At 38.1% G+C, this 72,089-nt stretch overlaps 1 protein-coding gene across 1 annotated transcript; it reads right to left on the reverse strand.

Moving 5' to 3' along the window:
- Positions 1-7,157: 7,157 nt before the first annotated feature.
- Positions 7,158-43,712, reverse strand: NMD3 (NMD3 ribosome export adaptor). Its single transcript, XM_061416983.1, has 16 exons — positions 43,550-43,712; positions 42,932-42,987; positions 41,695-41,829; positions 39,604-39,700; positions 34,104-34,184; positions 32,741-32,869; positions 32,237-32,327; positions 24,795-24,873; positions 24,012-24,108; positions 19,655-19,772; positions 18,603-18,748; positions 12,668-12,780; positions 11,820-11,892; positions 10,356-10,462; positions 8,998-9,068; positions 7,158-8,558 (listed from the first exon to the last, which is right to left on the reverse strand). The coding sequence occupies exons 2-16, from the start codon at positions 42,973-42,975 to the stop codon at positions 8,428-8,430; spliced, it is 1,512 nt and encodes a 503-aa protein (XP_061272967.1). The 5' UTR covers positions 42,976-42,987; positions 43,550-43,712; the 3' UTR covers positions 7,158-8,427.
- Positions 43,713-72,089: the final 28,377 nt, after the last annotated feature.

Here is a 72,089-nt window from a genome sequence, read left to right on the forward strand (position 1 = left end):
AAATATGTTTAAAAAATTTTAATGGTTTAGAAAAGGTTTATAAAAGAATGTTAATGTTAAAGAGAAAGGAAGGCACAAAAATATACAGACAGTATGATCTCACCTCTACATAATTATATATAAGTAAATACAAGTATCACAACTAATTCATGAATATAATCTTCATATAAATATTTAAAGGCAAGCCATAGACAAAAATATTTTCAAAATACGTATCTGATAAAGGACCTTTATACAAAATACACAAAGAATTTTTAAAACTCAAGAATATAATTAACACTGTTGTATGTTATATATAAAAGAGTGTAAATCCTAAGAATTCTCATCACAAGGAAAATTTTTTTTTCCATGCATTTAATTCTGAATCTGTATGAAATAATGATATTCACTAAACTTATTGTGATAATCATTTCATGATGTATATCATTATACTGCATACCTTAAACATATATAATGCTGCATGTCAATTATATCTCAATAAAACTGGAAAAAAAAACTCAATTTAAAAATGGGCCGCCAAAGACAAATATCATATGATATCCTTTATATGTGGAATCTAAAACAAAAATGATACAAGTGAACTTATATACAAAACAGAAATAGACCCACAGACATAGAAAACAAACTAATGGTTATCAAAGAGGATGGGGGATAAATTAAGTGTTTGGGATTAACATATACACACACTACAGTATCTAAAATAGATAACCAAAAAGGACCTACTGTATAGTACAAGGAAGTATACTCAATATTCTGTAATAACCTACAAGGGAAAAAAATCTGAAAAAAAAAATACATATGTATATATAACTGAATCACTTCGTTGTACACCTGAAACGAACACAACATTGTAAATAAACTATACTTTCATTAAAAGATGGGCCAAAGATCTGAACAGACACCTCATTATATACAGAAGATATACTAGATGGCAAATAAGCAATATGAAAAGACACTAATCATCCTTTTATCAACAGGGAATTGCAAATTACAACCATGAAATGCCACCATACACCTATTTAGTTCAGTTCAGTCGCTCAGTTGTGTCCGACTCTGCGACCCCATGAATCACAGCACGCCAGGCCTCCCTGTCCATCACCAACTCCGGAATAACTAAAATCCAAAAAGCAAACAAAACCAAGTGCTGGCAAGGATGCAAAGCAGCAAGAACTCTCATACATTGCTAGTGGGAATGTAGAATGCCACTTTGGAAGACAGTTTGGTAATCTCTTCCAGAGCTAAACACAGTGTTACCATAACAGCCAGCAATCTTGCTCCTAGGTGTTCATCCAATTGACTTGAAAACCTTTATCAACACAAAAACCTGCATACAAAAGTTTATAGCAGATGTATTCATAATAACCAAAAGCTGGTAAACAAGATATTTTGACAGGTGAATGAATAAAGTACGGTACCTCTATACTAAGGAATATTATTCAACAATAAAATACATGCACTAACAAGGCACAAAAGACAAAATAACGTTAAAGACATATTGCTAAGTCAAAGAAGCCAGTACATAAAAGGCTATATACGATTGCAATTACATGACACTCTGGAAAGGCTAAACTATACAGAGAGTAAAATGATTAGTGGCTGCCAAAGGTATCGGGTTCAGGATGAATAGGTGAAGTACAGGGGACTTTTAGAGCAGTAAAACTATTCTGCATCATACTATAATGGTGACTAGAAGACATTATGCATTTACCAAAACCCATAGAACTTTATAGCAGAAAATGAACCTTAATCTAAGAAAATTTTTAAAAATCATTTAGGAAGTCAGGGGATTAAATGCAGACTGTGAGAAGAGATTCTAACTGTATTACCAATATACAGAAACTTCACTGAAGATGCGTGTGTGCTCAGTCAGCCATGTCCATCTCTTTGCAACCCCATGGACTATGGTCCACCAGGCTCCTCTGTCCACGGGATTCTCCAGGCAAGAACACTGGAGTGGGTTGCCATTTCCTACTCCAGGGGATTGTCCCAACCCAGGGTCTGACCTTGAGTCTCTTGCATCTCCTGTGTTGGCAGGCAGATTCTTTACCACTGGGTGAGCCACCTGGGAAGCCTATACACGTATACCAGAATTATTGAATAATTAGATAAGTGAATGGCAGATGAGAGGACCAGAGTTTTAGGTTTTTGTTTTTGTTTTTTTTTTTTTTTTACTATTGGAGTGGGAGTTTACAGATAAACCATGGAAGTCAGACGGATCCATGATGTAAAGAATTAAAAGCTGCAGATAATATGAACTCATATTTAGCTTAATACAGATATAAATAAGTATAAACATTAATATATAGATTACTATAAAAGCTTTTTTTCAGTCACTCAAGGCCTGAAAGAAATGACACCCAGTACTTTTGCCTAGAAAATCCCATGGACGGAGGAGCCTGGTAGGCTGCAGTCCATGGGGTCGCTAGAGTCAGACACGACTGGGCAACTTCACTTTCACTTTTCACTTTCATGCATTGGAGAAGGAAATGGCAACCCACTCCAGTGTTCTTGCCTGGAGAATCCCAGGGACGGGAAGCCTGGTGGGCTACCGTCTATGGGTCGCACAGAGTCGGACATGACTGAAGCGACTTAGCAGCAGCAGCAGCAGCAACAAGCATAACTTGTGCCTAGATACTGGCTTTTAAAACCATTCTCCAATAAATGAAACCAGAATTTCTTGGCAAAATGGCTGATTCTAAAGCAGTAAATATACAAAATGAGTCTGTAGTACCATAATTATGGTGGCAGAGAAGGGGAATGTGAAGGGCAAGGGAGACAAGGAATGGGGAAAGGGGAAGTAGAGAGAGGGGAGGAGGAGAAAGGAGAGGAAAAGGGAAAAAAACACATATACAAGCCCAATGGGGTTGTGTCAAAGGAAGACCAACCAAAAGAGCTACAAATAGCTGAAGCTAGAACAACTCAAACAGCAAATTACAGTAGTATTAGCTAATAACCTCAATATAAAGTAAGTACTCATGAGTCCATGTTGCTCTAAATAAATGACTGACCTAGTACAGATGTCCCTGAGAATCTGCAAAGGATTAGTTCCAGGACACCCCAGAGGCTCCAAACTACAAGGATAAAGGGCATAATATTTACACACTGCACACACCATGGTGTACACTTCAAATCATTTCTAGATTTATTTAAAATACTTAATACAATGTAAAGTGAAAGTGTTGGTCGCTCAGTCGTGTCCAACTCTTTGCCACCCCATGAACTATGGCCCACCGGGCTTCTCCTTCCACAGATTTTCCAGGCAAGAACACTGGAGTGGGTTGCCATTTCCTTCTCCAGATCTTCCTGATCCAGGGATCAAACCCAGTCTCAGGCATTACAGGCAGACTCTTTACCATCTGAGCCACCAGTGAAGCACAATACAATGTAAATGCTATATAAATCACTGTAACTTTTCCCCAAATATTTTTTTACAAAATTTTTTAAAAGTGAAGTATAGTTAGTTGATTTACAATGGAACACTATACTGAAGGGAAAAATAAAATGGTTGTATGGATACAGAATGACCGTAAGTTTATTGTTTACCCTCATTGCTGACTTGGAGCTACGCTCGATGCCACTGATCAACAGCACAAGAGTATTGTATTGCATATTTCTAGCCCCAGAAATGGAGAAGGCAATGGCACCCCACTCCAGTATTCTTACCTGGAAAATCCCATGGACGGAGGAGCCTGGTAGGCTGCAGTCCATGGGGTCGCTAGGAGTCGGACACGACTGAGCGACTTCACTTTGACTTTTCACTTTCGTGCACTTAAGGAGGAAATGGCAACCCACTCCAGTGTTCTTGCCTGGAGAATCCCATGGACAGAGGAGCCTGGTGGGCTGCCGTCTATGGGGTCGCAGAGTCAGACATGACTGAAGCGACTTAGCAGCAGCAGCCAGCAGCAGGCCCAGAAAAGACCAAAATTCGAAGTACAGTTTCTACTGAATACACATCATTTTCGCACCATCATAAAGTTGAACAAACCTAAACTGAACCACCATAAATCAGTGACCATCTGTACAAGCAGAATTGATACAGAAACACAGTGACTATCAAAACTACTTCTATTAAGTTTGAAATATTATAGATCTTGTTTTACCAGAAGGAATCCTCCAACATGCCTCTTTCCAAGGCAATAAGGCAGCTCTTTCAAAATGTATCAAAATGATTATTCTCCTTAAACTACTTTTAGGTAGAGAGATAGTGAGACTGATTTCTTGCTTTCATCAAGGCTCACCACCTTACTGCTCAAGTTAGTTTAACATGTGACAGAATTGATAAACTGAGAATGAACAGCCTACATCTGTGCTTTTTATGACACCATTTCCTGATTCCTTAATTCCTAGGATGACTCAACTGAGGCTGGCCTATTTTTAAGTAAATTGGTCTATTTTTAGGAAAATTTGCCCCTATCATGAAAACAAGCCAAAAGCAGACTGCACAAAGGCCCTGAATAAGGGAAACCCAAAACTTGCTCAAAGAGTTCCATTATCAGCCTCCATGAATAAAATTAAATATATAGAGGAGAACATGTGAAAAGGACAAAGGAGCCAGACTGATGGCACACCCACTAGCCAACTACAGAACGTGAGCATCAATAGAAAAAATTAACAAAAAGAAAATAAATAATCTGATCTTTAAAAGTAGGCAAAGGTTTTGAACAGCAATTTTATCAGTTGAAGATATACATATATCAAGTAAGCATATGAAAAGATGCTCAACATAATAAGCCATCTTGTGTGTCTATGTGTGCCTGCTCAGTCATATGCAACTCTGCGACTCCATTAGGAAAATGTAAATTTAAAAAAGCCACAAAGCACACCATCTACTATCTATAAAAATGGTTAAAAAAAAAAAAAATGACATCAAGTGGTAATGAGGATACACAGTAACTGAGATGCTGACACACTGCTGGTGGGAAAGCATGCGTGAGTGCTCAAGTCCCTTCAGTCGTGTGACCCCAGGACTATAGCCCACCAGGTTCCTCTGTCCACGGGGACTCTCCAGGCAAGAATACTGGAGTGGGCTGCTATTCCCTTTGCCAGAGGATCTTCCCAACCCAGGGATCGAACCCACAGCTCCTGCACCTTCTGCAGTGCAGATGGAACTCTTTACTTCTGAACCACCAGGGAAGCCTGGTTGGAAACTTTCAAAAAGGCACAAATCAACTGGAAATACACAATACTATAAAGATCCAATAATCAGATCCCTAGTTATTTATCCCAGTAAAATGAAAACCTATGCAAAAATGTTCACAAGAGCTTTACTCCTAATCATCAAAACCTGGAAATTCAAATGTGTCTCAACAGGGGAATGGATAAACTGTGGTACAACCAATGTTAACAGTATTCAAAATAAAAATAACAAACTCTTGATATATACCACACCTTAGACAAATCTCAACTGCACATGCTATTTGAAAAGAAGCAGACTTAAGTGGCTACATACTGTATGATTTCATATTACATATTTTGGAAAAAGCAAACCCTAAGGTTAAAAAACAGACTGGAAGTTGGCAGGGGTGAAGGATAGGTGAATGGTTTGAAAACAAAGGGGTAGGGTAGCAAAGGGAATTCAGGGGAGCTGGGGAGGATGACAGGATTTTTTTAAATTGTAGTGGCAATTATAAGGATCTCTACATGTTAAAATTCAAATAATGTAAATCAAAGCATATGCTTCACCATTTAAAAATTAATGAATTTAAAAAGAAAAATCAAGTTAAAATAACAACTGCAAAGGATCAAGTTTTTTAATCCCTTCAAACAGAAAACCAACTTAAAATAACCCAAGGTCTGAAAACACCTGGACTAATCAACACCATACATTTCCTGAGGCAATGCACTGAGAATTTACCACTACTTCTGGGGTAATCCTGCTAAAAGGGCTTAACATCATTGTGAGGAAATATCAGACCAGGCTAAACTGAGGCCATTCTACAAAAACAACTGGTTTGGACTCCTCAAAAATGCCAATTACACCTTTAAAAAAACTCAGGAACGGGCTCAGATCAAAGAAGTCCAGTAAGAGAACTCCACACAACACAATCTTAGATAAGGAGTTTATTATAGATGGGATAAATGACAAAATTTCAGTGTGGTCCACTGATTACATAACAATATTGTGTCAATGTTAATTCTCTGATTTTGATTATTGCACTGTGATTATGTAAGAAAATTCCTTGCTTTGGAGAGAAAAAAAAAAACAAGTATTTAGGGCAGTACTAATAAATGGCTCAGGAAAAAAAAAATATTTTAAAAGACAAAGAAAAAAAATAAGGTTGTGTTTACATTTGGCAAATATGAGTGAAGGGTTTCCAGGAATTCTTTTTACTATTCTGCAACTTTTGTCTGAAATTATGTCAAAATTCAATTATTTTTTAAAATAAACATCCTTCATGGGGCTTCCCTGGTGGTCCAGTGGTTAAGACTCTAGTCTTCCAATGCAGGGGACACATTCAATGATATAAGATTTTTAAAATAAACATCCTTCATGCTAAAAATAACAGATCAAGTTATCTAAAGGTAAGAATCACCATGAACACATTTAACAAAATTAAATGTGAGTCATGGAAATGCTCTTAGTACTTACTCCAAAACTGACCAGAGAACAGTGTCCCAGCACAAAGCCTGGAATTCTGGGTTCTACTGTGGCAAGGAACTAGCTTGATGCTGTTAAGCATCTTAACTACTGAAGCAACCCTCTCCCCTGGACTGCTTCCCTGTTCATCAAGGACCTTTTGCCTATAAAATAGTGGCTTGACGTGGAGATCTGGCTATAAGAAAATAATCATATTGACTTAGAAATTATTCATATTTATAAACTGGGTTATAAGTCAGGTTTCTGTGGTTCTGATTAATACCAGCACTTCTCAAATCGTATCAACTCTGGGACATCAACAATAGTATTTTGGGATCCATAAGCCTGGGAACTATCCTCTAAAATGGCAGATTTAGCAAGGCAGTACAACTGTGCACACTCTTGGCTAACAGCTTTGCTTTTAGCTATATTCCCTCATCTTGTCACAGCTTTCTTTTAACCAACAGATTTCATTACTCATAAAGACAACATCAAAACAAGTAACAAAACACTAATTCTATCTAAGAAAACTGCAAGAAACTTAAATATGACACAAACATAATCACTTCAAGGACACAAAAAAGGGTGAGATTGTTTTTATTTTCATGCTTTTTAAAGTCTTGACACAGGAAGAGATAAAGACAGACCACAGGTAAAAATTTTAAATATACAGACAGAAAAGAAGTCACTTTAGAAAGAACATAGCTTTATTCATAACTTCAGGATTAAGGAGTCAAATCTTAAATAGGAAAGTGTTTCATTCAGCACTTACTCAATTTCCTTATTTAGTGATATATATATAGAATTTATGAGTTGGCTCTTAGTTCTGGCATGCTCAGTTGTCTTGCTTATAGAAATAGGATCTTAAAACTTCATTTTCAGAACACTTTAAAAACCAAACCAATGCTTTCCCTTCAAGGATATGAAAGGTATTTCCTATTTAAATCTGATTCATGGTTTTATAAAGCAAGAAGAGCACATATTATTTCATCATCCATATGCTGGATTCTAACATTCTTTTTGATGGTGATGTGTTCAATGAAACAAACTTATAAAGACAGAATTCCTTCTCAATTTGTAAACCAAAATTTTAAAAGCAAAACCCTTGTAGAGACAGGAAGACATTTTTATAACATAAGCAGCTACAACACTAAGCTGCTGGCACAGACCAAAACAATTCAGGAATAAATTATTATTTAACCTTTCAATACTCTGTTTGCTATATAATTTGTAAATATTTTAAATATATCTTCTTCTGCAACAAAAAATAAGATTATCCCCACCTTAACAGCTTTTGAAGATGTAGATACTATAAATAAAAAAAAGGTAACTTTTCTACTGAATGTCCAGTTATAAACTGAACCCCTAATTTTCCTATCCCAAGGATATAAAAATGATCTAAAGTAGATTAAAGTGCCCTACAAGTTGATCCTAAAAATGACTTTTCATATGCTCTTCCACTAAAGCAATCAATATAAAAAGAATGTAAAAGCATGTTTAGTGCTTGAAGGTTTAGATAACCTCCAAGGAATCACAACTTGCAAGCTCTTAAACCCAGGGCTATACAATATATGAAAATACTAATGTCTCATAAAAAAAGCAAGCCAATAAACCTATTTGTAAATGGCCTAAATTTCAGTAATAATTCCATTCTCTGTAATTTTTTATCTAAACCTTCAAAGCCATCAACTTTTCAGTTCTTCAAGTGAGCAACTGAAATAGTTGCATTTATTCAGGTTTAAAACTAAATTTCTCTTCTCTCAACGTGAAGGCATAGACAGAACAGACAGTAAAAGTATTTTGCCCAACATCCTGACCCTACAGATGTGGAAACCATATACAACATGATCTCATGTCATCATCGATTCACCTTCACCACCAGTAGCATCTTGAGAAATGTGAAGGTCTTCAAGCATCTCAGCCAGACTAATTCGAGGTGCTCCTTCATCATCTGTGTCACTTTCCACAGGAATGGTTGAATCTAAGACAAAATATAAAGAGAACTTCAAATAAATACAAACATAGAAATATGTAAATACCTGCCCTCCCCATCATTACTACTATTTAACCATATTATATCTGTAGCACTTACATCACATCCAGAGCAGGCATTTAAATATGCATTGAATGACTGAACTTGCATAAATGTATGAATAACTACCCATTTGTATAGGGGACAGCAAATTGAGGGATCATGCTAGGATGCAAATTATATAAATGTAGCAAAGTAAGCAGTATTTTACTGTTGTGAAAGTTTGGGATTTTTTTTTAGGGGGAAGATGGGTAAATGTTTATAGAGTAGTTTTAGAACATCCAATAAAAGTGGTTTATGGAATCGAAGTTTAAGATATCAAGATACTCATAGTGCAGTATTTATTTATTTACAGAAGATACAACTTAAATAATCCTTATTCACCAACCTCTATAAATGTTCACATTTTTTCTAATTGCTTCATCTTCTTCAAGATCTTCAAGGAAATCTTGGTATTGCCTACAGAAGGATAAAGAAACATTTAAGTATCTCTCCTTTACCAAAAAGTATGAAGTTAATGTCTTCTTCATTTTCATTATTACAAGGTGTGTTCCAAGTATTAAAATCTTTAAAAATAATAACTGAAGGTCAAATATGGATCTTAAATAAACACTGACAAGTTTTTGAAAAATATTTTCCTTCAAAATTACCTGATAAATAAGAAACAATACACGCTTGAATATAAGTGAAAGTAGCTCAGTCATGTCTGACTCTTTATGACCCAAATCACTATACAGGCCATGAAATTCTCCAGGCCAGAATCCTGGAGTGGGTAGCCATTCTCTTCTGCAGGTGATCTTCCCAACCTAGGGTTCGAACCCAGGTCTCCCACATTGCAGGCAGATTCTTTACCAGCTAACTCAGAAGGGAAGCCCAAGAATACTGGAGTGGGTAGCCTGTCCCTTCTCCAGCAGATCTTCCTGACCTAGGAATCGACCAGGGTCTTCTGCATTGCATGCAGAATCTTTACCAACTGAACTATCAGGGAAGCCCCACTTGAATATAAGAGGACATTAAATATAAGACAATGAGAAGACCCCTTCATACTTTACCCTCTCCCTCAAAAAATGTATAGCCAAGTTGAAATACAAACATTTTTAAGACTATAGATGAAACAGTCAAATATGTACTTACAATATCTATTTAATATTATATATTTATACATACGTACTTATTTTAAATTACACTATGAGACTATATTTTATAAATACTGCTGTCTCCCACTCACATTTCAAGACACTTTATTTAAACTTTTCATTTTCGTAGATACCAATATTATTAATGTCATCATTAAGGCCACTCTTCCAATCACACAATAAATTTTTCTAGAACACAGCATCTTCATTTCTCCTTAAATTGAAAATCAGCATATTTGGTATCAAAGAGCTGTTTTCTTTTACACTAAGTCATAAGTACTCATTTGCTCTCTGTGATAGCCACAAGGTTATTATTATACCTTGTGGATTATACTCTGGACCCAAAAGAACTCATTATATTTTCAAATGAATCATCTATAACAACATTGTAATCGTCAGGTCACAAATCAGGAAAAAATAACTAGATCTGTGGTAAAGGTTATTATATCTGCTCATCGTGATCCAAACAACATATTGATAAGTAAACAAAATTAATATTGAGTGCAAGAAGCAACCGTGTGGTAACTATTTCTTGATGATATAAAAACCATAAAGATTTATCAAAAGGATTTCCTTTGAGACAATGTAAAAAGTATAAACAAAGTGCGACCTTTCATCATCTGTATCTGTGTTTTCTCTATCTCTTGCAAGCTCTTTCAGTTTCCAGTTCCTACGACGCTGACGTCTGGTACGGTCATAGCTCTTCTTGATTAATACCTAAAGAAATATTTGCAAAATTACAAAAAATGGGAACTAAGTAACAGGACCTCAAAAGCCAATAAAATTTTTTAAATGAAAGGTTATGGGAATGTCAGAAAGACCGCCAACTGATGATAGTGGTTATACCTCAAAGGAAAGGAGTACAGATCAAGAAGCAGTGTCAGAACTTTCAACATTTTTATTAATGTACTTAATATTTTATGAGAATGCATTTAGCCTTATGTGTATAACTGCTAAATTTACTAACTGAAATTTTCCAGTGACTGAGACTTTTTTAATATTAAAAATTTCATGTTTCTGGTGGTTTTTTCCTTCTGTTACATCAAAGTTCAGTTTTCTGCTACCATTCATGTAAGTCATTCTGAAACATTATCAAAGGAAGACAATTTTTCTCCCTCATATTCCTACTAATAAATACTTATAGACTACATATATATATTCACAACTATATGTCCTAGAACAATTTAATAAAGTGGGGATAAAATAATTTCACAAAATCTTGTAAGACCATTTTAATCTCTTTATGACCTCTTTGAAAAATACCGATTTAGACTTACACCTAAACTACATTTCTATTTCCTAATTTATTAATTAATAAAAGCACAATTGGGTGATGAGGAGGGGAGTCCTTCTTATGCCACAACTTGATTTCTGCCCACAGTTTCTAAAGAGATCAATATTTATTTTAAAACATTAAGTTAAGCAAGCAGGAAATAGCCTTTCACATTTCACATTCACTGTTGCTCCTGATTCTTATAAACTCATGTTAAAAATTAACATTTTTTTTTTTCTGGAAGTAACATCCTTTCTCCTAAGACTTAATACTGTGAAGATTATTTTCAACTAATAATTATATTCAAACCTGAATGATGGTGTTAATTTTAAATGCCTTCTTAACAATATATGAGGGACTTTCCTGGCAGTGGTTAAGACTCCACGCTTCCACTGTAGGAAGCACGGGCTCGATCGCCGGTCAGGGAACTAATAAGATCTATATGAGCTGCCACCAAAAAATGAAGAAAAAAGGCATGAAATAAACTGAGCCTAAAAGAATGAACAGAATAAAGGTCATCGTTTTTAGCTGTAAATTTATTTTTGCTCTATGGATACTATCAAGCAATTTGACAGAATGAAAATTTGGTAAGAGAAAACAAAAAACTCAATAAATCTTGGATTTTGAGATTAAGAATAATTATCTTACATAAAGATTTTGTTATTATAACTTAACTGCAATTTCAAAAGAAATATCTAAGTTTATTATTTTCAAAAAATGTGAACTCGTGCATCTTCCCCATAACAATTACATTAATCCCCATCAACACAAGAAAAAGGGGGGAAAAATCTAAAGCCTTACCACATCTGGGACTCTATCTGATTTCATTTTGTTGACATGCTCATCATTTAAGTTACAGTTGACCAAATCAAACCTGAAATGAAAACAATGAAACAATTAATGAAACACTTACTCTTTTCATGTTGTTTTATAAATAATCACCTAACAGTTCCTCCTAAGATCAAGCATTTAATACGCTTTCCCAATTCAGAAGTTGTGCAGTAAATAGGCTTCTACAGATCATAGTAAAGATAATAATGCATTCTATCTCTAAGTTACACAAGTCATCCACTATTGCCCACCTTACCATACTCTTGTAAAAGAACAAAACAGATATATCTCAGTCTAATGTAAAGATTCAGTTAGATGGCTCCATTTCTTATAAACAACAAAAACAAAACACCCTTCATTCTCCAGTAAAAAGAACTGAAACCCCAAGAGCAAAAGTAATGTTTAAGGCAAGCTTATTAACTTCTGCATCAGAATGGGCTATCCTATGCCCATAAAGACCCCTTACATATATAGCTGCCATATTTTAACAGTGAAATTTATTTTAACAGCATATGCCTAACAAAAAACCACTTGCTCCCCAAAAAACTATACACATAATCTTATCATACAATTTCAGGGATCAATTACTCAAATCTTATAACAAATGACTCTAAGATAATGGCCAAAATGGAATAATTATAAGCTTCTGTCCAATCAGTAATTTAATTTATTATCAATAACAAAGTGAGCTATATAGCTCCTAAGAATTCTTAAATTCTTTTTAGGATAAACAACTTTATTTTAGATAGCTCTGCTGGCTCCCAGAGAAAATTTGCAATGCTACTGGGCAGTTTAAAATAATATAAAATTATACAAACCCCAACACCAGGTCTCCAGGATTTAGAAGATGTCCCAAATGAGTGCGACAAAAATACTGTTTATCTGTATTCATTTCAGATGTTTTCTGTACCCAGACTTCCCCGAGGGTATGCTTAACAGGGAAGAAAATGAACTCTTCAATAATCTAGGCATAATTTAAAAAGTATCTCATAGAAAAGTTAAATACAATGTTGATTTTGGTTTCTGATTTTCATTTTAAATTAAAAGTGTTTGACTTTCCAGACCTCTGAAACACTGTCAAAATTAACCAATTACTGAACTATGAGTAGAGAAAAACTCATAAGTAATTCATAAAATAAATATTTTTGTTAAGATTTTATTCAAGGCTTCTAAAAACATTAACATTGTCACCAAAGCAGACACATATGTAGAACTTTCGAAAGAAATGTATTCACAGGGAGATCATCCAACAAAGACTGAGCAAAAAGAATAAAGTACATTCATCCATGCGTGTGCTCAGTCACGTACAATTCTTTGCGATCCCATAGACTGTAGCCCGCCAGGCCCCACTGTCCATGGGATCTCCAGGCAAGAATATTGGAGTAGGGTGCCATTTCCTTCTCCAGGGAATTTTCCCAACCCCGCATCTCCTGCATTGGCAGGTAGATTCTTTACCACTGCACATCTGGGAAGCCACCTACTAAAAAAGCAGGGGAATCTTCATTTAAATACAGCAAATATCTTAAGTAACACCTTATGTTTTACACATAAGGTTAAAAACACCAGAGTTCATAGAAAATAATTTAACAATCCCAGCAACACCACTGCCACAACAGCATTCAAATCATCAAATTAATTTTCTGAATGTCTACTATTTTGAGGCATAACTTTTTAAAAAAACTATCATGGAAACATCATGTCAAGTTTGAACTTTTTAAGCAAAAAACCACTAGGGCCCTTTCCAACATGGAATTTTACAAGCAATTGTAAATGACATTTCAAATTTCCTGGCTGAATTAAGTATAGCCATGCCAATACCTTAACAAAAACAAACCCAAGTAAAATGGGATTCAGAGCAAAACACTAAGAATTATAGATAGAATTAAAGAATCTCAAAGAGTTAAAAAGAAGAGATAAAGATAGAGGAAAAAAACTGAAGTTAACAGGTCCTGGATTTAGGGGAAAACTGGGGTGGGGGGACGGAGGGGAGCAAATTACCAGGAAAAGACTAAGTTCTAACAATGTATTTTCTGAAAACAAAAAAAACATATATCTAGCTTTATATATGTTGGAGAAGAAGTGGTGGTGTTTAAATGAGAAGTGTCTGCTCTTAAATACTGCTTTCATAGTAGAAGAAATAGGACTGACATGCTTGAAGAAATATATGATTTCAGATACTGGGGTAAGAACTATACAATGTGATTTTAGAACACCTAAATGTTGTGGTGTTATCCCAAAACATAACAATGCTTTCAAAGACTAGTAAAGAAAGTCATGTCAAAGGATATAAGAATACACCTACAGCTATTAAGAAACTGAGTCAATAATTAATAATCTTTCAAAACAGAAAGCATCAGGCCCTGATGGATTCACTGGTGAATTCTAGCAAACATTTAAGGGAGATATACCATTCCTCTAGAATCTTCTCCAGAAGGCAGAAGCACAGGGAACACTTCCTAACTCATTGACAAGCCCAACATTACCCTAAAATCAATATCAGACAAAGACATTACAAGGAAAGTAAACTACAGACCAATCTCTCATGAACATAGATTTAAAACTCAACAAAATATAAAAGAACTGTACACCATTATCAAGTGGAATTTAACACATGTATGCAAGGCTAGTTCAATATTTGAAAATCAAGTTAATGGAGCCCATCAGTCATTAACAACAAGCTAAAAACAAAAAAAATCACACAATGATATCAATACATAAAAAGCATTTGACAAAATCTAACACTCATTCATGATAAAAACTCTCAGTAAACTAGAAATAGAAGGAAAACTTCCTTCACTTGATAAGGAGTATCTATTTAAAAATTACAACTAACATTATACTTAATGGTCAGAAACTTGGAGCTTTCCCTCTAAGATCAGGTACAAGGCAAGAATGTCCCCTCTCACTACTCATTTGCAATATCCTACTGGAAACCCTAGCTAATACAAAAGATAAGGAAATGAAAGGTATATAGACCAGGAAGGTGAAAATAAAATTATCTTTACAGATGACACGGTCATCTACAAAGAAAACTTAAATGGACCAAAAAGCTCCTGAATATATTTAGCAAGGTAACAGGATACAAGGTTATAAATGAAAGTCATCTTCCTGTTTACCAATACAAAAAATGATACTTGAAATGTTAAAACACCATTTACATTAGCACCCAAAACTTAAGTCTAACAAACTATAAGATCTGTATGGGGAAAACTATAAAACTCTCATGAACAAAATCAAAGAAATAAAACACAAAGATGTTACATGTTCATAGACAGGAAAACTCAATATTGCCAATATTTAAGTTCTGCCCAATTTGACCTATAGATTTATGCAATTCTGATCAAAATCCCACATTAAGCCACATAGGTATAATATACAACATGAAGAAAACAGTCAGTCATACTGTAATACCTTCGTATGGCGACAGATGGTAACTAGACTTACCATGGTGATCATTTCATAATATTATGCAAATATCAAATCACTTGTATATAGAAAATAAACTACTGTACATCAACTACGTTTCAATTTTTTAAAAATCCCAATAAGATTTTTCTGTGGGTATCAACAACTGATTTTAAAGTTTACATAGATAAGCAAAATATCCTGAATAGTCAACAAGATTTTGAAGGAGAAGAATAAAGTTGTAGCAATGACACTACCTAACTTTAAGACTTACCAGTCTACAGTAATCAAGGCAGTGTGGTACTGACAAAAGAATAAACAAATAGATCAATGGAACAAAATAGAGCCCAGAAGTGTACCCACATAAATACAGTCAACTGATCTTTGACAAGGGAGCAAAGGCAATACAATGGAGCAAAGACAGTCTTTTCAACAAATGGCGCTTGATCAACCGGATGCATGCATGCAAGTTGCTTTAGTCATGTCTGACTCTTCGCAACCCTATGAACCATAGCCCGCCAGGCTCCTCTCTCCACAGGATTCTCCAGGCAAGAATGCTGGAGTGGGTTGCCATGCCCTCCTCCAGGGAATGCTCCCAACCCAGGGATCAAAACCATGTCTCCTGCAACTCTTGCACTGCAGGAAGATTCTTTACTGCTGAGTCACCAGGAAAGCCCGATCAACTGGATATTGGCATGCAAAAAAAAAAAAAACACAGTCGATCTAGACACAAACCTTACACCTTCCACAAAAACTAATTCAAAATGGATCATAGACCTAAGTGGAAAACACACAACTATAAAACTCCTAGAAGATAACAAAAGAAAAGAATCTAGCTGACCTTGGGTTTGGCAATGACTTTGTAAGTAAAACAAAGGCAGGATCCATGAAAGAACAGTTGATAAACTGAACTTCATTAAATTAGAAACTTCTGCTCTATGAAAGACAATGTCAAGAGAATAAGAAGATGAATTATACTCGGAGAAAATATTTCCAGAAAACACATCTAACAAAGGACATCATCCAAAATACATAAATAACTCTTAAAACTCAAAAATAAGAAAAAAACAATCTGATTTAAAAAATGGGCCAAAGACATTAACAGACAACTCACAAAAGAAGACATACAGATAGCAGATAAGCATGAACAAATACTCCTCATCATGCGTTATCAGGGAAATATAAATTGACAATGAGATACTATCATATACCTATTAGGATGGCCCAACTCCTAAACATGGATAAATCCCAAATCCTGACACCAACTGTTGGTGAAGATGTGGAGTAACAGGAACTCTCATACACTGCTGCTGCTAAGTCCCTTCAGTCGTGTCCGACTCTTCGCAACCCCATGGACTGCAGCCCACCAGGCTCCTCCGTCCATGGGATTTTCCAGGCAAGAGTACTAGAGTGGGGTGCCATTGCCTTCTCCAATACACTGCTAGTGGGAGTGCAAAATGATACCATCACTTTGGAAGGCACTTCGGTGGTTTCTTACAGAATTAAATATGTTCCTTGGTATTTACCCAAAGAAGCTGAAAACTTATGTCCACACAAAAACATGCAAAGGAATGTTTACAGTAACTTACTCATAACTGCCAAAACTTGGAAGCAACCAATATGTCCTTCAGTAGGTGAATGAGTAAACTGTGGGATATCAAGATAATACTTTGCATTTACAAAAAAAAAAGCTATTAAGCCAAGACATGGAGGAACCTTAGACACACATTACTAAGTGAAAGAAGCCAATATAAAAAGACTACACAAGTCCAATAGGAGAAGACTATATGACAGTCTGGAAAAGGCAAAACTATAAAGATAGTATTTACAACAAACAAACAAACAAACAAACAGTGATTGCCAGGGGTTAGGAGGGAACACAGCAGGTTCTAAAGGGAATGAAAATATCCTGCATACTATAATGATGGATGCTATAATGATAGATACATGTCATTATATTAATACATTTGTCCAAACTCATAGACAGTACAATACTAAGAGTGAACTGTAATGTCAAATATGTAATCGTTTTGTGTGATTATAACATGTCAACGTGGACATAAACTGTATGTCCATAAATCTATTCATAAATTGTAACAAATGTACCACTCTTTTGGTGGGGGAAAGGCAATGACAATGGAGGAGGCTACCAATGTGTGGAGGCAAAGGGTATACAGGAAATCTTTTACTGCATCTTAATTTTGGTATGATTCTAAAACTGCTCTAAAAAAAATCTTTCTCCAGGCGATCTCGACCCAGGGATTGAACCCTGGTCTCCTGCATTGCAGGTGGATTCTTTATCATCTGAGGTACCAGGGAAGCCCCCCCACCTACCCCCCCCCCCAAAAAAGTAAAAGTTATTTAAAAAAAAAAAACAACTTTTTTAAAGGACAGAAACTATTCTGAAGAGGCTGCTACTGGCTACATTTGAGGCAATCTGAGTAGAAGGGAGGGAGGCAGTGAAGGAAGGAAGGAGGCGGGAGAAGGCAGGAACAAAGGGAAAAACTTCAAAAATTTCAACAAAGATATCTGGCTATCAAACAATCAAACATTACTTGCTTCCTGATATATCACAAAAGGTACATATCATCACCTCTGAAATGTTCTGACCAAAAAAAAAATTAACCTAAATTTAAATGAGACTTCAGATCCACTTTTAAAGGAAATATAAGAGATTATGAAGCAAGTTAAATAACATCATGAGGAAATGAGAATATAAATCCACAAAATAAAGGGCCTAGTTGCCTTAGAAAGTTGGTATCATAAAAAAAAAAAAAATTAGAAAAAAAGAGCGGGTACTATTATTAATATTTAAGAGGTACAGTCAGTCCCCAGATAGGTACTGGTGTTAACAAACCATAAAAGACACTTTGGGACAAATGAAGAAATTTGGCAAGCTATGTAGTTGATATGTATGATAATACTTTGATTATGTAGCAAAGGTTTCTAGTTTTTACAGATGCATATTGAAGTATTCAGTATTTAGTGATAATATATATATATTTAATTCAAAACGTTTGACATTTTTTAAAAAGTGAAAGGTTAAACTTCTCATTTGCTCCTTCTGTACAAAAAGTAAAAGAAATACTTTTTCATAATAACATTTTAATATTAAAGAGAAAGAATTAACTTACCAGACAGCGTAAGTCTGATAGTTTTCACCACAATGGCCACATGTTAAAAGCAAATGGCATACAAACACAAAACCCATTTTTAACTGAATGTGGTGTTAGCTTATTTGGAACCACAGTTTGGAATTACTAACAAATTAAAACCAAAAAAAGAGTGAGAGAGGGAGACTAAAACAGTAAGTTAGGATTAGGGGAAGGTGAACAGGATGGAACTTACCTTTTTTGATATCATTCCAGCACCTGCACTGCGTTTTATATCTTGGACTATGCTGCATTCCATAACAATAAACTCCTCCAGTTGTTTGGGATGGCATAAACTATTGAAAGGGTGACTCCAAAAAGTGTTCCCATCAATATCTGCAACTAAGAGCAAACACAGAACATTAAAGAACGAAAGAACTGAAGTATTTCAAAGCCATCAAATGTGTTAACTAGGAAGAAGTTGATATAGTGAACTGAGAAGCATCAGGTCAACAGAAACCAGAGTGGCAACTTTCACTGCAGGGGACATCATTTATTCCTATACATCAACCCCAAATTTCCCAGAGAGTAAGAGAAATACCAGGTGTCAAAAATATCCTAAGTAGCTACTAACAAGTGCCTTTAAAATAAGATTGGATCCCATCAACTGTATAGCGGTTTCGTGTGATGGCATTTTATTTGACACATTATCAGCCATCTCAGGTGTTTAGTTTACGGGAAATAAATTTCTACCTGACACATGTTCATCCCAATACTACAAACAGAATTTTGACTGATGAATTCTAATTGATAAGGATAATAAATGACTTTCTAGAAAATATCAAAATAAATTCAATGTTTTATAAAAGAAAACGTGTATTACAGTAAACATATGAAAAAGATCAAGTAGGAGATGCAACCAAGTACTGAGAGACACCTATCAATATAGGGTCTTCTTTTTAGTCAAATGTTTCAAAATGTAAAACATATGCTCCACACTAAAATTTAATAATGAACCTAAATAATTAGTCATAAAAAATAAAAGAGGTAAATAAGTCCAGTTCAGTAGAAATTAATGGGATAAGACTAATAAAAACTTTAAAATTCAAATAAATTTTTCTTCAAAAAAAAAAAAAAATACAAGAGCAAACTTACCAAAAGTGTTAAATTCCAGTGTTTTAAAAACTGTACAGCATTAATTTTAACTAATTTTTTAAAACAGTATTACTGAGAATACTTCATAAAATTAACATAACAAATTATTACTGCTTTTTAAATGGAAGTGTCAAGGCAGTTTCTAAAACTTACCTTGTAGGGTATTTGGATCTATGAGGTGGATGACACTCGTCACTCGAATACACACACAAATCTGGTTCATGTTTCCCAGGCTTTGTGCCAGTTTTGGAGACAGACAAACAACATTATCCTAGGAATAAGAACTAACATTTAGTGTGAAGCAAATTTTAAGTAGAAGTCTTGATAAACACCATCAATGTAAACCTGATCAAAGTGCATCTGATCAAACCAAAATGTCATTTTTAATTCTATGTATCAACAGATGGCTTAAGAGAATCAGACTTTGCAGAAACAGAAAATAAGCCATACCTTAAGATGGAGATAACCGTCTTAATAAAATGGCTTTTAGAAGTATTTTAAAGATCCTAGTCACCAAGCTGTTTCTGTTTCAGTTCAGTGCAGTCGCTCAGTCGTGTCCGACTCTTCGCAACCCCATGAATCACAGCACACCAGGCCTCCCTGTCCATCACCAACTCCCGGAGTTCACTCAGACTCATGTCCATCGAGTCAGTGATGCCATCCAGCCATCTCATCCTCTGTCGTCCCCTTCTCTTCCTGCCCCCCATCCCTCCCAGCATCAGAATCTTTTCCAATGAGTCAACTCTTCGCATGAGGTGGCCAAAGTACTGGAGTTTCAGCTTTAGCATCATTCCTTCCGAAGAAATCCCAGGGCTGATCTCTTTCAGAATGGACTGGTTGGATCTCCTTGCAGTCCAAGGGACTCTCAAGAGTCTTCTCCAACACCACAGTTCAAAAGTATCAATTCTTCAGCACTCAACCTTCTTCACAGTCCAACTCTCACATCCATACATGACCACAGGAAAAACCATAGCCTTGACTAGACAGATCTTTGTTGGTAAAGTAATGTCTCTGCTTTTGAATATGCTATCTAAGTTGGTCATAACTTTCCTTCCAAGGAGTAAGCATCTTTTAATTTCATGGCTGCAGTCACCATTTGCAGTGATTTTGGAGCCCAAAAAAATAAAGTCTGACACTATTTCCACTGTTTCCCCATAGTTCATTTCAATTTTATTGAAGTGTGAATGCTTGGGTATTACTCTGTGTTAATATAGTTGGAGAAGACTCGAGTGTCCCTTGGACTGCACGGAGGTCCAACCAGTCCATTCTAAAGGAGATCGGTCCTGGGTATTCTTTGGAAGGAATGATGCTAAAGCTGAAACTCCAGTACTTTGGCCACCTCATGCGAAGAGTTGACTCATTGGAAAAGACTCTGATCCTGGGAGGTATTGGGGGCAGGAAGAGAAGGGGATGACAGGATGAGATGGCTGGATGGCATCACCAACTTGATGGAAGTGAGTCTCAGTGAACTCCAGGAGTTGGTGATGGACAGGGAGGCCTGGCGTGCTGCGATTCATGGGGTCACAAAGAGTCGGACACGACTGAGTGACTGAACTGAACTGAATATAGTGTGACTTCATTTACTCTCCATAAAAATTTCAGAGGAGCCATATGTTCCTCCTTCTCATCTACATGTACCAATGTGTAATCAAAGATCTAATGACCCCCCCAAGAGCACATATGCCTATGTGTGCACCAGGACATACTAACACCGATATGGCTGTCTGTTCTTAATGTTATTAAAATATAAAAGGGATCTGGATTATATTTTAAGCTCTATCTATTCACAATCATAGGCTCCCTCACTGAAAGGACACTCCGTACATCCTTACTGGCATCTAGCTCAGTCCTTTTTTTTTTCCTGAAACTTACTAAGATTCTCCAAAGATTAATGGAAAAACTTCTTTACACTGTATTCATTCAGCTACCTATATGAATCACTAAAGCACTTAATACACAAGGCCTAAATATGTCCTCTCACCTAGATTCACTGCTTTATTTAAACTGGGGGTCTGCAAAATAAGACCCTGAGGCAAACATTTGTAAATAAAGTTTTGCTGGAACACAGCCTCAGCCCTTCATTTACCTATTATCTATGGCCAATTTTGTGCAACAAGAGCACAGCTGAGTAGTTGCAAAACAGACCATATAACCTAAAAACTGCAACTATTTACTATCTGGCTATTACAAAAAAAAAAAATTGCTGACTCTGTTTAAGCCATCATTTCATGGTACTGTCAGTCAGTCAGTCAGTCAGTCAGTTCAGTCACTCAGTCGTGTCCGACTCTTTGCGACCCCATGAATCACAGCACGCCAGGCCTCCCTGTCTATCACCAACTCCCGGAGTTCACCCAGGAACTGACTCACATCCATCGAGTCAGTGATGCCATCCAGCCATCTCATCCTCTGTCGTCCCCTTCTCCTCCTGCCCCCAATCCCTCCCAGCATCAGAGTCTTTTCCAATGAGTCAACTCTTCGCATGAGGTGGCCAAAGTACTGGAGTTTCAGCTTTAGCATCATTCCTTCCAATGAACACCCAGGGCTGATCTCCTTTAGAATGGACTAGTTGGATCTCCTTGCAGTCCAAGGAACTCTCAAGAGTCTTCTCCAACACCACAGTTCAAAAGCCATCAATTCTTCAGTGCTCAGCTTTCTTCACAGTCCAACTCTCACATCCATACATGACCACTGGAAAAACCATAGCTTTGACTAGATGGACCTTTTTTGGCAAAGTAATGTCTCTGCTTTTGAATATGCTATCTAGGTTGGTCATAACTTTCCTTCCAAGGAGTAAGCGTCTTTTAATTTCATGGCTGCAGTCACCATCTGCAGTGATTTTGGAGCCCCCAAAAATAAAGTCTGACACTGTTTCCCCATCTATTTCCCATGAAGTGATGGGACCAGATGCCGTGATCTTAGTTTTCTGAATGTTGAGCTTTAAGCCAACTTTTTCACTCTCCTCTTTCACTCTCATCAAGAGGCTTTTTAGTTCCTCTTCACTTTCTGCCATAAGGGTGGTGTCATCTGTATATCTGAGGTTATTGATATTTCTCCCGGCAATCCTGATTTCAGCTTGTGCTTCTTCCAGTTACTAAACCATAATTAGTGATAACAGATTTAAAGCCTTAGAGTCAGAGACCTAGGTACAAATCCTGGCCTCCTTTTGTTGTTGCTGCTGCTGCTGCTAAGTCGCTTCAGTCGTGTCCGACTCTGTGCGACCCCATAGACAGCAGCCCATCAGGCCCCACCATCCCTGGGATTCTCCAGGCAAGAACAATGGAGCAGGTTGCCATTTCCTTCTCCAATGCATGAAACTGAAAAGTGAAAGTGGGGTCACTCAGTCGTGTCTGACTCTTAGCAACCCCATGGACTGCAGCCTACCAGGCTCCTCCGTCCATGGGATTTTCCAGGCAAGAGTACTGGAGTGGGGTGCCATAGCCTTCTCCGCCTTTTGTTGTTAACTTTGGCAAATCATCTAACCTCCCCAAGCACCAGTTTACTCATCTTCAGAATGATGGTATGATTTACTCCAGTAGTTGTGAGACTAAACAGGTGAAACATACTTAAGTACTCAGAAAGTACCTTTATGTAGAATGCTCACAATAAATTATAGCACTTATCATTATTAGTGATTTAAAGATGGACATGTAAGTTCCTATGCAGCAGAGACATCTAGGGCACAGTCCTTAATACACAGTCTTCTATACAACAGATCCCCAGTAACTATTTGTTGAGTTTTAATTCATTTCTATTTTTTGAAGCAGAGTTTTACCTTAGTACAATTAATGAAATGACAATTTTTGTCTTTAGAAAAAGAGATCAGATTTGCAACTACCAGAAGTGGTGGAGGTGGGGGCAAGGGGAAAGAGGAATTGGACGACTGTAGTCAAAAGGCACAAACTTCCAGTTGCAAGATCAATGACTATGAAGGATATAACGCACAACATGATAAACACAATTAATACACCTGCATGTTATGTATGAAAGTTGTAAAGAGAGTAAATACTCTTATGAGAAGAAAAATATTTCCTTTCTAATTTAATTCTATATCTATATAAAATAATGGATGGTCATTAAAAAATGATAATCTATATCTTAAGTATTATTCAGATATTTTTAAAATCACAAAAATAATTCAATGCTCTCCTTCCATAATATTCTTTAATTTTATCTTGCCAAAATCCAGTTTGCACACATTCCACAAAGTGGCTCACTGATAAGTAATTTCCTATATTCAAAGTTTCACAGAACTATCATGTGTCCACTGCATGATAACTGCAAAGTTTAAGGAATATATGCCTTAAAACTGCAATAAGGCCTTTTAATTAGTACACCAAAAATTTATAATTTTAAGCATGATTACTCTTAAATCTTTTTAACATGACTAAAATGTGTCAGAAATCATTAAGAAGTTATTCTAAATGTTTAACCAATCCCAGAAGGAAATCAGGAGCTAATAATTACATATAAACCAATTAAGGACATGGATTAATTAAATAAGAAAAAGTACCTTGCATATTGGAACAATTTCCACAGAAAAAGTGCTTTTGTAATTATATGTATTACTATGGATATCCTGAGAGATCAGTCTCTGTGAGGCTTTGTATCTGTTAAGAGAAAAAGTTAACCATTATAAAAAGACAAAGGTCTTTTATTTGTCTAATCGTGGGAATATAAATTTTCATTGAATCATTACTGTCCAAGGTCTGAAACAGCTTCCTGATGCCAGTTAGGGTGAAGTCTCAGTTCATCCACTTCATTTATAAACTTTCACCAGTCTGATTGCACTCTATCTGTTTTCCAGTTTATCTACCGAAAACCTCCAAAACATGCTCATGGCTTAGACCAAGCAAGTCTATATCTATCATCCATTAAAATCCACACTAATGTCCACTCCCAGTCACTGTTCACACTAATCTCACCCTTCAGCACAAACACTACTTTCGAAAATTCCCCATTTTAGGAGCTTAAGTCCTTCCAACTCCATAAATTTTCTCCCCAAAGTCCTTTAACCCTGTTCTTGTTTTTTCTTATTTAAATACATTGAATCAGTGGTTCAGGACTACAGTGCTTACTATCACAGACTGAGTCTAGCTCCCCAAAGATTCTTAATGCTCTTTGGCTAATACTTCTGTTAAAAGTAGCTTATCCAACAAATGCTTACTAATTGTGTAAGTAATCCTACTATAGTTTTACATAGTTTAAGGTAAGCTGCCTAAGCCTGAAGAATGGATGTGACCTACGTTCATTCCCTGTTGCCTGGATTTAATCACATGTAGGTTTCAGAACATACCTAGTAGGGACAGTACACTGAAGAAACTCTACCATCTTCTGAGCATGTTGTTTTGAGGAATAATAGAAATCCAGACCATCTTTTAAAGAAAAAAGCCATATTAAAGTAATACTGTAAAGATTTTCTTCTACTAATATGACTATATCACAAATTAAATGCATATTAAATAATTAAATTATAATTTTCTTGCCACAGCACACTAGGAATGCCATATCACTTAAGATTTCTCTGACAAAAGGACAGATAAATCAGACAAAAGCAAACAAAACAAAACAAGATTCATAACTTAAACTTCGGACAAAATTCAAGGTCAAAGGGAACAGAAAAATATTAAACAGAACAAAAAAGGGTATTCTATGTAATAAACAGAACAATCCACCACGAAAACAACAGAAATGCATGTAATAGCATAGTGTTGAGATACAGAAATCATAAACTACTAAAAAGAAAAAACTGACAAATGTTAACACATGCAATCATTGAGGGAGACTAGTATAAGACTAACAAAACCTAAATGATCAAAAAACAAAATGTGCTGTGCCAAACTGCAGTCGTGTCCAACTCTTTGCAACCCCATGGACTATGGCCCACCAGGCTCCTCTGTCCATGGAGACTCTCCAGGCAAGAATACTGGAGTGGGTTACCATGCCCTCCTCCAAGGGATCATCCCAACCCAGAGATCGAACCCAGGTCTCCCACACTGCAGGTGGAATCTTCGCCATCTGACCCACCATGGAAGCCCAAACTGACCCGAAATAGGAAGGATACAAAGAGCTTGAAGAACCAACTATCAAGGTTGATTTAACTGAGATTATAGAACATGGTCCAAGAAAGAATACCTATTATTTTCAAAAAATTGATAGAATATTCATAAAATATTCACATACAAAGATTTTAAAACTTTCATGATTCAGAAGACATTATTATAAGTAGGCACCACATATCCTAATTTCAAAACACATTACAAAGTTACAGTCATCAAAACAGTGTGGTAGAGACAAAAAGGCAAGTCTACAGAATCAATCCACACATACATAGTCAACTGATCGTGAACAAGTGTGCCAAGAATACACAGTGGAAAAATGATAATACTGTCAACAAATGACATTGAGAAAACTCTATATCCACATGCAAAAGATTGAACTGAACTCTTATATCATTAACAAAAATCAACTCAAAACAGATTAAAAAGACTCAAACTAGGACCTGAAACTGTAGAACTTCTAGAAGAAAATATGGAAAAAGCTTCATGACATCAGTCTTAGAAATGATTTCATGGATGACACAAAAAGAAAAATAAACTGAGGCTACATCACACTAAAAAAGCTCACACACAGCAAAAGAAACAATCACCACATTAAAAGGGCAACCTACAGAATGGGAAAAAATATTTGCAAACCATGTATCTGAAAAGCGGTTAATCTCCAGAATCTATCAGGAATTCCTATGACTCATCAGCAAAAAAAAAAAAAAAAAAAAACCTGATAAGCCAATAAGAAATGGGAAAGGAATAAGACATTCCTCCAAAGAAGATGTACAAATGGCACAGATATATGAAAAAAGCTCAATGATGCTAATCATCAAGGAAATGCAAATCAAAACCACAATGCGTTTACACTCCACTGCCTTCAGGATGGCTATTATCAAAGAAAAAAAAAGACACATGCTAGTGAGAACATGGAGATACTGGAACCCTTGTACACTACTACTAAGGCAAATATTAAACAGTACAGTCACTATGGAAGACAGTGCAGACGTTCTTCATAAACTTAAAATCAGAACTATCAAATGATACAGTAATCCTTCTTCTAGGTATTTATCCACAAGAAGTGAAATCAAGACCTCCTATGTTTATTGAGGTATTATTCACTATAGCTAAGAAAATGGACATTTAGCTTGTTTCCACAACAGATGAATGGATAAACTGTGATATATACCTCCAAAGGAATATTATTCTGCCTTAAAAAGGAACGAAATTCTACAACGTGCAACAACATGGATGAACGTTGAGAACATTGTGCTAAGTGAAATAAGCCAGTCATAGAAAAATACTGCATGATTCTATTTATATGAGGTATGTAAAATAGTCAAAAGCATAGAGTAAGAGTGGGACTATGGTTGCCAGAGAGAAAGGAGAAATGAGGAGTGATTAGTTAATGGGCATAAAATTTCAATCAAACGAGATGATTCAGCTAGAGATCTGCTATATAACATTATACCTACTCAACTATAAGGTATTATACACTACCATACACTTAAAATTTTAAGAGGGTAGTCTTCATGTTGTGTTCTTATCATAATTAAGAAAGAAAGAAAGAACCCATTAAGAAAATGAAAATATAGACCAGGAGAAAATATTAACAAATCTTATGTGAAAAAGGGCTTAAATCTAGTGTATATTTTAATAAATCTTACAACTTAAGACAAACAACACAATCAAAACTGGCCAAAATTTAAACTGCTTGTTTTACCAAAAAGATACAGAAATGATAGTAAGGTCATGAAAAGACAATTAAGATCATCAGTCATTAGCGAAAAGCAAATTTAAACCACAATGATACACCACTTCATCCCCTGCTGCTACTGCTAAGTCGCTTCAGTTGTGTCCGACTCTGTGTGACCCCACAGACGGCAGCCCACCAGGCTCCCCTGTCCCTGGGATTCTCCAGGCAAGAACACTGGAGTGGGTTGCCATTTCCTTCTCCAATGCATGAAAGTGAAAAGTGAAAGTGAAGTCGCTCAGTCGTGTCCGACTCTTAGCGACCCCGTGGACTGCAGCCTACCAGGCTCCTCCATCCATGGGATTTTCCAGGCAAGAGTACTGGAGTGGGGTGCCATCGCCTTCTACAATAGCTATTTATACAAAGAAACAATAGCAAGTGATGTCAAGATGTAGAAACTGGAACCCTTAAAGGCTACTGACAGGAATATAAAACGATACAGCCACTTTGAAAATGGCAGCTTCTTATAACGATAAATACAAATTTACCATATGACTCAGCAATTCTACACCTAGGTAGGCACTCAAGAAAATAAAATAGCTTAATGCTTGCTGAGAAAAAAATGGAAAAATATAGCTTTAAGTACCAGCTACAGAGCCAATATGATACTCAGAAAAAATTTTATTAACTTTAAATCTATATATTAGAAACTTAAAATAAGCTAAGCTTTCAATTAATTTAAATAAAAAATACTAAAGAAAGTAGAAGGGAAAAAAATTGTATAGCTATGTATGGCAATGCATGTTAAGCAGACATAGGGTGATCAGTCAACAATATACACATATATCCAATCAGTATGTTGCATACATGAAACTAATGTTTTATGTGAATTTTACAATTCTATTTCAATAAAAAAATTTTAAGTGGAAGGAGTTAGTAATAAAAACAAAAATTAAGAAAAAAGTAAGACTTTGTTTTTTTGATAAAACTAAAGCTAACTCTTTAGAAAAAACTACTACAATAGACAAAACTCTGGCAAATCTGATAGGAGTGGGGAGAGAGAGGAAGTGAAAGAAGATGAGAAAAGACAAACATTGGCAACAATGAAGAAGATATAATGATGAGTTATGGATGAGATTTAAGACCATGATACACACACACACACACATACACACACCCAATGTTCAATTCTATGCCAAGTATGTGAAAAGCCAAATGACATGTATTTCCTTGTAAAATGCTATTAAAATTGATTCAAGAAGCAGTATAATACCTGAAAAAAATTAACATCCTAACATAAGGATTTGAAAAGGTTTTGCTTCCTCCCTCTCCTCATACCAAACTGAATGGCTTAATGGGCTGGTACTTATTAAACTTAAAGATGTTAATTAAAGAGAAAAAACTGACTGCTTCTATATCACTAACATAACAAATAGCAATATTAGAACAGTTTAAATATAATTATGTATGCATATGAACCAAATACAAATCTCAACAAATATTCTATTTAGGGATGAAACACAGACAGACAATAATGCCTGTTACATTACCACTCAATGCTGTTCTCCACTCCTAGACACGAGGGAAAAAAGAAAGGGGAGAAAAAGAGGGAATAATACCATAAAGGAAGAAATAAAACTATCATTGTATACAAATAATAATTTACCTAGTAAACCAGGAGTATTATGTAATAACACAAGAATATAACGTAAACCATTAGTGCTATATTAAGAAATTTCAGAAAGATCAACCTATAAAATCAAGAGCTTCCCGAAAATAATAGCAATAATGACAGAAAATGTAGTAAAAACCGCCATCCCCAATAACTAAAAGTATAGAATACTCTGGAAAAAAAAAAAAGTGAGAATCATTCAAAATCTTGATGAGGAAAACTATGCCAAAGAAATACAGAAAAGAAATGAAAAAACATGATTATGCACCAGGTCACCTAGGGTCACACAGCAAAAACATGGTGGGAAAGAGATTCAAATTCACAAAATCTGGCTCCACAATTAATGCTCTTACTATCAACCAAGTTTTACCAAAGAATTAATAAGAGGATACATATTATGAAGTATAATTTACATACTGTAATAAAAGCAATGAGACAAAATAAACTAGAACTGCGGGATGTGTATTAAGGAATTTAGTATATATAAGTAAGGAGATATTTTAAATCAGTGAGTAAAGAAGAGACTACTTGGTAGGTAAGTATTGAGACAATGCAAGTTAACTTTTTGGGAAAAAGTCATACCAGGTAAGATTAAAGATCCAAAAAGTAAAGCAAAAATCTACTTTTTAAAAATAATCTTGAGAGTATAAAGATAGAAAGATTAAAGAAAGATAGAAAGATTCTATCCTATGTAAGACAGAAAGTCATAAGCCATAGCTATATGACTAAAATGGGATTCCTTAGTAGCTATATGACTAAAATCGGCTTCCGTAAGAATCCACCTGCAATGCAGGAGACCTCGGTTGGATTCCTGGATTGGGAAGATCCACTGGAGAAGGGACAGGCTACCCACTCCAGTATTCTTGGGCTTCTCTTGTGGCTCTCAGCTGGTAAAGAATCTACCTGCAATGAGGGAGACTTGGGTTCGATCCTTGGGTTGGGAAGATCCCCTGGAGAAGGGAATGGCTACCCACTCCAGTATTCTGGCCTAGAGAATTCCACGGACTGTAAAATCCATGGGGTTAAAAAGAGTCAGACATGACTGAGTGACTTTCACATGTCTTCATATGACTAAAATATGAACAGCTTAGATAAGAGAAGACATGAAACAGTAAGTATCTGCTCTCTCAGTTCACACTCAAGGGCATGCTCTGCATGCTTCTCTCTGTATATAAATACACACATCATGAGATTGATATCCTCTATAACAGACAGGAAATAGGGAAAAATTAGATATATAAAGAATAATTCATATTAGATAAACAGCCAATACATATGAAAATGTTAACCCTCATTAGTAATCAAGGAAATGAAAATAAAAACAAGATGCCATTATTTTCTTCATTAGAACAGCAATTAGAAAGCCCAATACAATCTTATGCAGTACTGGCAAGTGTTTGGTAAAACAGAAATTCTCACAAGCGATGGGACTATTTTGGAACACAATCTAGTTGCACATGTAAAAATTTAACATTTGCAAACTCTTGTCCAGTAATTTCAATTCTTGAACTCAGTCCCAAAGAAAAATTACTAGCTATGCACAAACATAAAGATGTTTGCTACAGTACTGCTTCTAGTAGCAAAAAACTGGAACATCTTGTAAGCCAATTAATAGGAAACAACTAAATAATTAAAAACACAATGATTAACAAATATACAACCACAGAGTTAAAAATAATGAAACAGGATTATATGCAATGATATGGAAGGGTTTCTAAATATAGTAAGATGGCAAGTCATAGAATGTTACAGAACCATCTCAAATATGAGGAGAAACCAATGTTATCACAATTGATATACAGAATAAACACTGTAATATCCTGTTTTAAGGGGCTATATCTGGGAATAACAAGTGGATAAATGGAACAGAGGTCCTTTATTCATAAAAGCTTGTTTTCTTTATAATTTTTAGAATTTTTAATTTAAAATTTTATGAATTTTTATAATTATGATGATTTTAAAAACACAGTTACAAGCAAATTAACAAAACATTAATTTACATCAAACCAAGAACCAGTAGGAAAAAAAACAGATTTAATTCTGGATGAAAAAAAGGATTGTTACACTTCCAGCATTTTTGGTTTTGAAAGTGACTGCAAAAATATGTCTCAGAATGTATCCACGTCTTTCGCTACAAAAAATTAAGTGAGGATATTTCTGCCATGGTGATGAACAATAATCAGAGTTTTCTGTTTCCTTTGCTAGAATATTAGGATCCCAATTTCCAAGTTACTCAGAACAAAAGTGCATTTTTGCCTGATGGCTAGCCACAAATAGCAGACACCATGTTAAACAGGTAGCAAAGTACTTTACCTGCAATAAGCTACGTTCAGTAAGCTACATTCCACAGATTTTGACTATTAACCTTATGTCTGGTAATGCACTCAAATCAGATACAAAGTTTAAAAGAGTTTCTCCAGGTGACAAAACTGGTATTTTTCACCCCATTTAAGAGACCCCAAACCATACTTTTAACTACTTTCTTCAAGACATATGAGATAAATGAATAACACATCAGTAAGTAAAAGAGGAACTTACACTTTTAAAATAAGTAGCACAAGAATCTGGTCATTCCTTCAAGAAAAGCTATCTCTAAACCCGTACTGTAACAACTAGGAAAACTATGTACATGTCCTACAACTAAAAACATTCACTTTTAGCAAGAGACTGAAGTATTTGCTAAATACTTACATTTTCTATTATTAAAGAAATATTCATCCATCAACTAGTCTGTGTAAGTATGCTACACTAATAAATAATAAGTGCTAAGACAAAACACACTCTGAGGAGCCATTATGAAACTATGCAAGTATTTTAAAATTCCACCTTCAAGAAATCTAATTATATCATTTGTATATCACTGTTTATTATTATTGAGTTTACCCTTCTGATTCAATGTATGCATCACAAATGCCACTAGGCATATGAAAAACAAAAATATTACAACACATGTCAAAAATAATTTCTTTTCAAGAAGAAACTGAATTCTGCATAAAACAAGTTTTTGATAAATTTCTACCATTTTACATTCTGTTATTGCAGTTACTGGCTTACTCATTTGGTAGCCATTTAGTGTAAATATAAACTAAAATAGAAAAAAAATTAAAATTTTTTATCTAAAAAATTAATCATATTTCAAATATTCAACAGCTACTTATGACTAGTGGCTATCATATTAGTTGGATAATGCAGAAAAAGAATTCAGATTTTTTTTCTTAACAGAAAGTTCTTTTGGACAGTCCTATTCTAGATATTATCAGTAATGATAAAAGACTCCTTAAGATAGGTAAAACCTGAAATCATTTCAAATGCTTTAAATTTTAACTCACCATGAATTTCTTTGATACGAAGTGTATTCTGGTGCATCCCATACTTCAAAATCAACTGTTCCAGATAGTAGAAAGTTTTTTTGTGCAAAGTCTAAACATAAATGAGTTATTAGATTAACAGATGAAATGCAAAAAAAAAAAAAAAGGCACCTACAGATAGCACACTAATTTTTTTTAATTTTTATTGGTGCAGTTACTTCACAATGTTGTGTTAATTTCCACTGTACAGCAAAGTGAATCCGCTATATGCATACATGTATCCCTTTTTTTTTTCCAGATTTCCTTTATATGTAGGATAGCACAATAATTTTTAAAACAATCTAAAGATTATCTAAAATGTGGCAGTGATCTTTTTCTAAAGGTGAATGTCCCAAAGACCTGGAATATCCTTGGTGCCTGAACTAAACTTGGAAAGAAGGGAAAGGAGAAGGCTTTACCCACTATTTATAATGGACAAAGGCAAAATACAGATGGAGGACTCACATATCATCTTTCTCTCATTACCTTTTGCCTGACTTGAACCACAGCCTTCCAGAAATCCTTAGCTTCCACTCTATGGCAATCTCCACACATCTGGGGCTGAACAACATAATCCACCACAAACACTTGCTGAAGGATGGCACCATTCATCACCTGACAAAGAAAACAATCCACTTCTTCATTCTTTCCTTTCTCAAAAGAAGATCCTTTAATATTTAACTTAAAATCTTTTTCTATGAATGCTTTGAGGACATTAGTAATAAATAAGTTACATTTAAAGTCATTAAGTTATACTATTTCCAGAAACATATATAGGTTTAATTCATAGGATTTATTAGATTAACATTTCAAATATATCTTTGGGTTGAAGTGGTTGTAAGATATTCTTTGAAGATTTTTTTTAGCTATATACACATATATATATATATAAAAAAATTTTTTATAGCTATATATACATATATATGTACCTCCCTGGTGGCTCAGATGGTAGAGCGTCTGCCTACAGTGCGGGAGACCTGGGTTCGATCCCTGGGTCAGGAAGATCCTCTGGAGAAGGAAATGGCAACCCACTCCAGTACTCTTGCCGGGAAAATCCCATGGACAGAGGAGTGTAGTAGGCTATAGTCTATGGGGTCGCAAAGAGTCGGAGATGACTGAGCGACTTCATTTCACTTCACTTTGCAAGTAATCATACCTGCAAACACATTTTTCAGCTTCCCCGGTGGCTCAGACGGTAAAGCATCTGCCTACAATGCGGGAGACCCGGGTTCAATCCCTGGGTCGGGAACATCCCCTGGAGAAGGAAATGGCAATCCACTCCAGCACTCTTGCCTGGAAAATCCCATGGACAGAGGAGCCTGATAGGCTACAGTCCATGGGGTTGCAAAGAGTCGGACATGACCAAGCCACTTCACTCTCACTATACCTATATATGCGTGTGTGTATAAAATTCATCCTTAGGAGACAAAGAAAACTCTCAAAGAAGTCATTCCTTAATTGTTCCCAAACTTAACCAATCATCAGAAATCACCTGGGAAGTTTTATAGATTCCTGGGTCTTATATCCAGGTGAATCCAGTTTGATTCAGTCACTGTGAGTCATAATCATCAGCCAAGTTTGAGAAGCACTGCCTTAGCTCATGTTTTTACTTCAATCTTATTTAAAATAAAAATGACTTTGAGAAAATTAACTTAGCCCACTAATCATGAACAAAGGCTGGTCTTACTAGTGACCTGATCATTTCTGCAGATGATCCAAAACAAAACAAAGAATTAAAATTAAGAATGTTATTTGCTTCTCTTTAAGCTCTCAAGTCATAATTTACCAATAGCCCCGTATTTTCACTACCTACACTTTAACCATGCCGAAAAAATTATGTATAGCTTACCTCTTTCTGAATAGTCAGTTTAACTTTAAGTCTCTTAGAATGAGGCTCAGTCCAAACAAAGCTTGCATCTACAAGCCGTACCTTCAATAAAACACAAACAAAAAGAAACATAAGTTCCCTTCTGAAGAGAAAAAAGATGAAAGAAAAACTCAAAATAAAAAGACTTCATAGACGCTTAAGCAATCCCGTGACTAATCTACCCAACATCACCAATTAAAAAAAAAAAAAAACCATCAGAGGTATGGCAACAAAAAGAGCAAGTAAAGTGAAAATCTAATGACTATATTAAAGCAAATAATTCAAGCAAAAATTAAAAAGGAAAAAAACTCCTTTCCCCTAGAAACAGTAGTTTTTCTAATTCAAAGTACACTTTTTAGGAGAAAACAAAGAGCTGATGACTTGATCATCTACTAGAAATCTCATGAACAAAGGTTTCTACTTTTATTATTCTCTCTATAGTAAATTTGTGGCTTAAAAAATATATATGGACATTCATTCTTCAGAGGGAGTCTCACGCACTCATTACTGAATCCACAATGGTAACTCACTGCAAAATCAGCAGTCAGCAAAAGCCAAAAACAGTTCGCCCTATGTGACAAACTCAATGCAGTTCATATGGCTAAAATGAGTGTTTTAATAAAGGAGGTTCGAGAACAAAAAATAGAAATTGTTTCATTAATTTGAGCAGGAGTTTAGGTAACCTGAACTGAGGGGCTGGAAATAATAGCAGCAGAAGGATCCAAGCCAAGAGATATTTGGGAGATAAAATCTATAGGATTTAATAGCAAATAGATATGGGAAGATTTTAGAATGATAGTCAAGGATCCAGCTTGGACACCAAGGTAACACTATTTTTCTGTCACAAATAAAAAAGAGATTATTTGAGGACTGAGAGAAATATAGCAGAGGAATGTGCTGTATTTGGTTTCAGACACTTAGGTTCAAGAGGATTTATCTGAGATATCTAAGTGAAGCTGTTCAGGAGATAGTGAAATATACACATTTGCTCTGGTGCTCTATGGAGAAATCTGAGTGATAGATAACAGGTTTGGGAGACATCAGCAGGCAGATAATAATTTTATCAAGACCTGTCTGGTGAGAAGTAGATAAGCTAGTATAGATACAGCAGTCCAGAGTAAAACCCTCCTCACATGGCTGGCTCCCCTAAACTAAAGCTTAGTAGTCAGTCGACAAGTCACCAGGTACAAAGGGTGACAGAGAGCTGTTTATTCCCTCAGTCTCCATCTGCGGCAGTTCAAGGAAGCTTCATGGGCCTGTATAAGACTGCCCTTTCCTCAGCCTCCAATCTCCATCTGTAGGAGTGGAGAGAGAAACAGATCTGCTTCACCATTCCCCAGCTCAGTCTCACCACACTATCTGTCCTCAACCAGGACTAATACAACTTACTGAACCCTTTAACTTTTTTTACCATTACCTGAGCCAGCTGCTCATCTCCCACACTCCAATCTCCATGTGTAACACATATGCCTTTTTCTGTCCCATCCAACACTCCTCCCCAAATCCTGAAAACCTTTTTATTGTGGCTTCTGGAATTCAACATTCACTAACAAAAGAACATTCTAAATCCTCAATCTCTTTCCAGAACATTCCTTTCACCTTCTAGATCTTCTGATTATATATATATAGCTCTCCCTACAGCTAATGAGGATGTGACGGCACAGAAGCGGTGGCTATGGTTTTTCCAGTGGTCATGTATGGATGTGAGAGTTGGACTATAAAGAAAGCTGAGTGCCGAAGAACTGATGCTTTTGAACTGTGGTGTTAGAGAAGACTCTTGGAGAGTCCCTTGGACTGCAAGGAGATCCAACCAGTCTATCCTAAAGGAGATGAGACCTGGGTGTTCACTGGAATGACTGATGTTGAAGCTGAAACTCCAATACTTTGGCCACCTGATGCGAAGAGCTGACTCACTGGCCACCTGATGTGAAGAGCTGACTCATTGGAAAAGACTCTGATGCTGGGAGGGATTGGGGGTAGGAGGAGAAGGGGACAACAGAGAATGAGATGGCTGGATGGCATCACCAACTCAAAGGACATGGGTTTGGGTGGACTCCAGGAGTTGGTGATGGACAGGGAGGCCTGGCATGCTGCAGTTCATGGGGTCAGAGTCGGACATGACTGAGTGACTGAACTGAAAAGCTAATGAGAAGTAATGACTGATTTTTTTTTCATCTTCTCAAACTTTTACCATCAAAGGATCCCAGGACTCAGTTCTCAAATTTCTCCTTCTCTAAACTCCCTAGGAAATCTCATCCAATTTCATAGCTTTAAATACCATATACATCCCAAAATTCATTATCTTCAGTCTAGACCATGCCCTTGCTTATTCACCCAGCTCCCCACTATTTCTGCTTCCATGTCTAATGAACAGCTAAGTACCACCTGAGATGAGTTTTGATTTCTCCCACCTGACCTCCTCCTTTTGAAGTCTTTCTTACTTCACTAACAGCAACTTCTTCTTGGTTGCTCAAGAGCCATAGAAGTCACCCTTGACTCTTTCAACTCATAAGCATACATCCAGCTTCATCAATAAAGCCTACTGACTACCTTCAACAACAGAGCCACAATCAATCCACTTCTCACTACCTCTACTACTGATTCAAATATCATTTCTCATTATTACTACAATCGCTTCCTAAAGGCCCCCATCCCCCTCATATCTATTCTAAACACATGGAATTCTCCAGGCAAGAATATCGAAATGGGTTGACATTCCCTTCTCCAGGGAATCTTCCCGACCCAGCGATTGAACCCGGGTCACCTGCATTGCAGGCAGATTCTTTACCATCTAAGCCACCAAGGGAGCCCCACTCAGAGTAAAAACCAGTCCTCAAAAGGGCCCAAAAGGCCTGACCTACTTGGACTTTCCTAGTTCACCCTAGTTGAACTTTCCTAGGTCACCTAGTCTTCCCTAGTTCACCCCCAAGTACTTTCTCTTCCCAGTTCCACTCTAACCACTCCTGTCCCTGGCCTCTACACTTATTTTGCTACCCATAATGCTCTTCTCTAAGCTGTGGCCTCCTCCCTTACTGCTTTTAATGTTTATTCTAATATCACCTTCAGAGAAGACAATGGCAACACACTCCAGTACTCTTGCCTGGAAAATCCCATGGGCGGAGGAGCCTTGTAGGCTGAGTCAGACACAAATGAGCAACTTCACTTTCACGCATTGGAGAAGGAAATGGCGACCCACTCCAGTGTTCTTGCCTGGAGAATCCCAGGGATGGGGGAGCCTGGTGGGCTGCCCGTCTACAGGGTCGCACAGAGTTGAACACGACTGAAGCGACTTAGCAGCAGCAGGATCACCTTATCGATGAGGTCTCCTCTAACCACTCTATTTTGAATTGCAACTCTTCGTGAGCAGTTTTGATCCCCTTCCTCCATTTTTCCTCCACAGAATTTATACCTTTTAATATACTTATTTATTTAGTTTACTGCCCACTCCATACCTTCCCCTTCAACCAAAATAAAAGGTCTTTAAGACAAAGATTTTTCCTCTCTCATTCACTGCCATATTTCTGACACCACAAGCAGACTGGCCCAAGGGTGACACTTAATAAACATCTGTGAAATGCTAATGAATTATTAAAGAACATTTGACAAAAGCCTGAGGAATCAAAGCAAAAGACCAAGTTACACAAAAAACTGACTCCAGGGGGAAAAAAAAAAAAGAAAAACTTGAGACAAATCAGGGAACAGAAGGAAAGTATAAAAACAACAATTAAACTTTCAGAAATATTCAACAGACTGAATCAAGAACATTAAAAATTCTAAACTTAAACTATTAGTACTGAAAAAAATTCATACAAAAATTGGAAGATAAAAGAAACTGCCAGGAACACAAGGGAAAAAAGGATTAAAGACAATACAAGGGCAAAATGGGACTTCACAAAGTTTTAAGCTGGTAGGCCAACATTTGACTAATGAGAACTCCAGGGAGAAAGAAACAAGGGAAATAAAGAGAGAAACTTCAAAGAACTACTACACGAAATTTTTTCAGAGGATAAGAGAATCTGAAGGCCTTCAAACCAAAAGAGTCCATTTCAATTAAAAACATAGCTGGTGGAAATAATTCATAAAATTTAGCATAAAGAAAACTGAAAGCGTTATGTAGAGAGGCTAACTAGACTAACTAACCCTGTTTGGTTTTTGGAGATGTTTATGTACTGACTTTAAATAATAAGTACAGGTATCTTCCTTCCAGAGTAATGAAAATTTTTTTAAAAACTGAAAACCATAGCCCTAATATTATTATAGTCTCCAAAATTATGTTTAGTGATGGTCGTATATATATATTTTCATAAAAGATTACTGCACAAAAGAGGTTCTCAATCAACTAAAAAGTTTGATTCTATACTAAATCTTTTAAAGCAAAAGGACTTTCATTTCCATTAAAGAATATATACAGACTGGTTCCAAATAGGAAAAGAAGTACGTCAAGGCTGCATATTGTCACCCTGCTTATTTAACTTATATGCAGAGTACATCATGAGAAACACTGGGCTAGAAGCAGCACAAGCTAGAATCAAGACTGCCGGGAGAAATATCAATAACTTCAGATATGCAGATGACACTCCTTATGGCAGAAAGTGAAGAGGAACTAAAAAGCCTCTTGATGAAAGTGAAAGTGGAGAGTGAAAAAGCTGGCTTAAAGCTCAACATTCAGAAAACGAAGATCATGGCATCTGGTCCCATCACTTCATGGGAAATAGATGGGGAAACAGTGTCAGACTTTATTTTTTTGGGCTCCAAAATCACTACAGATGGTGACTGCAGCCATGAAATTAAAAGACGCTTACTCCTTGAAGAAAAGTTATGACCAACCTAGATAGCATATTGAAAAAAGAGACATTGCCAACAGAGGTTCGTCTAGTCAAGGCTATGGTTTTTCCAGTGGTCATGTATGGATGTAAGAGTTGGACTGTGAAGAAAGCTGAGCGCCGAAGAATTGATGCTTCTGAACTGTGGTGTTGGAAAAGACTCTTGAGAATCCCTTGGACTGCAAGAAGATCCAACCAGTCCATCCTAAAGGAGATGAGTCCTTGGGTGTTCATTGGAAGGACTGATGTTGAAGCTGAAACTCCAATACTTTGGCCACCTCATGAGAAGAACTGACTCACTGGAAAAGACCCTGATGCTGGGAGGGATTGAGGGCAGGAGGAGAAAGGGGCGACAGAGAATGAGATGGCTAGATGGCATCACCGACTCGATGGACATGAGTTTGGGTGGACTCTGGGAATTGGTGATGGACAGGGAGGCCTGGCATGCTGAGATTCATGGGGTCGCAAAGAGTCGGACACGACTGATCGACTAAACTGAAAGATGAAAACAACATGTGTAGTAGTGTGCTTACCTACAGTAGTATTTAACAGTTATTTTCTAAAATCTACTCACACAAAGATTATCTGAAAATGAGACATTAAATCACACCCACACCCACATACACATACAAAAACTGATTTTTAGCTATTTGACCTACCTTACTCAGAGGGGCTTTGATTTTTTTCAAACACAAAGCAAGAAGATCCCTGGATTCTAATGCACACTGTACCCAAGTTCCTGGTGGCTGGAAATACCTAGGAGAAAAGGTACCATATTGAAACTCAGTATCTCTCAGCAAATAAAAAAAAAAAAATTCATTTAAATATGAAGACACAACAATGATTATTAACCAGATATACTACTACTTAAGGTTGATCTGAGGCACTTAACCCAAACATATTTTAATAGGTTCAGAAACTTTCAATTAGACCGGTAGTTTAGTTAAAAAGGTGAAATTCTGGGTATTTGAGAAAGTCAATCTGTAATAACTTATTAAAAGGTCTTATTACTTCAAGCACCAATAAGAATTACTATGATGACAAAATGCGAAGAATTTCCTGAAGCTATGTTCTGAAACATGGATAAAAACTCATCTCAAAATAGCATTAAAATGGTTTATAGTGTACAAATAAAATGCTTAAGAACTGCTTATTTCTCACATACCCAAAAAAATGTAAATTAGTACCTAATACTATGTATAAATAAGAGCTCAAGACTACTCACGTACTTCAAATCCCTTTTCAGGCTTCCCTGATGGCTCAGACACTAATGAGTCTGCCTGCAATGCAGGAGACCCAGGTTTGATCCCTAGGTAGAGAAGATCCCTGGAGAAGGGAATGGCAACCCACTCCAGTATTCTTGCCTAGGAAATCCCATGGACAGAGGAACATGGTGGGCTACTGGCCATGGGTTCACAGACAGTCAGACATGACTGAATGACTAACACACGAATCTTAATTTTAATTTTCAAATTTTAAATTTTAAAATTTAAAATCTTACATAAAACCTGACTAAATTAAAATCTTTTATGTATGTACTTGAAGTCTTGTAGCCCAACCAGGCAAGGAGTTAGGGCACTGCTTAGCATATAGTAAATGCTCAACAAATGTTTGTTAAATACATAATACTTCTAAATGTATTATGTGAATGCTTTGTTCATACTCATTAAGTAAATATTCTGATTTTCACTTTTAAAGGTTCACTGAAATACCTTACTTACAAAGGTCCCTTTGTTATAAGCCAAGTTTTTAGATTTAGAAAATGTTTCATATGTCATCTAATAAAGCCCCCTCATTCTGATGAGGAAATTAAGGCATTAGAGAGGTTAAGTGGCCAAGTTTCAGAGACCCAGTTCATGAGGAATTTAGTGTTTTTCTCACTCCACATCGCTATAAAGAATAGAGAATATTACAGATTAAGCCTCATATCAACCAAGATTACAAACTATAATCTCCCTGAAACAGAATACAAGTTTCCTGTTTTTATATTTATGTACATATTTTATGTATTTTTCTGGGGAAATGCACTTTTTAAATTCTTAAAGGGATTCATGAACCCCTCCCTCCCAAAAAAGTTACGCACCACTAGAGTCCTAATCCACTTGGGAAGTCACAGACATACAACGTTATGGGTAGCCCCAATGGGCAGTTTTGTATTACTCAATAGCAGACTAGACATAAGCTATTTATGCAACAGCTAAAGAATATAAAAAACATTAACTTAAGTTTGCCTTCAAATTTTTGATCATCCTAGACATGATATACTGAGCTTTTTCTCCATTAGCCATAGTCATTTTAGTTACACAGGAACATTAACATATGATTTTTAAAACACATTGCCAAATTACTTTTAAATATAAGGTGCTTTTTATTATATATGGCTTCGAGTGATTGAAGGGAAAAACAAAAACTTCATGGTAATTGGAACAGTTATGTCTTTAAAATCTGCTCTCACTCCTGAAAACATGAACTTTTATGTATTAATTATACATATCAAACCTTTTAATCCCTTAACAGAAAAAAAACAGATTCAATCCCTTTATACTAACTTTTACCACGTTAGCAGGGAAAACTAGAAAACTACATTACAAAATTGCAAATTCTATAATCTCTAGCTTTGACACCATAAATAAAACTTAAATCTCAGTAACATGCACTTTAGTATATGTATCTTAATCTCACTATATTCTAGTGGCTCTCCTATATATGAATTTCAACTTTGAGTAGGATAAAAAAGTATCACACTATACCTTTGGCATTGTTTGCAGAAAGATATAGAGACTTGTTTCGGAATGCCTTGGCTGATGTCTACTTTGCTTCGCAGACAAGCCACACAAATGTTAGCAGGATTTGGACTAATTGGGACACCACAATCGCAGCACAAGCTTAAATAAAGCATACATTTTTTCAAGTTACATTTCATGAGTGTACTAGTTAGATTTAAAAACTATCAAACAGAGATTAGCAGATACAAACTACTATATATAAAATAAACAAGGTCCCACTGTATAGCACAGGTAACTATAACCAATATCCTATAATAAACCATAATGGAAAAGAATATGAAATATATATATATAACTGAGTCACAGTTATATATATATATATAACTGAATCACAGTTTATATATAAAACTGAATCACACTGCTGTACAGCAGAAACTAACACAACACTGAAAAATCAACTATACTTCAATAAAAAGTAATAATAAAATTAACAAACCAACCAAAGTCTTCAAGTTAGGCCATAGTATCTCTGCACTTTTTAAAAACCTGACTTAGAGCAATCTTCAAAGATGCACTAGATTTTTAAAAACCTTAGATTATTGAGGGAAAAAAAAAATATGGCCACAATTCCAAAAAGCCTCAAGATATGACTGATATACAAAAGGTTAAAAAAAAAAGGTCTAGAGAATCTAAATAACTAACAGTACTCATTAGACAGCTTTATAGTCCAAAGGCAAAAATTTTTTTAAAGTCTCAATATAGCACCAGGACTGCCAAAATGTAAAAAGGATGGAAGAGTATCAGTATAACTGATGGCAGCATCATAACCCTAGGTGTATTGGGAACACAAAGTATTTAAAAATCATTGAGCTATCCAAAATAAGAGTTCTATGATCACTAATGTCCACTGTAGTAGCCACCAGGCATATGTGACTACTGAGGATTTGAAACGTGGGTAATAGAACTGAATAGTTTTATTACATTTTAATTACTTGAAATTTAAAAAGCCACATATGGCCAATGGTTGATGCCAATCTAGAAGAGTGTACAGAGACTATTTTAACACTTTTAAAACAGTATTTACCACAACAAACTTTCTGGCGAAAAACGAACTCGTTTTTTCCAGGAAACAAGGCTTTTCATTTTTCCCACTTAAGACAAAAGAATCCCCCTAAAAGAAAAGCTTTTCCCCACAGTAAATTTTAGACTCATTTTAACGTTTTAAAATTTAGTGGGGATGGGGAAAAGGGACGCGACTCACATATGTCCAGGTGTGTGCTTGACGGGGTCTGTCATATACTCCATTTTTCTGTACACCTTGATTTCAAGGACAGAGAATAGTGAAATTTAGACATTTTTCTATTCACTCCTTTATACAAATCTTCCTTCTGCCTTTTCTGTATAAGACAGCCAAGCCTCGTACAGCAGCAAATAAGAAAAACCCATTCCACCTGCAATCTCTGGAAGAAGTAATTTCCTTAGTAACAGAAAGAAGCGACTGGCGGAGGATCCCATATGCAAGACCCTCGGAGCCAGGAAACTGGGCGCTGACCTCAGGTGTCACTTGGGCGCCAACCCCGGCGAACTCAAGGAGGGGCCAGAAATGGCCGGGGCCGTCCCGGACACCACCAGCCCCAAACCCTGCTGCGGACGCGCCTAGAACCCACTGCAGAAGTCCGCGGGCGGTGTCACCGGGCCTTCGGGCCACCCACCCCGACCTGACCCCGCACCCCGCGGTAAGACCTCACGCGAGTTCCTGCTGGCGGCGCACATGCTGCGCCCAAGCGGCCCGAAGTCGGCCCACGACCAGGGAGTCCGTCCGGGTCTCTTCTCAGAGACCCTCGAGACTGCAGCGCGGAACTCGGCCGCCAGAACTTACTTAACACCACTGGGCCTGACCCAAACGTGCTCAAAATCTGCAGCAAGACCAGCTTCAGTAGCCCAGTGAGCAGCCGCCGGAGCTGACGCCGGTACAGTGCAGATCACGCGATAGAAGGGTTCGAAATCCCGCGAGTCGCGAGACGAGACTCACAGCTGCGGGTGGGGGGGGGAGGAAGGGGAAGGCGCTGGGCAACGTTGGGCGGAGCGCCGGCCGAACGGGTGGGATGGATCCAAGAGAGGAGATAGGGGGCTCTCTCGCCCTATGACTCCTGAGATTTAACACAGACTTTATAACTCTTTACTATTGGGTTATCATCCTTCCTTGGCCAGAGCTCACTCTAAGCCACTCTTGAGATATCCCTATTGGGAGCTTGCTTCTTGGTTAAATGATTATATAAAAGTTATCCGTTCACGGCACCACATTACACAAAGAAATTAGAGTAACTTCCATTGAGGGCAGTGCCTTTGTCTGTTTTGCTCACCGTTATATGCCTAATGCCTGTCACATCATAACTGCTCCAATGAATATTTGTTGAATAGATGAGAAAGAAATGTAAGAAGTAATTGTGAAGAAGCCTATGTTATTTTAAGACCACTTATTATTAGAAAGTGCTCCCCAGGGGAGGGAGGAGGGAGGAGGGTTCAGGATGGGGAGCACATGTATACCTGTGATGGATTCATTTTGATATTTGGCAAAACTAATACAATTATGTAAAGTTTAAAAATAAAATAAAATTAAAAAAAAAAAAGAAAGTGCTCCCCAATAGTGCACTTAATGACTTTATACCTTGATCCTAGAGCAGCTCAGAAAGAATATAATCACTTTTATGACAGAATTTCAAATATTTGAAGAGGGCAACCATATATTTTTTTTTCTGTCTTCTCACCCCAAATTTCAAGGAATAAGCAAGGTTACCTTGTGATCAGAGAAGGCCTCCCATGTCTTGTGTAGGGAACTTAAGTAGTCCCCCATTCCTTCTTATTTCCACACCCCATCCTTCCAAGGTATAAGTTTGATCTTGTTATATTCCCCTGCTTTTAATCCTCCAAAGGTCTCTGCTCTGGATTATTATCTATACGGAAAATTCAAATTTCTCTGCATAGAAAAAAGACCCTTCAGGATCTGGCCTGGACATAACCTGTCACATTCCTAAGCACACAGCCATACAAGCCAACTGCCAGGTCCTGCAGGAACTAATCTTCCTTTTCCGGCCAGTCTGTGAATACAAGCCAGGTTCTGAATGTCCGGGGCTGTTCCTTTTTTCTTTCTCAGTACACTGCTTCCATACTATGTATGATTTGTCATCAAGTACCATAGTGCCAGGTTTGCTAGGCATTAGATCAACTCAAACATGGTTCCTGTCCTCACGGAGCTTATGTTTTACAGGTCAGGCTGATATTTCCAAACAACTAGGTAATTTGCTGAGAGTTCTGTAGCAAGTAAGTGGCAGAACCAGGACCCAAACAACAGTTTGTCTGTGTCTATGTGCCACTATACTAGGCTCCCAGCCCTTCTGAGGCTCAGATCAGCTATTCTTATTCATGGGCTTTTTTTTTTTTTCCCAAGAAACTATTTATTTTCCACCGACCTCATTTACATTTTCTCTTTAAGAGTATGTGAAGGAGCCGTGTAAGATCACTGTGGTTGTTGTTCCTGCCGGGTCAGTGGCCTGAGCCACAGCAGCTGTAGACCAGCCTTCAGAGGCGAGCAGAGTACCGTGGTCCTCCAGGAGCAGCTGCTGGAAGGCACTGTGGCCATCTGTGCCTGCAGACCTGTCTGCAACCTGCGGTTGAGTAGAAATAAACTCGGGACCTGGAGTGATTCATTCACTCTGAAATTCCTCCTGAGTCTCAAACTTATCAGCGCCACCTGCTCTTCCTTTTCAGTCTCTTCAGGATCCCTGATGAAGCAGAGACAGGATCTGACCTCACACAAGTGCGCACCTGAGATGGAGCCTCACAGGTGCAGAATCCCCAGGCCAGTATGGCCACATCAGACCCCAGGAGCTCCCCTCTTGCTGTGGGGGTGGCAGTGTCCACACAGCACAGGGGAAAGTCTGTGTGACCTGGAGCAACAGTAGGCGGGTTGCTGTAAGACGCCTTTGTGAGACTGGTGGTCACCCCTGGGGTCTGTAAGCACAGAAGACAGGGCAGAAGCTGCCTACATCTGGTTAGTGATGATTACAGGAGTGGATGACGCACCCCATGATGGAAGTAGCTCCCATAGCAGCAGCAAACTTCAGCACAGCTTGGCTGAATGGCCAGCATTCCTGGAGCATGTGATACTGGCATCAGCTGGGTTTTCAATGTCAGCAAGGGCATGAGCTGCCAGCAGAAGCTTCTCCCAGATTCTCTTCAGATTCACAAAGTAACGCCATCACTTTTCCTTTTGTAGATGTGCTATCCTGTTGGGAAGTCAAGTTGGCGCCCCCTAACTGGGCTCTGCTGTGAGGGATTTGAGGACATTTTCCTCCTCTGTTTACAGGCCCTCAAGGGCTCCAGATATTGCGAAATTTTCCCTCCAAAATTACAAGGGGGAGCATGTAACCACAAACCACAAACATGACATTGATATAAATATTTTAAAAATTTATATCAGAATCCATAGAATCTCTTTCTTGACCAATTAAGGTAAATATAAATATCTTCATCAGTTTTGTTTTAGCTTACAACATTACTTTCTTGGAGACCCCGGTTCAATTCCTGGGTCAGAAAGATCCACTGGAGAAAGGAGAGGCTACCCACTCCAGTATTCTTGGGCTTCCCTTGTGGCTCAGCTGGTAAAGACTCCACCTGCAATGTGGCAGACCTGGGTTCAATCCCTGGATTGGGAAGATCCCCTGGAGAGGGGAATGGCTACCCACTCCAGTATTCTGGCCTGGAGAATTCCATGGACTGTATAGTCCATGGGGTCACAAAGAGTCTGACACAAAGAGTCTGACACAACTGAGTGACTTTCACTTTTCTGGGAGACAACTTGAATAAGTGTTTTTAAAAGTAGAAGTGAAGTCGCCGAGTCATGTCCGACTCTTTGCAACCCCGTGGACTGTAGCCTACCAGGCTCCTCAGTCCATGGGATTTTCCAGGCAAGAGTACTGGAATGGGATGCCATTTCCTTCTCCAGGGGATCTTCCCGACCCAGGGATCGAACCCGGGTCTCTCCGCATTGTAGGCTTTACCGTCTGAGCTTAAGTATCTTCTATACTTAGCAACTAATAACTCCTCAATAACTGTTAGTGAAATTCTATACAACACTTTCGAATGCAGAGTATGGCTATTCTTACCCCATGTGATAGCACATGTGTCTCATTATCCAGAGATTAGTGTAGGAGAGGTTTATTATGGAGTACACTTAGAATCAACACCTGTGGAAGGGCAGGGAGGAACCCACAGTTGGATAGGGAGAGATGTGGTGCCCTGCACTCTGATGGAGGCCTCACCAACCATAATGCCAGAAGCTCTGAAGCTGAGATGAGTTCAGTTTTCCCCAGGGTGCTGGGCCATGGTTCATTGATGAGTCATTGGATGTGACTGCCCACTGAAGAAGGCATAACCTTGGGTGAGGTTTCTCTCTTCAGCCAAGGGAGTCCCAGAAGTGGTGAAACTCAGAGTTTTCCACCAGTAGCAGGGATAAGGAATAAGTACTTCAGAAGAATAAGTCTTTCGTTCCTGAAGGGGTATCTAGGCAGCGCCTCACAGCATGCCTTACACAAAAGCAGTTTGTCTATAGAACTGATACTAGACCTGGACTCTCAGGAACCACTCAGGTGGCATAGTGGTAAAAAAATCCTCTTGGCAATGCAGGAGATGCAAGAGATGTGGGTTCGATCCCTTGGTCAGGAAGATTTCCCTGGAGTAGGAAATGGCAACCCACTCCAGTATTTTTACCTGAAAAATTCCAAGGACAGAGAAACTTGGTGGGTCCATGGGGTCAGACATGACTGAGCATGTATGAATTCCCTTCCACACTGGACTCTCAGGGCCTTGCTTCATGTCCCACGGCTTTTAGACCTTCTGCCCCCAAGGAATGGCTTCACCTCTTTAAGCCTCAGTTTCCTTCTTTCTTTTTTTTAAAATTTTTATTGAAATATAGTTTAGAGTGTTGTGTTAGTTTCAAGTGTACAGCAAAGTGATTCACTTATATATCCATATTGTTGTTGTTGTTTAGTTGCTAAGTCAAATGCAACTCTTGCGACCCTGTGGACCGTAGCCCACCAGGCTCCTCTGTCCGTGGGATTTCCCATGCAAGAATACTGGAGTAGATTGCCATTTCATTCTCCAGAGGATGTTCCTGACCCAAGCATTGAACCCACGTCTCCTGCATTGCAGGCAGATTCTTTACCACTGAGTCACCAGGAAGCCCATGTATATATATATGTGTGTGTGTGTGTATATATATATATGCAGATATATATGTGTGTGTGTATATATACATACACATATATATATTCTTTTTAAGATTCTTTTTCATTATCGGTTATTACAGTATATTGAGTATAGTAGTTTCGTGTGCTATACAGTAGGTCCTTGTTGGTTCTTTCTTTCTAAAACTGTGTAATTATTTGTCCCTCATAAAATTGTTATGAGGAATGATTAAGATAAGGTATGTAGAAATATTAGTAAGCTGTAAGCTACAAAAGGAAGTGTTTAGTAAACTGCAAAAACTGTTATGGATGGAGGTATGTCATTCTCAGCCAAAGATCCTTAACAGCAATTAAGTTAAATGGCAAGAAATGGTTAGCATTTGATACATCCATTGTATAGAATTTCAGATATCACACTTGTGATCTTGCTTCACTGTTAATTTACAAGATAAAGAAATTATAAACAAAATAAAATTTGCGTGTTTATTTTTGTGAAATTCATTTAGCTATAACATCTGTGCATATGTCTGCATGTACATTTTACTTCTTCAAAAAGTTTTAAAAATACAAATAAACTTGTACACAGAATTTTAAAAAATTCTGTTTTTAAAAAAAAAACAGAAAAATGATAAAATCAAAATAATAATACTTGAGAAATTTCCCCACTTTTGCAAAGTGGGAAAATAGGTATCCTAAAAGAGAAGATGAACAATGAAAAAATCAGTTCAGTTCAGTCGCTCAGTCGTGTCCAACTCTTTGCGACCCCATGAATCGCAGCACACCAGGCTTCCCTGTCCATCACCAACTCCCGGAGTTCACCCAGGAACTGACTCACGTCCATCAAGTCAGTGATGCCATCCAGCCATCTCATCCTCTGTCGTCCCCTTCTCCTCCTGCCCCCAATCCCTCCCAGCATCAGGGTCTTTTCCAATGAGTCAACCCTTCGCATGTGATGGCCAAAGTACTGGAGTTTCAGCTTTAGCATCATTCCTTCCAAAGAAATCCCAGGGCTGATCTCCTTCAGAATGGACTGGTTGGATCTCCTTGCAGTCCAAGGGACTCTCAAGAGTCTTCTCCAACACCACAGTTCAAAAGCATCAATTCTTCGGTGCTCAGCCTTCTTCACAGTCCAACTCTCACATTCATACATGACCACAGGAAAAACCATAGCCCTGACTAGATGAACCTTTGTTGGCAAAGTAATGTCTCTGCTTTTCAATATGCTATCTAGGTTGGTCATAACTTTCCTTCCAAGAAGCAAGCGTCTTTTAATTTCATGGCTGCAGTCACCATCTGCAGTGATTTTGGAGCCCCCAAAAATAAAGTCTGACACTGTTTCCACTGTTTCCCCATCTATTTCCCATGAAGTGATGGGACCAGATGCCATGATCTTCATTTTCTGAATGTTGAGCTTTAAGCCAACTTTTTCACTCTCCACTTTCACTTTCATCAAGAGGCTTTTGAGTTCCTCTTCACTTTCTGCCATAAGGGTGATGTCATCTGCATATCTGAGGTTATTGATATTTCTCTCAGCAATCTTGATTCCAGCTTGTGTTTCTTCCAGTCCAGTGTTTCTCATGAGGTACACTGCATATAAGTTAAACAAGCAGGGTGACAATATATCAAATTGCCAACATCCGCTGGATCATCGAAAAAGCAAGACAGTTCCAGAAAAACATCTATTTCTGCTTTATTGACTATGCCAAAAACTTTGACTGTGTGGATTACAATCAACTATGGAAAATTGTGAAAGAGATGGGAATACCAGACCACCTGATCTGCCTTTTGAGAAATCTATATGCAGGTCAGGAAGCAGCAGTTAGAGCTGGGCATGGAACAACAGAATGGTTCCAAATAGGAAAAGGAGTATGTCAAGGCTGTATATTGTCACCCTGCTTATTTAACTTATATGCAGAGTACATCATGAGAAACGCTGGACTGGAAGAAACACAAGCTGGAATCAAGATTGCCGGGAGAAATATCAATCACCTCAGATATGCAGATGACACCACCCTTATGGCAGAAAGTGAAGAGGAACTCAAAAGCCTCTTGATGAAAGTGAAAGTGGAGAGTGAAAAAGTTGGCTTAAAGCTCAACATTCAGAAAATGAAGATCATGGCATCTGGTCCCATCACTTCATGAAAAATAGATGGGGAAACAGTGTCAGACTTTATTTTTCTGGGCTCCAAAATCACTGCAGATGGTGACTGCAGCCATGAAATTAAAAGATGCTTACTCCTTGGAAGGAAAGTTATGTCCAACCTAGATAGCATATTCAAAAGCAGAGACATTGCCAACAAAGGTTCGTCTAGTCAAGGCTATGGTTTTTCCTGTGGTCATGTATGGATGTGAGAGTTGGACTATGAAGAAGGCTGAGCGCTGAAGAATTGATGCTTTTGAACTGTGGTGTTGGAGAAGACTCTTGAGAGTCCCTTGGACTGCAAGGAGATCCAACCAGTTCATTCTGAAGGAGATCAGCCCTGGGATTTCTTTGGAAGGAATGATGCTAAAGCTGAAACTCCAGTACTTTGCCACCTCATGCGAAGAGTTGACTCATTGAAAAAGACTCTGATGCTGGGAGGGATTGGGGGCAGGAGGAGAAGGGGACAAAAGAGGATGAGATGCTGGATGGCATCACTGACTCATTGGACGTGAGTCTGGGTGAACTCCGGGAGTTGGTGATGGACAGGGAGGCCTGGCGTGCTGCGATTCATGGGGTCACAAAGAGTTGAACACGACTGAGTGACTGAACTGAACTGAATAAGGACCTATTGTATAGCACAGGGAACTCTTACTCCATGCTCTGTAATGACTTATATGAGGAAAAAATCAAAAAAGGGATATATATATATATATATAATATATATATTTGATTCCCTTTGCTGTATATCTGAAACTAACACAACATTGTAAATCAACTAAACTCCAATAAAAATTACGAAATAAAAAATAAACTTTATCTCCACTGGGTCCCAAAGATCTAAGAATTTGGGGGTATGAAACTTTCTCCTCTCATCTTTCTTTTCAGTAATTGCTACCATGTCAGTGTCTGATTCATCCTAAGAGCTTCCTCACCTCTTCCTCTCAGATGATCGCAAAGATGTTTGGTGTCTGTTTTTTATTTCACTCCTCTAGAAAGAATGGAAGGGACACACAAAACTGTACTTGTAATGACCAGTCCGTCTGAAGGTGATGGGGAGAATTTTCCTGCCAAAACTGTTAAGAAGTAAACTTACTTTGCCTATGTGGGCATTTTATATCATCTGAAGTAGAATTTCAGGGGAGATTTCAAGGATATACAGGGAGTGTATGTAGGCAAAGTTGGGTGTTAGATAGAAGCACTTTATAAAACTTCTGGTTATATAGCTGATTTACTTTAGGATACTTACCTATTAGTTGAACCATGGCCTCCCAATTAGTGATGAAAAAATCCTAAAAGTTTCCAGATAGGAAAAAACAGGTCTCCAGCAGAGGCTCAGGATCAGAATAGCTTCAGACTTCTTAAAAGCAACACCAGATACAAGAAGACAATGAAGACATACTTTGGAAATTTTGAAGAAAAATTGTTTCCAACCTTGAATTCTATACTAGACTGAATTATCAATAAAGTGTGAGAGTTGAATAAAGATATTCTCAGTTTCACCCTTCTGAGGAAGTTACTGGTAGATATAAACCAAGCAAAAGGAAGACACAAGACTCAGGAAATAGGAGGAAAGCAAAATCCCCAGGTGAGAGTCATACGCTATACAAAGGGGACTTCACTCTGGATTGGAGCAATCAGATGGCTCTGAGAAAGATTTCTACAAGAAACTAAAAATTGATGACATATACAGTGTTTCTGCATATCTTAAAGAGTTTAGTAACTAGCAAATAGTTGGATATTGATAAGGGAATACTATGAATAAGTTCCACACAAAAATTTGAAAACTTATTGATAATAGATCAATATCTTAAAAAGCACAAACTACCACGACTCACCCCAGATGAAGTAGGTAGTTTAAATAACCTGATAGCTACTAAGGAAATTGAATTTGTAGTAGTTTTTTTTCACAAGGCTTCAACACTTTTCTTCATCAGCAGTCGGCTAACTAATCCCATCCACATTCCCCTTCTCCCTCTTTACCACTAGGAGCAACCAGGAGACATGACTTTGGCCAGCAGGTTACCAAGGGGAAGCCTATTGGGCAATCTTGCAGAAAACTTTAGCTTTCTTAATAAAAAGGCACAGACTCAGTGGGTATGCCATTTTGCCCTCATTCTTTGCCCTTTTGTCTGCCTATTGTCTGAAATGCAAATGTGATGCATTGAGGCACAGCAGCCACCTTCTGACCATAGGCAAAGAACAATAAGGCAAGGGCCAACAAGCCAATGGTGAGGCAGGAGAGAGCTAGAAAGAGCTTGTGTCTAGGCTGTGTTATTATATGGTGGCACCAACCCAGGAGTCCTTTCCCTTGAAGGAGAAAAAAAAAAAAAAACGCCACTTTATTTGTGTAAGCCACTATTGGCGAGATTTTCTATTATTTGTCACCAAACACATTTCTAACAGATTCTTCACTCACAAGAGAGTCTCACCAGGACTAATACACTACAGCTACCTTATAAGACTAGTACAAGGATGAAAAGCCTGATAGCTGCTTGATATTCTCTGTTTCAGAAACCAAATTGCTGACACTGCCTTTTCCTTTCTCCTTTCTCTACAATATTTTCTGTTTCTTATTCTTCTCAGCTTGGCCTGAATTTGTATTATAATTAGACTCTTGCCAGTCATTCTCCTAATTGGATTTGGCTTTTGTTCTAGCTCAGACAGCTCAGAATTTTTTAATGGTCTTCCTAAACGATTCCAGCCCAGGGCAGTCACTCACTTCTTTGACCTCATAGCTTTTACTGTCTGCACTTCCCAACTGCCAATTCATCATGCAGCATCCCATGACACTTCTCATACAGCTTGTATAGAATAATCGATGTTTAGAGCTGGAAGGGACATTAAAAATCATCTTCTCCAGCCACCTCAGAGAATGTGAATTGTGGCTTAAATCTTGAATTTTTCTTTACCTCGTCATGGGTTTACCACTGATCATCACAACTAGATCTTAAGCTCCAAAGGAAAAGAAAAATGAATAAATATTTGTTAAGTTACCTGCTATAAGTCAGACACTTTACACTGTTTAAATTTACACTGTTTAAATTTAATTTGCACAGCAGTCCTATGAAATAGGCATTAATCCCCATTTGCCAGATGAAGGAACTGAAGCTCAGAGAGGGGTTACTTAGCAAAAGTGCCATTAGCCTAATTTTAGAAACTGAGATCTGATTGAAATTTTAAAAAATGTTCATTTGGGGTTTGTTAGGACTGCCTCCCAGGACACACAGATCCAGGATGCACTTGAACTGTGTTCTGCCAGACTACAAAATGAGACAGACTGATAAAGGCAAAAACTGCAAGGTTACAGTTAATTATGTGAGTTACTTACTAAGAATTATAATTGGAGCTGGCAAGAAGTAAGGGTTATTGTTAAGTAAGGATTGGTTGAGGTCTGAAATGGTTGCATAGCTATAAGGGGAGACCTTGAGAACATAAGATTGCAGTTGGCAGGATTTGATTTAAATGCAGCTGCTAGTTGTATCCCTGGATGTGTCCCACACATCCAGGGACACAACTGGATGTGTTTAAAGATGTTTAAAGAATGTTCAATTCTTAGTAGTTTAAGGGACATGTCTCAGTAGTTTAAGGACATGGCCGCCCAACTCCATTTTTGTATACCTGAAATGTGATCACTCTGCTATAATTTCAGTTTGTCATCAGTACAAGACCTAGAAAGAGGGGAAGCCTATTCTGGCTCAGGTTTTAAGAAGTTTACGTGTCTTTAACCTCCCTCTAGGCTGCTAAACCACTTGATTGGATTTTGTCTTTGTGGGTTCTGCAACCTTTAAACTTCAAGAAATTCTGCATCTTCTTCCCAGGCTTTCTCTCTAATAAGAGATTTGAAATATATCTGTGATATTTTGCCATATAAAAAGAAATATCTTTATTTGATCTTTATCTCAAATCCCTGACACAGGACTCCTGATCAGATCAGATCAGATAAGTCGCTCAGTCGTGTCCAACTCTTTGCGACCCCACGAATCGAAGCACAGCAGGCCTCCCTGTCCATCACCAACTCCCGGAGTTCACCCAGACTCACGTCCATCGAGTCAGTGATGCCATCCAGCCATCTCATCCTCTGTCGTCCCCTTCTCCTCCTGCCCCCAATCCCTCCCAGCATCAGAGTCTTTTCCAATGAGTCAACTCTTCGCATGAGGTGGCCCAAGTACTGGAGTTTCAGCTTTAGCATCATTCCTTCCAAAGAAATCCCAGGGCTGATCTCCTTCAGAATGGACTGGTTGGATCTCCTTGCAGTCCAAGGGACTCTCAAGAGTCTTCTCCAACACCCCAGTTCAAAAGCATCAATTCTTCGGTGCTCAGCCTTCTTCACAGTCCAGCTCTCACATCCATACATGACCACAGGAAAAACCATAGCCTTGACTAGATGAATCTTTGTTGGCAAAGTAATGTCTCTGCTTTTGAATATGCTATCTAGGTTGGTCATAACTTTCCTTCCAAAGAGTAAGCGTCTTTTAATTTCATGGCTGCAGTCACCATCTGTAGTCATTTTGGAGCCCAGAAAAATAAAGTCTGACACTGTTTCCACTGTTTCCCAATCTATTTCCCATGAAGTGGTGGGACGGGATGCCATGATCTTCGTTTTCTGAATGTTGAGCTTTAAGCCAACTTTCTCACTCTCCACTTTCACTTTCATCAAGAGGCTTTTGAGTTCCTCTTCACTTTCTGCCATAAGGGTGGTGTCATCTGCATATCTGAGGTGATTGATATTTCTCCCGGCAATCTTGATTCCAGCTTGTGTTTCTTCCAGTCCAGCGTTTCTCATGATGTACTCTGCATATAAGTTAAATAAACAGGGTGACAATATACAGCCTTGACGAACTCCTTTTCCTATCTGGAACCAGTCTGTTGTTCCATGTCCAGTTCTAACTGTTGCTTCCTGACCTGCATGCAAATTTCTCAAGAGGCAGATCAGGTGGTCTGGTATTCCCATCTCTTTCAGAATTTTCCACAGTTGTGATCCACACAGTCAAAGGCTTTGGCATAGTCAATAAAGCAGAAATAGATGTTTTTCTGGAACTGTCTTGCTTTTTCAATGATCCAGCGGATGTTGGCAATTTGATCTCTGGTTCCTCTGCCTTTTCTAAAACCAGCTTGAACATCAGGAAGTTCACGGTTCACATATTGCTGAAGCCTGGCTTGGAGAATTTTGAGCATTACTTTACTAGCGTGTGAGATGAGTGCAATTGTGTGGTAGTTTGAGTATTCTTTGGAATTGCCTTTCTTTGGGATTCGAATGAAAACTGACCTTTTCCAGTCCTGTGGCCACTGCTGAGTTTTCCAAATTTGCTGGCATATTGAGTGCAGCACTTTCACAGCATCATCTTTCAGGATTTGGAATAGTTCAACTGGAATTCTATCACCTCCACTAGCTTTGTTCGTAGTGATGCTTTCTAAGGCCCACTTGACTTCACATTCCAGGATGTCTGGCTCTAGGTCAGTGATCACACCATTGTGATTATCTGGGTCCTGATGATCTTTTTTGTACAGTTCTTCTGTGTATTCTTGCCATCTCTTCTTAATATCTTCTGCTTCTGTTAGGTCCATACCATTTCTGTCCTTTATCGAGACCATCTTTGCATGAAATGTTCCTTTGGTATCTCTGATTTTCTTGAAGAGATCTCTAGTCTTTCCCATTCTGTTGTTTTCCTCTATTTCTTTGCATAGATCGCTGAAGAAGGCTTTCTTATCTCTTCTTGCTATTCTTTGGAACTCTGCATTCAGATGTTTATATCTTTCCTTTTCTACCTTTGTAAATTCCTAAGTGGTAAGAGTACAGGGAGCAACTTTTTTCAAGGAGACTCTGGGTGGGCTCCTGGCTGGCTCCTGCATGAAGGATGGTCACCAGGAAGACCAAGCCATGATTAGAATTTTTGAATTTTCATCTCTACCGCCCATCCTCCAGAGAGGGGAGTGGGACTGGAAATGGATTTAGCAATTGACCATGGCTATATGAGGAAGCCTCCATAAAATCCCAATAGTTAGGGGCTCACATAGCTTTCAGGTGGGTGAACACTCACACACCGGTCAGTAGACATACCCCACTTCATGGGGACAGAAGCTCCTGTGCTCAGGACTCTCCCAGGTTTCACCCTGTGCATCTCTTCATCTAGCTGTTCATCTGCATCCTTTATTGTAGGTTTTAATAAACTAGTAAACGTGTTTCCCTGAGTTCTGTGAGCCACTTTTGTAAATTAATAGTACCTAAGGAGAAAGCTTGGAGAAGGGCATGGCAATCCACTCTCGTATACTTGCCTGGAGAATCCCATGGACAGAGGAGCCTGCCAAGTAACAGTCCATAGGGTGACAAAGAGTCGGACACAACTGAAGCAACTTAGCACAGCACAACAAGGAGAGAGCTGTGACAACCTCCTATTTGTAGCCAAGTCAGAAGTTGTGGGTGACCTAGAGACCCAGGGACTTAGGACTGATATCTGAAGTAAGTTGGGAGCAGTCTTGTGGGATTGAGCCCTTAACTAGTGGAATCTGACACTATCTCCAGGTAGACAGTGCCACAGTTGAATTAAATCATAAATCCACCTGGTTTCCAGGAGAATTGCTTGGTGTAGGGAAAATACCCTCACATTTCATGACCAGAAGTGTCAGGCATGTTATGAATGTGACAGTAGTGTGAGAATAAAGAGAAGCACAGGAGAATTATAGGTTTTTTCCAACTCAGTATATCATAGCCAAATAAGAAATTGGTTCTTTGTATTTAATGTAACATGGTTAAGATGCAGTGCTGATAGAACAAAAATATTTTACTGTTTTGTTTTAGTGAAAAAATTGTTAGCTATCCATCATGATAAAATCTTATAACAAAAATACATATATTGTTAATGTGGAAAAGTTTTTGTTCTATCTGAACAACAGCAAACAAAAGTGCTTTGTAGAGAATAACTTTGTAAGCTATTTGAGATAATTCATACCACTAAGAAAAAAAATAATGGAAATATTTAGAGAAATGAAATTTAGTAGTTCCAAATTTCATAGAAATGTCAGCAATGTTTGATTCCATTCAGTAAACCAATTGTATCTTTATTTTTATCTGCAATATTCCATACTTTAATCTGGGCCTTGCAGGTTTTTAATTTGGAGATTGAAAGTCTTTCAACTGCGTTACCTTTTTGCAGAACTACCTTAATGCTAGATTGGCAATTAAAATGCAGGTGTAATTTTCCTCTAATGCCATCACTATTGTTTAGGTAATAAGAAAAATCTTAGGTAATTGGCTTTGAAGAGTGCAATCCTGTATCTGTCTTCTGTCTCTGATACAAGACACATTTGATTTTTAAAGTGCATAGATAATCTCTTCATTTTTAAAAAAGTGTAATTTTACATTTCTACATTTTAAAAAGACTTTGATCATAATTTTAGATGCCTGATTTAATTAATGTACATGCCACTTTGGGGAACATACCTATGCCTTTATGAGTTTATTTATAACTTTCTAATTATATTATATACTGCTTAAGTCTATAAACTCAAGACATGCAATGAGTATCAAGCTTTTGAAAATACCACAGGTTATGGTAATTGGTTGTACATGCTTAAAACATTAACCAAAATAAATAAGCTAAAATATATATACATATATCTAAGGCCACACAGGCTTCTAGTCATGTGGATGATTATTCCTATTAACCATAAGCCTCAACAGACAAGGGCTATACCTTGCAGATCTTTATATCCATCAGGTCTAATACAGGAGAATCTAATAAACATTTGAAAGATGAATAAATATGTTTCCTTGAAGGCCAGTCAGGTGGTCCATACTCCTTTGAGTTTCTTCAGATTGTTAGCACCTTCTTTTGTCCAAAGTAAACAGCATTTACTAATTGGCACAAGTGTTAAAAGAATGAAAGGGGAAAGTCTCCTTTGTCTTTCTCTTCAGGCTACCTGATTGTTCTAAATATTATGGAATATAATATATTCCATATATTATTTTCCCATCAGCAAGTTATGTCAGGGATTCAGGCAAACCAGATGTGCACTATGACCCAGCCATTTTACCCCTGAGCTTTGTCTTTTCTTTGATCTGGTAACAAATTGTTAAAGAATACTTAATAATTATTACTCTGTTAAAATACTCTTTTAAAAAAATAGGATGCTGGGAGAAAATGAAGAAACCCAGCTTGTATGAATTCTGTTCATATTTCTTTTCCCCCACTTTGTTTATGAAGAAGTTTGCTATTTATTCATTTATGTATTTAGCCATTCCATGTGGCTTGTGGAATTTTAGTTCCCTGACCAAGGATTGAACCCTGGCTACGGCAGTGAAAGCAGACAGTCCTAACCACTGGACCACCAGGGAATTCCCAGGAGCTTATAATTTATAAGGGAGGACTCGAAGTGATGTACCATCACAAATCCAGTCCATGGGGATTTTTGATATTCTAACATTGGCTTTTAAAAAATTGAATGAATAGTTCAGTTCAGTCACTCAGTTGTATCCGACTCTTTGCAACCCCATGAACTACAGCATGCCAGGCCTCCCTGTCCATCACCAACTCCCAGAGTTTACCCAAAGTCTTGTCCACTGAGTTGGTTATGTCATGTAACCATCTCATCTTCTGTTGTACCCTTCTCCTCCTGCCTTCAATCTTTCCCAACATCAGGGTCTTTTCAAATGAAATACTACATTCTTAATTATAAGCATGAGAAACTGACTCTGGCTTAGTTAGTTAGCAAAAGGAATTTGTGACATACTCTTGGTAGGCCCCAGAATCCAAAGGAAGGTGAAAAACAAGACTGAGGGCCATGCAGCCAGGAATACCACCCGAAATTACACAGCAGAGCCAACATATCCAGTCAAAACCACACAAATATCACTATTGCAGTATATACACGGCAGCCTGCCCTGCAGATACAGCTATTGCTGCTAGAACCTCAGTCTCTGCTTCCCTAGAACTCTGTGTGGCCATCATGAGGCTTCCTGCTGTCCTTGATCCTTTGCATCATTAACTCAGAAGTTAAGGGCTGGCACCTGTAATCAGCAGAGCCTATATCATGTGAGCAGATTGAGACTGGGCAGTAACTAAAGATACACAGAGTTTGAGCCACTGACCACTGTAGTCCAGTCCTATTCATGCTAATTTTCCAAGAACTACCTCCTACTCTCCTACCTTTGCCCTTTCCAAGTTTAGAATCCCTATACCAGCTTAGCAATTTGCACATTCATTGCCAAAATTAACACAGTTGGGTGCATTCAGTTAAGAAGTCTAATAGCCAGATGTTCTTGGTAAATGTTTATTGGGCTATTTTTAGACAGTGGTGATGTATTCAATTAATATTTGTGAATGCAAAACAGAAAGCCCTAAGTGGTCATGACTGTGATCTTCCAATATTCTTTTAAACTTCAGAACTAGCTCTTGAATAGAGTCTGTAAGTGCCTTGAGAAACCAATTAAAATCTTAATCCCTGTATGGAGTGATTTTCTTTCTCTTCATTACTGTGCAGTCTTGCTGCTTGCTGATCCATCAGCAGCACTGTCAATGACAGTCCCTCTCTAATAACCTTTAATCCGTCTAACAGAATGAGCAATCAAACAGCTCAGTGAAAATTTACTTGAGTTCAACAAATTCTTGGTTACACTTACTAATATTTTCAAAAAGCTTCTAAGAGGGTAAGTGGTGGCCGAGAATATGATATTGATTCATGAGTTGCTTGGCATGTAGCTGCAAGTCTTAATTTCACGTACAAGGTTTTAGCTGTAGGCACTTTTACATCTGTTCACAACACAACAAACTTGTCCTCTAAAATCCTAGCAATGAATTTATTGCTGAAGTTTAGAGACTTTTCAGTAAAACCCATCCATGTCAGTAAAATCTATAGACAATAAACAATTTTTTGCACATGCGATATTTCAAGAGACTAAACTGTCAGATTTAGAATCAATTTATGTTTATTGAGCACAGACTGTGTGTCAAGCACTGTTTAAGGCAAAGTTACAAGCATTCTCTACACTGTTGCTGCAAACTCATAAGGGTAATAGATTAGATCCCACTTCACTGGTGAGGAAAACAAACTCCAGCCCCATGGGACTTACTGGAGATCACAAGCGTAGTAGTTGGTAAACCCAGGGTTTGAGCCTGGATCCTGATCTAAATCAGCTCTCTGCCTCAGCAGAACCATCCAGGGTGAGTAAGGGTTTCAGCATGACCGAGTGGTTAAGGTAGATTAAGCTTTAGGCAGAGATGTGTAACATCTAGCAATTCTTCTCTGATTAAAATGCCATGAGGGCTTCCCTGGTGGTCCAACGATGAAGTATCTGCCTGCCAACGCAGGAGACATCAGTCCCAGGTCTGGGAAGATTCCACGTGGCATGAGGCAACTAAGCCTGTGCACCACAACTACTGCAGCCCAGGCACCATAGAACCTGTGCTCTGCAACAAGAGAAGCCACTGCAATGAAAAACCTGAGCACAACGACAAAGACCCAGTGCAGCCAAAAAAAGAAAAGTCATGGATTAAGCCAATGATGAACCCAGATTGCTGGGATCTCATTGTGGCACTGCAGTTTGGCATCCTATTATTCAAAACTGAGTTGAAAGGAAGGACACCATCCAAAGCAAATGGGTGTTTCACCTGGTAAAATGATGCCCCCAGATGATGGAGGATGGCTAAATAGAAACCTCCTCACATCTCACTGCATAGGTTTAGAAGGCAACAAAAATAAGCAAAATAAAAGCACATATAAAATAATGATGTAGAGTGAAGTAAGTCAGACAGAGAAGGACAAATATATGACATCCCTTATATGTGGAATCTATAAAGAAAAGATACAAATGAACTTAAAAAACATAAACAGACTCATAGACTTAGAGAATGAACTTACAGTTGCTGGGGGAAGGAATGGTGGAAGGAATAGTTAGGGAGTTTGGGATATACATGTACACACTGCTATATTTAAAATGTATAACCAACAAGAACCTACTGTATAGCATATAGAACACTGCCCAATGTTATGTGGCAGGTTGGACGGGAGGGGAGTTTGGGAGAGAATGGATATGTGTGTGTGTGTGTGTGTGTGTGTGTGTGTGTGTGTGTGTGAGTCCTTCACTGTTCACCTGAAACTATTGTAACATTGCTAATTGGCTATACCCCAATGCACCAGCTTCCCTGGTGGCTCAGAGGGTAAAGCATCTGCCTACAATGCCGGAGACCTGGGTTTGATCCCTGGGTCAGGAAGATCCCCTGGAGAAGGAAATGATAACCCACTCCATTACTCTTGCCTGGAAAACCCCATGGACTGAGAAGCCTGATAGGCCCCAGTCCATGGGATCACAAAGAGTCGGACACGACTGAGCGACTTCACTTCACAATGCAACATAGAAAGTTTAAAAAAATAATAATGATGTAGAAAATTGTCTTGCAATGTTTAGTGACTAGATGATTGGATAGTCTATGGCTAGGGCATGTATCAGAGAAGGCAATGGCACCCCACTCCAGTACTTTTGCCTGGAAAATCCCATGGATGGAGGAGCCTGGTAGGCTGCAGTCCATGGGGTCGCTAGAGTCGGACACAACTGAGAGACTTCACTTTCACTTTTCACTTTCATGCATTGGAGAAGGAAATGGCAACCCACTCCAGTGTTCTTGCCTGGAGAATCCCAAGGACGGAGAAGCCTGGCGGGCTGCCATCTATGGGGTCGCACAGAGTTGGACACGGCTGAAGCGACTTAACAGCAGCAGGGCATGTATCGGAGAAGGCAATGTCACCCCACTCCAGTACTCTTGCCTGGAAAATCCCATGGGCGGAGGAGCCTGGTGGGCTGCAGTCCATGGGGCGCTAAGAATCAGACATGACTGAGTGACTTCCCTTTCACTTTTCACTTTCCTGCATTGGAGAAGGAAATGGCAATCACTCCAGTGTTCTTGCCTGGAGAATCCCAGGGATGGGGGAGCCTGGTGGGCTCCGTCTATGGGGTCGTACAGAGTTGGACACGACTGAAGTGACTTAGCAGGGCATGTATTTTGCAGTCTTTTTTTCCTTGTTTAATCTCATGATTCCTTGTCAACATAAGTAACTCTGGACTTTATTGGATCCTAAAACTGGTCCAAGGGTGCTTTAGCATGACTCCCAGAGCCATATGGATAACAGATTACCCATTACTCTGGTTCCATGGCATGGACTTCAGAATTACATCCAGCCCATGCTGTCCTAGTTTGGAGGGGTTAAAGGCAATGAACAAAGATTTTATTTATATTGGAGAAGGAAATGGCAACCCACTCCGGGGTTCTTGCCTGGGAAATCCCACGGACAGAGGAGGTTGGCAGGCTGCAGTCCATTGGGTTACAAAAGAGTCAGACATGACTTAGTGACTAAACAAACAACGTGAGTACGATATACTCCTGCAAATCTGGCATGTGTCCTGTGATTCCCTGAGAGTTGTGGTATACCTGGCCAGGGTGCAGTTGTCTCCAGCATGTACCCAAGCAAGACCAAGACATCCTGGACTGCTTTAGCATTAGGTATACGAGACTAGGTCTGACAGTCCTAGTCTTTGAAAGGTCTGATGGGAGCCTCATTTGCTCAGATTTAACATCCCCAACTGTGTATCTGCTGGTGTGGCCCTCTTGATGGGTTCTCAAGTAAAAGCACTTCTGACTGTTAATAGGAAATGAGAGTTGATGCCTCTACTGCCCAGCTAATCTATTCTAACTTCATGCTGCACCTTCAAATACGTAAACCTTGTTTGATTTACCCAAGTGTTGTCTGCTTCTGACTGTCCAGTCAGTGTGAGCCTATTATTCACATTTGTCAAGTTGGTGTGTGTGCAGAGCTAAATGTCTAAAATAATTCCCAGATCACTGATTTGCTGATTATAGACTCTTTGCAAAGGAGATGGGTAGATTTATGGTGAAACTGATACTCAGTTATGGTTCTTTTCCTTACAAAATGTAATGAATGAACCTTCAAGAAAAGATTTCTATCACGTCCATCTAAAATGAGTACTCTTTTATACGTATCACATAATCTTAAACTAAGTTCTGCTAAATAACTCACATAGAAAGGAAAGTCTAGGGCAAAACAGACATCAAAATTTATGAAATGTGAAATGTGCTGTAGCACTAAAGCTTCTAGAAGGAGAGTGTTCGGGTAGCAACAGAGTCTAACATATTTTTGTATGTGATATTGTGATATGGAAGGAGAAAGCTTTCAAAAGTAATTTGAAAATAATTTAAAGATCTAGGTATAGGCCTGTATGAATTAATAATCTCCAGCAAGCATTTTTATCTGCAACATACAATGTTAAATTAACTTCCACTCAACAGAAAGCTGCTCCTTCCACTGGGTTTACGGCTGATGGAGCCCTCACTCCATTTCCAACATCCATTTAACCATTTACCCATATCTTTTACTGAGAAGTACGCCTTTCTATTTTATTGGCTAGTGGCTGTTTTCTCTCTGTGGATCCAGGCCAAATGGGGAAAAAATGAACAAGGTTATTATGTCTTTGAAAAATCTTTAAAAGGCTATATGACTCTTAACAGAGTCATATTTTCAAGGACCAAGTAAATTATTTGGGGATATATTACTCTCTGTTACAAAATAGCTTCATAGAGTTTAGCTATTTTGAAGGTTAGTACAGAGATTTGGTAAGCTTTGTGTTTCATTAATTTTCTGATTTTTGTAATTCACTTCTATTTGTAGTAGAAAGTATTGAGTCACAAAAGGAATAAAAATTCTTTCAGAGGCTCTCATGATGAGACAATGGGATTCCATTCATCAACCTTCTGGTTTCTACTCCCTTACTCCTTCAGTGGCCTTCCCATGTGGCTCAGTGATAAAGACTCCACCTGCTAAGCAGGACACTTGGGTTTGATCTCTGGGTCAGGAAGATCCCGTGGAGAAGGAAAAGGCAGTCCATTCCAGTATTCTTGCCTGGAAGATCCCATGGACAGAGAAGCCTAGCGAGGCTACAGTCCATGGAGTTTGCAAAGAGTCAGACATGACTTGGTGACTAAACAACTCCTTCAGTTAAAGATAATTAAATTAGCCAACTTAGTATTACCTTGGAATTATCAGTTAGGTCAGTTGTACCTTTTTAAATCTAGGGAGTAGATTTTTTTTTAAATGTTTTAAACCCTGAAATGCCACATCCACAGAAAATCACACAGATCTTAAGTGGTCCAGTTTAATGAATTTTCACAAACTGGACACAACTATGGAGACCGTGCCAATTGAGAAAAAGAATGCAACCAGAGCACCGGTTGTGTCCCTTGCACCCTTACCCCATTCTCCTGACTTTGACACTGTAGACTACTTTTGTCTGTTTTTGAGTTTATATAAATGGAAACAAACAGCATGTATTCTTTTGCTATCCTGTGCTTAGTCGCTTAGTTGTGTCTGACTCTTTGTGACCCCATGGACTGTAGCCAACCAGGCTCCTCTATCCATGGGGATTCTCCAGGCAAGGATACTGGAGTGAGTTCCCTTGCCCTCCTCCAGAGGATTTTCCCAACCCAGGGATCAAACCTAGGTTTCCCGCATTGTGGGCAGATTCTTTACTGTCTGAGCCATCAGGGAAGCCCATGTATACATTTGGGTCTGGTTTGTTTCACCTTTATGAGATTCGTCCATGTTGGTACATGTAACAATAGTGTGTTCATTCTCATTGAATATTATATGATTTATTTATCTATTATTGATGACTTTGGGGTTGCTTTTCATTCAGGGCTATTATGAATAGTGCTGCTGTGAACATTCTTATACATGTCTTTGGTGAACCTAGGTGTGCATTTCTGTTGGGGATTTATCTAGGAATTAATTGTCATAGATCTCATGTGGTATTGGCTATCTTTTCATTCTGGTAGGTTCAAAGGTATGTTGGAGTTGGCTCAGACCAGCTCTCAGGGACAAAAGGTTAAATTTGTAGTAAGTTTGACAACTGGTTGTTAAAAATAACCATTATTAAAAATTAACTTACATAAACGTAAGTAAGTTATATTAAAACAAAAGTATTCAAAATTTATCACCTCCTAATTACTGTACTACATTTGACTATCATTCTATGCTATTGAGTTTATTTATAGTAATTTTATCCATGTGAGGGAAATACTATATAATACATAATATTATATGCATCTCTTTAGCAATATCTTCTAGGTAGTTTGAGATTGACCACAGTGGAATATTTACACTATGAAAACTGGGACATGCCACTAATCAGGGCTTGATTTATACAGACTTCAGAAAGTGATGGGGGAAATATTAATAATGCAGATTAAGCTTAAAAGTTTCATGTATGTAGTTGGCATCTTGTGAATAGCTAAAAAAATTATCAAAGCATGGTTGAATTACAGCCTTAGATAAGGATGCAAAAGTTCAGCAAAAATCAGAAAGAATTCTGTAAGAATCAGTTGGCTGTATGGAATTTACAGTAAAGAGTATACACTGTATATTTTATTATTTGTCCATTTGTGATACGCACACATACAGACTTTTCCTCCTTCTAGAAAGCCAATTGTCGAACATTTACCAGGATACCTCTGGTTATTGTGCTGTCACATTATGATGTAATGTTTTTTTTCTCTGACGACTAAGAAAGTTGAACACATTTTCATAAGTTTATTGATCAGTAGAGTATCATTTTTTGTAAAGTCTCTATTAATTTTAAGTCATTTTTCTTCTGTGTTCATTTCTCTATTGATTTGTAGGAATTATTTATGTATTCTTGATAAAAGTCCTTTATTGAACATACATATTGCATAGGTCTTCTAGTGGTGTTTTTAAGTAGAGAAGTTCTTAATTTCAGTTAGTATGGTCTTTTGCTCTGTGGTTAATGCTGTTCACGTCCAGTTTGAGAAATATTTGCAATCCCTGAGGTGGCCGTGTTTTCTTCTAGAAACTTTGATGTTTTACCTTTCACATTTAGATCTGCAATCCACTAGGAACTGATTTTTCTTTAAGCTGTGAGGTAGAAGCTAGGATTAATTTTTGTGTGTGTGCAGATGGACATCCAATAAGCTCAGAACCTTTTGTTGAAAAGATCATCTTTTCACCATTGTATTTTAGTATTCCTTTTGTCATAGCCAAAGGACTGTCAGCCTGTAAGTTTTACAGGACAGTTTTAAATCAATGAAACACTGAATTTTGGCATTTGCCAACCATCTTAGCAATTCATCCAAAAGAGATTTTATTTCAGTTTGTTAGGGAACAACTTGTCTCACCTCCAATCAACAATGTTTATTGATTTTCACTGTAAACAAGACTCTGGGCTGGCCTCTGAGAGCATAATCTCCTGCTCCCCGTGCCCATCAACTCTACACACAGTCCCTTTATTCTTTTATCTCTTTCTCAAGCACCTTGACCCTGAAAGTCATAAAATAAGAATTTCTGTCAACATCTTATTTTTCTAGAGATTTGTCATTATATCTTTTTGCTTTAAGTAACTTTCTTTCTTTCTTTATCTTTGGCTGTTCTGGGTCTTCAGCACTGCCTGGACTTTAGTTGCAGCAAGGGGAGGCTACTCTGTAGTTCTGGTGTGTGGGCTTCTCATTGTGGTGGCTTCTTTGTTGCAAGCAGGGTCTCTAGGGTGTGTGAGCTTCAGTAGTTTTGGCATGTGGGCTCAGTAATTGTGGCCCACTGGCTCTAGAGCACAGGCTTAACAACTGTAGCACACAGGCTTAGTTGCACCACTGTATGTGAGATATTCCCAGATCAAGGGTCAAACCCCTGTCTCCTGCGTTGGCAGACTCTTCACCACTGAGCCACCAGGGAAGCTCTTTATCATTAGATCTTTTGATAATTTTGCAAATTACTTTCTCTCAAATATTTATTTTATAAAATTAAAGTAAATTCTGATAACACATTCAGATTATCTGTTGAACAAATCAATATTTACTTTATAAACCTGTGAGAAAGAGTATATTTGTCAATAAAGAGTGACCCTTTTTTTTTTTTTTTTCCAAAATAGGAAACAACAGATTTCCTTGACAGAATGACAACTTGGTTATTCGAATTTATAGAACAAAACAACTTAGAAGTAATTAAAATCAATAAAATTCATTCAGGAAGAACATATGAATGAGAACATAATTTATTACATAAGTGAATTAATTTCTTAATTCTGTTATTGATTTTATTGTTCAGGAAGAAAGCAAAAGCTCCACATTGCAATTGCCATGTAATTGTGGATAGATTTTCTGTTCTTTCTGTTTGATTGCAAAATGTACCTAATCTTTCACTAGAGGGCATCTTTACTCCATTTGGTCTTTTGTAAAAATAAACAGCAACTAATATTTTGCTTAATGTTGTCATGTTACCTTTTAACCTCTCCTGATCCTAAGGAGAAAGTTGTGGCTGATCCTGATACTAAAAGAACTCTTAGAAACACACACACTATCTTCTTATTAACAGTTCTAGCATTAATAACTCATACTATTATGAATAGTAATTTTCCTTTACCCTTATAGGTTCTGTGATCAGACCCCTTGAAATAAAAGACATATTAAAAAGAGAAAAACACACAGAAGTTTATTAACACATATATCATGTATACATGGGAGATACCCACGAAAACTGAGTAAAATACCCTGAAATGGCCCAATCCATCACTTGAAATACTATCTTCAGCTAAAGACAAAAGAAAGATGCTGGGGACTAGGGGGGCCACTTACAGGAGGTTATCAGGAAAGACACAGCAAACTGGGCAAGGTTGTTACGCAGATTTAAGCCAGCACCTTCTTCATGGATGAGTTTTGTGATTTAGAGTCATTCTCTTCCTGGTACAGAGAGGAAGGCACCGTAATCAATGGAGATTTCCCTTAGAAAAGGGTAAATTCAGCTCTGTTTTGGAGCTTCTCCTGTGTCTGCTGTTTCTTAAAAAATAATAATAATAATAATCAGTTCAAAATAATCCTTATGCCAAAGAGGTATATTTTGGAGTGGCATATTCTGCTACTTTTCATTCCATCCTTTGAAAGTTCCCTGCTAAGTTTCACTGTCTTTGTGAAGTTGGTAGTCTCACTGAACTAGTCTCTTAGTACTGAGAATAGGTCAGTTCAGTTACAGAGTTGTGTCTCACTTCAGAAGGTGGTGTAAGGGACGAAAAATAATTTCCCCTCTATCCTCCCAGGTTGTTGGCTGAGACCCACCTGTAATAAATAGAGTAACAGGAGATAAACAAATGTAATTATATGGGAGCCCCCTCCCCCCACCCCCCTACAAAGACATGAAACTCAATTTGAGCAAAGCAGGACACTTTTCTACTGTTGTAGCCATGCGTTCCAGGAAACAAACTCACTTAGGAGTGCAATGCAGATAGTGGAGTGCAGTTTATTACACCAGCGGGCCCAAGGCAGAGTCTCCTCTTAGCCAAGGACCCTGACCAGTTTTTGTGAAAACCTTATATACCCTCGTCCAAGGTAAGGAGCATTGGCTGCGCTTTGCTGGAGCAGCCGTGAAGAGATACCCCACGCCCAAGGTAAGAGAAACCCAAGTAAGATGGTAGGTGTTGCAAGAGGGCATCAGAGGGCAGACACACTGAAACCATACTCACAGAAAACTAGTCAATCTAATCACACTAGGACCACAGCCTTGTCTAACTCAATGAAACTAAGCCATGCCCATGGGGCAACACAAGATGCGCAGGTCATGGTGGAAAGGTCTGACAGAATGTGGTCCACTGGAGAAGGGAATGGCACACCACTTCAGTATTCTTGCTTTGAGAACCCCATGAACAGTATGAAAAGGCAAAATGATAGGATACTGAAAGAGAAACTCCCCAGGTCAGTAGGTGCCCAATATGCTACTGGAGGTCAGTGGAGAAATAACTGCAGAAAGAATGAAGGGATGGAGCCAAAGCAAAAAGAATACCCAGCTCTGGATGTGACTGGTGATAGAAGCAAGGTCCGATGCTGTAAAGAGCAATATTGCATAGGAACCTGGAATGTCAGGTCCATGAATCAAGGCAAATTGGAAGTGGTCAAACAAGAGATGGCAAGAATGAATGTCAACATTCTAGGAATCAGCGAACTGAAATGGTCTGGAATGGGTGAATTTAACTCAGATGACCATTATATCTACTACTGCAGGCAGGAATCCCTCAGAAGAAATGGAGTAGCCATCATGGTCAACAAGAGAGTCCGAAATGTAGTACTTGGATGCAATCACAAAAACGACAGAATGATCTCTGTTTGTTTCCAAGGCAAACCATTCAATATCACAGTAATCCAAGTCTATGCCTCAACCAGTAATGCTGAAGAAGCTGAAGTTGAACAGTTCTATGAAGACAAACAAGACCTTTTAGAACTAACACCCAAAAAAGATGTCCTTTTCATTATAGGGGACCGGAATGCAAAAGTAGGAAGACAAGAAACACCTGGAGTAACAGGCAAATTTGGCCTTGGAATATGGAATGAAGCAGGGCAAAGACTAATAGAGTTTTGCCAAGAAAATGCACTGGTCATAACAAATACCCTCTTCCAGCAACACAAGAGAGACTCTATACATGGACATCACCAGATGGTCAACACCAAAATCAGATTCATTATATTCTTTGCAGCCAAAGATGGAGAAGCTCTATACAGTCAGCAAAAACAAGACCAGGAGCTGACTGTGGCTCAGACCATGAACTCCTTATTGCCAAATTCAGACTTAAATTGAAGAAAGTAGGAAAAACCACTAGACCATTCAGGTATGACCTAAATCAAATCCCTTATGATTGTACAGTGGAAGTGAGAAATAGATTTAAGGGCCTAGATCTGACAGATAGAGTGCCTGATGAACTATGGAATGAGGTCCGTGACACTGTATAGGAGACAGGGATCAAGACCATCCCCATGGAAAAGAAATGCAAAAAAGCAAAATGACTGTCTAGGGAGGCCTTACAAATAGCTATGAAAAGAAGAGAAGTGAAAAGCAAAGGAGAAAAGGAAAGATATAAACATCTGAATTCAGAGTTCCAAAGAATAGCAAGAAGAGATAAGAAAGCCTTCCTCAGCGATCAATGCAAAGAAATAGAGGAAAACAACAGAATGGGAAAGACTAGAGACCTCTTCAAGAAATTCAGAGATACCAAAGGAACATTTCATGCAAAGATGGTCTCGATAAAGGACAGAAATGGTATGGACCTAACAGAAACAGAAGATATTAAGAAGAGATGGCAAGAATACACAGAAGAACTGTACAAAAAAGATCTTCATGACCCAGATAATCACGATGGTGTGACCACTCACCTAGAGACAGACATCCTGGAATGTGAAGTCAAGTGGGCCTTAGAAAGCATCACTATGAACCAAGCTAGTGGAGGTGATAGAATTCCAGTTGAGCTATTTCAAATCCTGAAAGATGATGCTGTGAAAGTGCTGCACTCAATATGCCAGCAAATTTGGAAAACTCAGCAGTGGCCACAGGACTGGAAAAGGTCAGTTTTCATTCCAATTCCAAAGAAGGCTATACCAAAGAATGCTCAAACTACCACACAATTGCACTCATCTCACACACTAGTAAAGTAATGCTCAAAATTCTCCAAGCCAGGCTTCAGCAATATGTGAACCGTGAACTTCCTGATGTTCAAGCTGGTTTTAGAAAAGGCAGAGGAACCAGAGATCAAATTGCCAACATCTGCTGGATCACGGAAAAAGCAAGAGAGTTCCAGAAAAACTGCTTTATTGACTATGCCAAAGCCTTTGACTGTGTGGATCACAATCAACTGTGGAAAATTCTGAAAGAGATGGAAATACCAGACCACCTGATCTGCCTCTTGAGAAATCTGTATGCAGGTCAGGAAGCAACAGTTAGAACTAGACATGGAACAACAGACTGGTTCCAAATAGGAAAAGGAGTTCGTCAAGGCTGTATATTGTCACCCTGTTTATTTAATTTATATGCAGAGTACATCATGAGAAACGCGGACTGGAAGAAACACAAGCTGGAATCAAGATTGCTGGGAGAAATATCAATAACCTCAGATATGCAGATGACACCACCCTTATGGCAGAAAGTGAAGAGGAACTCAAAAGCCTCTTGATGAAGGTGAAAGTGGAGAGTGGAAAAGTTGGCTTAAAGCTCAACATTCAGAAAACGAAGATCATGGCATCTGGTCCCATCACTTCATGGGAAATAGATGGGGAAACAGTGGAAACAGTGTCACACTTTATTTTTCTGGGCTCCAAAATCACTGCAGATGGTGACTGCAGCCATGAAATTAAAAGACGCTTACTCCTTGGAAGGAAAGTTATGACCAACCTAGATAGCATATTCAAAAGCAGAGACATTACTTTGCCAACAAAGGTTCGTCTAGTCAAAGCTATGGTTTTTCCTGTGGTCATGTATGGATGTGAGAGTTGGACTGTGAAGAAAGCTGAGCGCCGAAGAATTGATGCTTTTGAACTGTGGTGTTGGAGAAGACTCTTGAGAGTCCCTTGGACTGCAAGGAGATCCAATCAGTCCATTCTGAGGGAGATCAGCCCTGGGATTTCTTTGGAAGGAATGATGCTAAAGCTGAAACTCCAGTCCTTTGGCCACCTCATGCGAAGAGTTGACTCGTTGGAAAAGACTCTGATGCTGGGAGGGATTGGGGGCAAGAGGAGAAGGAGATGACAGAGGATGAGATGGCTGGATGACATCACTGACTCGATGGACATGAGTCTGAGTGAACTCTGGGAGTTGGTGATGGACAGGGAGGCCTGGCGTACTGGGATTCATGGGGTCGCAAAGAGTCAGAGACGACTGAGTGACTGATGTGTGATGTGATGTATATACCCTAAGTGTACATGCTCAAACTCACCTCCCCAAATTCTCTGAAACTAGTCTGAACAAAGGAAAAGAAAGATACAATCAAAGTTAACCCGTGATTCATATGACTTATGCCTAGGTAGTTTATAGTGGACAATTATCAATAGGCCTTTGGTCATACCCCAATAAGCATAATAGAATTTATGATTCTATTTGGTTACACAGATAATTAGAATATTCATTTAGGCGACGGAGATTCTAGGTATGAGCCCTGGGGCTCTTCCATCTGTTGGGGGGGGGGGGGGCTCTGGTTTTCCAGTTGATATGTC

Source organism: Bos javanicus, chromosome 1, assembly GCF_032452875.1.
Source record: "Bos javanicus breed banteng chromosome 1, ARS-OSU_banteng_1.0, whole genome shotgun sequence".
Taxonomy (NCBI): Eukaryota; Metazoa; Chordata; class Mammalia; order Artiodactyla; family Bovidae; genus Bos; species Bos javanicus.

Bases quoted from the DNA above. Each gene is read 5' to 3' on its own strand.
- NMD3 (XM_061416983.1), bottom strand. From the start codon at position 42,975: ATGGAGTATATGACAGACCCCGTCAAGCACACACCTGGACATAT. The intron at 39,701-41,694 runs GTATAGTGTGAT...CTTTTCTCCTAG, and splicing joins TTCTGCAAACAATGCCAAAG to GTATTTCCAGCCACCAGGAA. The intron at 18,749-19,654 runs GTAAGTTTTAGA...GTTTGCTCTTAG, and splicing joins AGATCCAAATACCCTACAAG to TTGCAGATATTGATGGGAAC.